This window comes from Myxine glutinosa, unplaced genomic scaffold (genome assembly GCF_964187855.1).
Source record: "Myxine glutinosa unplaced genomic scaffold, kmMyxGlut1.1 SCAFFOLD_125, whole genome shotgun sequence".
Classification (NCBI taxonomy): Eukaryota; Metazoa; Chordata; class Myxini; order Myxiniformes; family Myxinidae; genus Myxine; species Myxine glutinosa.
The window spans coordinates 639,059-710,759 of NW_027616359.1; the positions used below are offsets into that span (position 1 = coordinate 639,059).

At 45.3% G+C, this 71,701-nt stretch overlaps 1 protein-coding gene across 5 annotated transcripts; it reads right to left on the bottom strand.

Moving 5' to 3' along the window:
* Window positions 1–10,690: 10,690 nt before the first annotated feature.
* On the bottom strand, window positions 10,691–35,504 carry LOC144888919 (alpha-ketoglutarate-dependent dioxygenase alkB homolog 7, mitochondrial-like). Of its 5 annotated transcripts, none has more exons than XR_013621471.1 (5): window positions 35,059–35,479; window positions 29,042–29,215; window positions 28,330–28,451; window positions 12,105–12,251; window positions 10,691–10,872 (listed from the first exon to the last, which is right to left on the bottom strand). XR_013621471.1 is itself a non-coding variant. In XM_078768674.1 (5 exons), the coding sequence occupies exons 1-4, from the start codon at window positions 35,299–35,301 to the stop codon at window positions 11,134–11,136; spliced, it is 612 nt and encodes a 203-aa protein (XP_078624800.1). In that variant the 5' UTR covers window positions 35,302–35,504; the 3' UTR covers window positions 10,691–10,872; window positions 11,102–11,133. The 5 variants fall into 5 exon arrangements, 3 of the variants coding, with proteins under 3 accessions (XP_078624800.1, XP_078624799.1, XP_078624801.1); XR_013621470.1 differs by having other exon boundaries at window positions 11,102–12,251; XM_078768674.1 differs by lacking the exon at window positions 12,105–12,251 and adding an exon at window positions 11,102–11,206 and having other exon boundaries at window positions 35,059–35,504.
* Between the last annotated feature and the right edge of the window lie 36,197 nt (window positions 35,505–71,701).

Genomic DNA, 71,701 nt, shown 5'->3' on the forward strand with positions numbered 1-71,701 from the left:
CCTTTATTTTAAAAGAATTACAATGTATTTATTCAAGAAAGGATTTTGAAATAGAAGATTAATATTATTATGATTAAAATATAATTCGGTTTATGTCCCTTCGACCACCCCCAACCTGCCCCTAAATCAATCCCTGGTGTGTTCAGTTACCAAGTTCAGTGGGTGCGGTGGGGGCACAGACCATGGAGTGCGCGTCCCAGCTTTCAACTGTCTACTGCTGTTGAGAGGCTACAGATTAAAAGTCACAAAAGTTAAACACTGTTCTAATCCATGACAGTGTGATCAGCAGCAGAGTCGTTAGGCACATTTATGCCGGGTTGACCCGGGGTATGCTCAGGTACCGAGCAGCTCGCTGGCGCTTCCCAAGCCAGTTGTTCCAAATCAACATTTTTGCACTGAGTGTTTAAGCTACTTGGCGAGCGCTCCACCAGAAACTTGGTAACTCAGCACACCCAGCACGGCAAATGTTCTCCACAAAAAATAAACGATTTATTTCTTTGACAATTAAAAAATAACAATCATGAAGAATGAGAAACTATGATTCGAATGGCGCTTAAACTCCTTGTTGTTGAAATACAAACGTGGCTGCGTTGAGGACAATGTGACGCATGGTAACAATGTTACGCCACAATCAGATAAAACGTTCGCAATTCGCTTAATCTCTGTCGGCGTCGGACGCAATTTTTGTGGCTCTCGGTTTTTCATGGAGTTTTATTGCTGCGAATCTTTTCGGCTTTCCGAGACGCGTCTGTTTCGGAAGAAAACGTAACAAAGGTAACAAACGTAACAAAGGTACGACACAAGGGTTTTTCACAACATAAAGTGAATTTTTTCTTTTCACATCAAGAATCTTTCTTTAATTTACCAAATGTCTGTCCGTCTGTTCGAAGGTACCGCAAAAACGGCTCAACCCATCGAAACGACATTTTGTGGGTAATCCTGGGATCTCGAGGAGTAAAATAGGCCATTTGGTTTTTCCAATTTCAGCTTTGGTCTCCTGTCTCCATCGATCTTGCCAAGGCCGCAAGCGCAACAGCTGTCAGCTCAAAATCCTTTTAACTGTTGATTTGGTGCAGTTACAGTTGTCGGGACTTTGGTACACGTATCGGGAGTACGTACGACATAGCGATTGTGAACATGATTATCGATCACGATCATCGTGTATCGATCACGATTTGAAACACGATGGAATAATATTTACCGATATGAACAGTGATGTTAAAGCGCGGCGTTACGCGCGCTGCTTGCGAGCAAGGAGGAAGCGGACAAGCGGTAACTTATAAGCGCCTTTATTTCAGGAGCTCACTGTAACACTAAGCTGCTCAGGGCTGCGCGCCCCGTGTATATCGTGAGGCCACGCCTCTCTCCCTGGCGTGGCCCATCCCCACTTGGTGTGCAGGGTGATGTCACCACGTCAGTGCTTTCGTGTCCGCCACACGCGCCCCCCCAGAATCCCCGCGCACCTGAAGGGTCAGTTTGCGGGGCAAACGGATGACCCGGCCGAAGCGCCCCCTGGCGACTGGCGGCGTCTGGGATGCAGGGATGCCATCTGGGATGCCTCCGGCTGCAGGACCGGGGGGCGGCGTGGCGGCGGGGCTGGGCGATGCCGGGGGTCCGCCCGCAGGGGGGCGGCCCCGACGCGGGGGTCGGGCCACTGGCGGTGGATGGTCCACGTCGAGGTGGGCCGGCTTGAGGCGGTCTACAGAAACGCGGTCAGGAGTACCGCCGATGTCCAGGGTGAAGTGCTTCGCCCCGGTCTCCAGCACGCAGAAAGGCCCGTCGTACGGGGGCCGCAGTGGTGTCCGGTGGGCATCGTGGCGGACGAAGACGTACTCCGCCGTGCGAAGCTCCGGGGCGACATGCGTCGGTGGGTGCCCATGGCATGCCATTGGCACCGGGGCGAACCTCTGGGCGGTCTCTTGCAGAGCAGAGCGCTGCTGTGCCGCGGACCATGGTGCCGTGGAGTCGGGGAGGAACTCGCCCGGCACCCGCAGCGGTTGCCCAAAGACCAACTCCGCCGCGGATGCGCGCAGGTCCTCCTTGGGCGCCGTCCGGTGGCCCAGCAGGACCCAGGGGAGCCTGTCGACCCAGCCGCCATCGCGGAGGGTGGCCCGGAGCGCGGCCTTCAATGAGCGGTGAAATCGCTCACACAGGCCGTTAGCCTGGGGGTGGTAGGCCGTGGTTCGGTGCAGCCGGACCCCGAGCCCCTGCGCGACCGCCCCCCAGAGCTCCGAGGTGAACTGGGGGCCGCGGTCGGACGAGATGTCTGAGGGGGCGCCGAACCGAGCGACCCAGGTGGCGATGAAAGCCTGCGCGACATCGGCCGCCATCGTCGACGCCAAGGGCACGGCCTCCGGCCACCGGGTGGTGCGGTCCACCATGGTGAGGACGTGGGTGAAACCCCGCGAGGGGGGCAGAGGTCCCACCAGGTCCACGTGGACGTGGTCAAACTGGCGTTCCGGCACCGTGAACGGAGCCAACGGGGCCTGGGTGTGCCGGTGCACCTTGGCGCGCTGGCACGCGAGGCACGTCCTGGCCCAGCCGCGGACGGCCTTCCGGAGGCCATGCCAGACGAACTTGTCGGCGATCAACCTTTGGGAGGCCCTCGCGCCCAGGTGGGACAGGCCGTGGATGGCGTCAAACACCTGGCGCTGCCAGCCCGTGGGCACGATGGGGCGAGGACGCCCGAGGGAGACGTCGCACAAGAGGGCCGCGCCCACGCCATCGAACGGCACCTCGGTGACGCGGAGGCCCGTGACGGCGGTCCGCAAGGCCTGGACGTCAGGGTCAGCGGCCTGGTCCGCTGCCATCCGGGCATAGTCGATGCCGAGGTGGACTGCGTGGGCGACGGCCCGGGAAAGGCAATCCGCCACCGGGTTGTCCTTCCCCGCGACGTGCCGGATGTCCGTCGTGTACTCGGACACGGCCGAGAGGTGACGCTGCTGCCGGGCCGACCACGGCTCGGTGACCTTGCCCATCGCGAAGATCAGCGGCTTGTGGTCGACGAAGGCCGTGAACGCACGGCCCTCGAGCAGATGGCGGAAGTGCCTGACCGCCAAGTGAAGCCCGAGCAACTCGCGGTCGAAGGTACTGTAACGGCGTTTGGGCGGGCGAAGCTGCCGGCTAAAGAACGCCAGCGGTTGCCAAGCTCCACGCACCCATTGCTCGTGCACCACGCCCACCGCGTAGTCCGAGGCGTCGGTGGTGAGGGCGATCGGTGCATCGGGTGCGCGAGCATGGTGGCGTTAGCCAAGGCGAGCTTCGCGCTCGTGAACGCCGTGTCCATCTGCTCGGTCCAGGTAACGTCGCCTTTGCCCGGCTTACCTCGGAGAGCTTCGTGCAGGGGGCGCAGGCGCTGGGCGATACGGGGCAGGAACCGATGGTAAAAGTTCACCATGCCCAGGAACTCCTGCAGCCCTCTGATCGTGCGGGGGCGCGGAAACCCCTTCACCGCCTCCACCTTGGCCGGCAGGGGGACGGCTCCGTGCCTGGTGACACGGTGCCCCAGAAAATCGATTGTGGCGGCGCCGAACCGGCACTTTGCGGGGTTCACAATCAGGCCATGCTGGCCCAGGCGTTCGAAGAGCGTGCGGAGGTGGTGTAGGTGCTCTTTGTGGGACGCGCTGGCGACAAGGATATCGTCCTGGTAGACGTAGACAAAATCCAAGTCGCGCAGGACGCTGTCCATCAGTCGCTGGAACGCCTGAGCCGCATTCTTCAGACCGAAGGGCATCCGCAGGAACTCGAAGAGTCCGAATGGCGTGATGACCGCCATCTTCGGGACTTCCTCCGGCCTGACGGGGACCTGATGGTAGCCGCGTATGAGGTCCACCTTCGAGAAGAAGGACATGCCCGCCAAAGGGGCAGAAAAGTCCTGAATGTGGGGGACGGGGTAGCGGTCGGGAGTCGTGGCGTTATTGAGATGGCGATAGTCCCCGCATGGTTGCCATCCCCCGCCGGGCTTCGGCACGATGTGCAGCGGCGACGCCCAAGCGCTCTCTGAGCGCCGAACGATGCGGAGTCGCTCCAGGGTAGCGAACCCCGCTTTTGCCACCGCCAGCTACGTCGGCTCGAGGCGGCGTGCCCGGGCGTAGACCGGTGGCTCGACGGTGGGGATGTGATGGGCCACCCCGTGCTTGACGGCTCCCGCCGAGAAGGTGGGCCGCGTAAGGGCCGGGAAGCCGGCGAGGAGGCGGGTGAATGCGTCCGCTGCCGGAAGCGTACAGACCAACGTGGCCGGAACCGAACCGTTCGGCAAGCCGCTTGGCAAGCCGCTCGTTGAGCTGCTCGATGAGCTGGGCAGCGCACAAGCGAGCGAGCTGAACGTCTCGGCCTGGACAAGACGTCTGTGCTTTACGTCGACCAGGAGCCCATTAGCGCACAGGAAGTCCGCGCCAAGCAGTGCCATGGGCACGTCGGCGGTGACGAACGTCCATCGGAAAACCTGCCCTCCGAACCGCAGAGAGAGGCAGCGTTTTCCGTATGTACGGATGGGCGTCCCGTTCGCGGCAAGCAGCGCGGGGCCCCCGCCCGCGGCGTGCTTGTCTAACGTACCGGCGGGAACGACACTCACCTGCGCTCCCGTGTCGCACAGGTAACGGCGCCCGGATAAGGTGTCCGTTATGAACAGCAGGCTGCTCGAACGGCCGGCGCTCATCGCCACTATTGAGCGCCGGCCCGGGCGTTTCCCGACCTGTTGAAGGAGCATGGCGGATGACACTGCCGAGCCTCGTGGCCGAACTTGGCGTGGAACCAGCACCAGGTGGTGGAGCTGGAGGAGCGTAGCTGGCTCCACCAGGCCGGTGGAGTTGGCGGGTTTCCCCGCGGTGGCGGTTTTCGCCGCGGCGGTGGGCGGGGCGTGGCGGCGGTCACGAGGTGCATATCAGCATGCTGCGTATGCTGTGTAAGCTGATGCTGTGGATCAGCATCATCAGCAGCATCAGCCTCGAGGTCCGTGACGGCCGCAAAGTACCTGTCCGCCTCGGCTGCCAATGCTCGGGGTTCCGTTAGCGCGGTCCCGGCCAACGCGAGGCGAACCTGCACTGGAAGTTGGCGACGGAAAAGCGCCCGGAATAGAGAACCGGGGGCTTCGTCGCCCAACAGTGACAGCATATGGTCCATTCGGACCGACGGGCGCGTGTCGCCGAGCTCAGGGAGATCCAGGAGGCGGTCGGCCCGTGCGTCATCCGTGAGGCCGAACGTGGCTAGGAGTAGCCGCTTGAGTGCCTCGTACTTGTGGCCGTCCGGTGGGTGGCGAAGGACGGACACAACTCGAGCGGCCGTGCCAGGCCCGAGGGAGGCGACGACGTGGCAGTAGCGCGTGTCGTCGCCGGTGAGGCGCCGAAGTTGAAATTGGGCTTTGGCTTGGACGAACCAGACTTCGGCCTGGGCCTCCCAAAATTCGGGAAGTTTGATGAAGTTGGCCATGGCAATGGCGTCGTGTGTGGAAGGATCGCTCTGGCAGATCCAACGTCGAGGGTCACCAGTAAAGCGCGGCGTTACGCGCGCTGCTTGCGAGCAAGGAGGAAGCGGACAAGCGGTAACTTATAAGCGTCTTTATTTCAGGAGCTCACTGTAACACTAAGCTGCTCAGGGCTGTGCGCCCCGTGTATATCGTGAGGCCACGCCTCTCTCCCTGGCGTGGCCCATCCCCACTTGGTGTGCGGGGTGATGTCACCACGTCAGTGCTTTCGTGTCTGCCACAATGTGGCTTTTATTGAAATTCGAAAGATACTGTTTGTGGAGACGTTGTTGTGGAGGAGTTTTCCGGTCCACAAGACGTTGTTGTGGAGGAGTCTTCCGGTTCACAAGACGTTGTTGTGGAGGAGTCTTCCGGTTCACAAGACGTTGTTGTGGAGGAGTCTTCCGGTTCACAAGACGTTGTTGTGGAGGAGTCTTCCGGTTCACAAGACGTTGTTGTGGAGGAGTCTTCCGGTTCACAAGACGTTGCGGTGGAGGAGTCTTCCGGTTCACAAGACGTTGTGGTGGAGGAGTCTTCCGGTTCACAAGACGTTGTTGTGGAGGAGTCTTCCGGTTCACAAGACGTTGTTGTGGAGGAGTCTTCCGGTTCACAAGACGTTGTTGTGGAGGAGTCTTCCGGTTCACAAGACATTGTTGTGGAGGAGTCTTCCGGTTCACAAGACGTTGCGGTGGAGGAGTCTTCCGGTTCACAAGACGTTGCGGTGGAGGAGTCTTCCGGTTCACAAGACGTTGTTGTGGAGGAGTCTTCCGGTTCACAATACGTTGTTGTGGAGGAGTCTTCCGGTTCACAAGACGTTGTTGTGGAGGAATCTTCCGGTTCACAAGACGTTGTTGTGGAGGAGTCTTCTGGTTCACAAGACGTTGTTGTGGAGGAGTCTTCCCGTTCGCAAGACGTTGTTGTGGAGGAGTCTTCCCGTTCGCAAGACGTTGTTGTGGAGGAGTCTTCCGGTTCACAAGATGTTGTTGTGGAGGAGTCTTCCGGTTCACAAGACGTTGTTGTGGAGGAGTCTTCCGGTTCACAAGACGTTGTTGTGGATGAGTCTTCCGGTGCACAAGACGTTGCTGTGGAGGAGTCTTCCGGTGCACAAGACGTTGTTGTGGAGGAGTCTTCCGGTTCACAAGACGTTGTTGTGGAGGAGTCTTCCGGTTCACAAGACGTTGTTGTGGAGGAGTCTTCCGGTTCACAAGACGTTGTTGTGGAGGAGTCTTCCGGTTCACAAGGCGTTGTTGTGGAGGAGTCTTCCGGTTCACAAGGCGTTGTTGTGGAGGAGTCTTCTGGTTCACAAGGCGTTGTTGTGGAGGAGTCGTCTGGTTTGCATGACGTTGTTGTGGATGAGACTTATGGTTCACAAGACGTAGTTGTGGAGGAGTCTTACGGTTCACAAGACGTTGTTGTGGAGGAGTCTTCCGGTTCACAAGACGTTGTTGTGGAGGAGTCTTCCGGTTCACAAGACGTTATTGTGGAGGAGTCTTCCGGTTCACAAGACGTTGTTGTGGAGGAGTCTTCCGGTTCACAAGACGTTGTTGTGGAGGAGTCTTCCGGTTCACAAGACGTTGTTGTGGAGGAGTCTTCCAGTTCACAAGACGTTGTTGTGGAGGAGTCTTCCCGTTCACAAGACGTTGTTGTGGAGGAGTCTTCCGGTTCACAAGACGTTGTTGTGGAGGAGTCTTCCGGTTCACAAGACGTTGTTGTGGAGGAGTCTTCCGGTTCACAAGACGTTGTTGTGGAGGAGTCTTCCGGTTCACAAGACGTTGTTGTGGAGGAGTCTTCCGGTTCACAAGACGTTGTTGTGGAGGAGTCTTCCGGTTCACAAGACGTTGCTGTGGAGGAGTCTTCCGGTGCACAAGACGTTGTGGAGGAGTCTTCCGGTTCACAAGACGTTGTTGTGAAGGAGTCTTCCGGTTCACAAGGCGTTGTTGTGGAGGAGCCTTCCGGTTCACAAGACGTTGTTGTGGAGGAGTCTTCCGGTTCACAAGACGTTGTTGTGGATGAGTCTGCGGGTTCACAAGACGTTGTTGTGGAGGAGTATTCCGGTTCACAAGACGTTGTTGTGGAGGAGTCTTCTGGTTCACAAGACGTCCTTGTGGAGGAGTCTTACGGTTCACAAGACGTTGTTGTGGAGGAGTCTTCCGGTTCACAAGACGTTGTTGTGGAGGAGTCTTCCGGTTCACAAGACGTTGTTGTGGAGGAGTATTCGGGTTCACAAGATGTTGTTGTTGAGGAGTCTTCCGGTTCACAAGACGTTGATGTGGATGAGTTCCGGTTCACAAGACGTTGTTGTGGAGGAGTCTTCAGGTTCACAAGACGTTGTTGTGGAGGAGTCTTCCGGTTCACAAGACGTTGTTGTGGAGGAGTCTTCCGGTTCACAAGACGTTGTTGTGGAGGAGTCTTCCGGTTCACAAGACGTTGTTGTGGAGGAGTCTTCCGGTTCACAAGACGTTGTTGTGGAGGAGTCTTCCGGTTCACAAGACGTTGCTGTGGAGGAGTCTTCCGGTGCACAAGACGTTGCTGTGGAGGAGTCTTCCGGTTCACAAGACGTTGTTGTGGAGGAGAATTCTCCATGGTGTTGGATGTGCTTTTCGTGGCTGCCGTTTTGTTCGTGCAAGACATTTTTTCTGCAAAAAATTGATTGTAGTAGAGAGGTGACACCCTGGAAAAGCCGACCAGAGAACATGGTATGTGCATGAGACAAGAAAAAATTCAACAGTAACCTGTGTCCCTACCCATTGGTGAAAAGGGCTCATCAACCAAGTACCAAACCTTATAGGCCTTCCAATATGCGTCTCTTTCGGAAGAGAATGCAACAAAGGTACCTCACACTTGTTTTTCACATTGCTTGAATTTCTTATATTCATGTCAAGAATGAAAATGAATGAATGAATGCTCGTTTTAAGGCCATTTTCCCCACGAGAGCAGGGGTTAGCCTTGCGGGCCCCATGACAATCGTCTCCATTTTGCCCTATTTTCTGCATCTCTCCTTGTTAACCACATTGCCCGTATTTCTTCTTCCACCATCTTCAGGCAAGTCTTTCTCGGTCTTCCCCGTCCTCCACTTCCTTCGACATTTATTTCCATCACTCTTCTCAACGAATCACTTTCATCCTTCCTCAACACATGACCAAACATCTCAACGTGTTCCTCTTCACAGCATCAATCACAGGCTCTATTCCCATCATCTTTCGCAATTCATCATTTGTCTTCCTCTCTCTCAATGATACTCCACATATCCACCGAACCATTCGCATTTCCACCCTTTCCAGCCTTCGTTGCTGCTCTACGTTCATTACCCATGTCTCGCTCCCATAAATCATAACACTTCTCACACATGCAGCATACACCTTTCCCTTCAGCTTCAACCTCCTCATCAGCATGCCACTCAGTTCCCAAAACTTCTTCCATGCACATCTCACTCCAGCAACCATTGCCGAGTCTGATCCACCTTCTCCATTCAGCATGTCTCCGAGGCAGCAAAATGTTTTCACACCTTCCAGCTTCACGCCGTCTCCAAGATCCAACTCAACATTTCCTCCATCTGCAGCTCCCTCTGTGCACACCTTACACTTGAATGTAGTTGCCACACTGGTTAATGACCCTCTCAGACCACTACATTTTTGATGAACCCACTCAGCGCACATTGTACATTGAATGGAGTTCACTCCGACACCCTTCCTGCACAAAGCACACGGCCACTTCCCAGTTCTTTCCACCTCACCACATGCTTTACCACCTGCCATCACCTTCGTCTTTCCCATATTCACCTTCAGACCTTTTGTCTCCATACATTCCTTCCACTTGTTCATCTTCTCCTTCAGTCCATCCATACTTTCTGCAATCAACACCAGATTATCTGCATACAACAACTCCCACGGCAAACCCTCCTTTATGTTCCGAGCCAGCACCTCCATCACAGCTACAAATAGTTGTGGACTTAGTACCGACCCCTGATGCACTCCCACCTTCACCTCAAACTCACCACTGTTCCCGTCATTCGTCCTTACAGCTGTGCGCGCTCTTTCGTACATTGCCGTCACTACTCTGATCAACCATTCCTCCACTCCTAACTTCCTCAATGCCCATGTCACTACTTTGCGTGGAACCCTTTCGAATGCTTTCTCCAGATCAACAAACCCAAGAAACAACTTCTTCCTCTTCCTCCATGTACTTCTCCTGCATCTGCCTTACAATAAAAAGCATGTCTGTCGTTCCTCCTCTGCATATACTGCATTGATTTATGTTAGCAAATTAATGATTATGTATAGTGTCTTCTAATATCCCTGCTTTGTATATGAAAGGTGTGCAACATCATATGAAAGAATGTAATTCTTCATTTCCTTCCCCACATCCACCACACCCCTCCTCCTTTCCCCTTGCCCAAAGATTTCGCTGCCGTCGTTGTGTGAACGGCATCCAGGTGCGCGCACCTCCAACGGAAGCAGACTGTACGTCAGCCTTATCGCAATGGCAGCACAGTGCTGAGAGGCGCCACCTGCCAGACACTGCACTCCGTGCCGCTTGGGATGCCGGCATTTCCTTTGTGTTCCATCAACGCTCTCACGAGACTCGCGCTCTCGTGTGAACCCATGTGTACTTTATCCTGAAGGCATTACATTTTTAGCAAGCGCTTGCATTCCTTCCTGTGGAACCACTCCCGCAGGCCTCAGGAACCGAGTGAGAACTTTGGGTGGAAACTTGTTTTATAAACTCAGAAATGCAGCATGCCACTAGGCAAAGGATTGACGAATGGTATCACAAACCTCCACTATTGTTGGAATGGTGAAAGTGATCCACTGTGTCACAGTTGCCATAACGATGGCTCGGTTGAGAGTTCGCCGTCACGCTGCACTTGCAAGTCTGCTCCATACTGTAAAGCAAATGAAGTGCTGTTTTGAGTTGGCCGTTTAAATTTCCCACTTCTCCTTGCAGACAGCTTGGAGCAATGCTGGCAGACTAAGTCGAAGAATTAAGATGCTTGCGATGAGGAATCTAGCAAATTCTGACCTTTGCTATCCACATCAAAAGGATCAAACTTTATTGTTTAACCTTTTGGAGAGAAAGGGCTATGAGGAGGACAGGGGTAGGTAAACTTGATGATGTCGACTAATGTGTAAAACGACTGAAACGGTTTGTCATTTATTTGTTCAATGTAACATTGTTTAACATCCCCCAAAACATGTAACATAATATCCCCCAAAACGATGGGGAATAAAATTTATTTTTGAATCTCTTTTATTTTTACTTTTTTTTCACACAATTCATAGATTCACGTTTTCTCTTCTGGAAAGTTCCGGAAAATGATGGCGATCCGTCTGCTTCTCGGGATGTGTTTTCCTTCGTAATAGGATTCTTCGTTCTTTAGAATTTCGTGAGTGAACATGTATCGCACTTTATCCCTGAGGAAGGGAGATTAAAAACTGACATGATCTTTTGCACAGTGTACACATATCTCCAATCATGGAGAGGTGAATAATGTTTGCATAATGCAAGGGTCTAGGTCGAGCCCAGTGGTTTCCAACCTTTTTAAACATAAGATCACTTTTAGAATCGAAATGCAACCCAAGATCTCCCCTTAAAAAATTCTACTTTACTAAAAAGATGTATTTTTGCTGATGCATAACACACCTTGTTCTTAGTGTGACACCTGTGCTTGCACACTATCTGTGAGTGCTTTGAAGTCTGGGTCCTCGTTTGAGATGGCCAGTCTCATACAATCCATCAGATGGACATCTGTGAGATAAGTACGATACTTTGTGAGATGGATTTTTCCCAGATGAAATCATCGTCTGAGATATGTGGAATTAGAGTAGGCCTTCACCTCGAGTGCACAGGAAGTAAGAAGAGGGTACTTCTCTCTGTTTGAAATTCCCCAAAACTCTTTCTCCCTTGACCTAGCTTTCAGCTCTGTCATCTTGCATGGTGATTATCTCCATGTCACGTCCACTGCTCTGGTCAAACACCTGCTGAAATTTTGCTGTTCTCCAATGTCCACTTCAAGAAAATTATTTGAGACAAAACGATTTCTTCCATCTTGTCTACCTCCTGAAATTGTCTGTTGAATTCCTTTTCCAATCGTCAGGTGGTCATGCAATTTTTTTGTTTATGGAACACTTCTTTGGTGTTTTGTAGGATTTTCTCCAGATTTGGGAAGTGTCCTGTCACCTTGTTCTTTAACTGGGAGGACCACAGGCCTTGTTTCAACTTGAATGCATTCACTGCACTGATCATGTGTGACAAGTCCCTGTCCCTCCCCTGCAGTTCGTGATTCAGCTCGTTAAATTTTGCCTATATTTGATTTAGGAAAGGTGACATTTTCAGGAATCAGATTTTAAAATCTCTGGAGGACTTTTCCTCGAGTTAACCACTTCACATCTTCATGAAGGATGAGCTCACCGCAGGTGGCATCGAGCTCATCGAGTAACAATTTGAACGAGCAATGGTGCAGAGCTCTTAGCAATAATTGAGTTGACGATCTTGATAACTGTCATTACATGAAAAACGTTGATATCCTTGCTCGCTAGCGCTTGTTGGTGGATAACACGGTGGTAATTGACAAAGGAGGCAAATGCAGGATCATTTCAGCAAAGTGCAATAAGGCCTGCATTGGCACCCAGCAATGTCGGTGCACCTTTAAAATTCGTTGTAGACATCCTCGCCTCTTGTCCTCTAAGTGGCAAAAGAGTGAGAAAGTCGTCCGTTGTTGCTGAGTCTTGAATGCCATGCAAATTAAAACAATCAGCTGGGCCGTATCCATCGTGTATACCGATGCATCAAACTGCAATGAGAAACATTCACAATCTGATGTCTTTAAAGATAAATTCACAGTCTATTTGATGAGACACATCCTCGGACAGCGATTCCACCCTTTTGGCTACTTTTGAAGCGGCATGCTCTTGATGGCTGTCGTAATTTCACGTTGTTTTTCTTTCTTTAAACAAGCTGTCGGCAGTAACTGTCATAGCCTCATTGATTAACTTCATCGGTGAATGGTTTCTTATGTTTCGCCAGCAGATGGCTAATGCGAAAAGATGCCTTCTTGGACGGGCCCGGCTTCTCACTCGTCATTTTGGCTTTAGGAAATTAATCTTTAAAAAACACACACACATACATATATATATATACATATATATATATATGTATATATATATATATATATACACATATATATTGTTGCGAATATGGAATTTGGCCTCCATATCCGCTTGTAAATATTCCCCTATTTTCTCCAATACTCCCCAACTTTCCCCGATCCCCCATTCCCTAGTCCCATTGCATGTAAATAACAATCAGTAGAGCCGACCTTCCCCTTATTCCCCCATTAAATGTCGTGCCCAGGTCCACCGCACCACACGTAGACAACTTTCGGACATCTTCCTAGTTATTCTTATTCTATGTCAGTTAAGGCCTCGTCTCCATTAATTATGACTCTTCGTTGCACCAGAATGTGATTATATGGCATCAGTAGTGAGTTTAGGACCTTTCCCATACCTCCTTCCATCTTCTTCCCCAACAATTACAACAACAACAGAGGAGATGGCGGCGGAGCGGGGGAGGATGCGTCCTCACACCGGCTCGATTAGCGCCATAGACCATGCGCTCCACAGGGTTACCACGAAGGGGCTCCTTGTCAGCTCCTCGTCAAGGGCGGAGCCTGGTAAACCCCCCGCACGCACCCAATGAGAAGCAACGTGCCGATTCCACGAGGCGGAGCTAACGAGCCGAGGGCGTGTCACTCCCCGCCGGATATACGCGGCCCCGCGCCGGATGTGACGTCAGATGCGCCCCCAGCTTGAGCAGACAAGACGCCATCCGAGCGCTGTGACCTCCCCGCATCTCTGGACCGGACCGAGTCGATTCTGACCTTTGAGCCCAGGTGCACCTGGAGCCATCGCTACCCGCCTGTCCTTTCCATCAATCCCCGTGTGAGTCAGCTTTGTCCCGTTTATCTGTCGTCTGTTGGGAATAATATAAGATTGTGTCTAAGTGCTTGTCTTTCTATGCTGTCCCTCTTGTAGTTGTAATCTAACCTTCCGCCTTAATATAACCTCCTCCGGAGGTCTTGAGAACTGAACCCCTGGTGTCGTATTGTGTTATTGTAATCCAGCCGGGTGTCTTCTTTTTCTTATTGAGCCAGCATCGCGCGACTTCGTCAACGTCGAGTATAGTCGGGTAATTTGTGCGGACACGACGGCCATTCCGCTCGGCCCACTTTAACATCAAAGTCGTGTCTGTAACAATTGGTGTCAGGAGTGGGATTCGGACCCGGGACTAAATTAGTTAGGCCCAAATTTTGGGAGGGAAAATCGATTCGGAGCGCGTTTCCCGCGCGAAATTATAACGGCGAAATTTGTATTTGTTTTACGAAACTCGAATTTTGCAAGTCGCGCTATGGCGGATCAACACGGCTGGGGTCCGGTAGGGGAGAGTGAGGCAGGGTCGGTCCAGGACCAAATTGAGGGACATGAGGGACATGAGGAGAGCGAAACAGCGAGGGTAGCAGGTGCACAAAATGGCGCTCTAGCGCACGTGATTACAGCGGCGCCACATTTAGCCACGCCCATGGTCGCGGTAGTTGAACCGGAGATGCCAATGGATTTGAACCTTTTTTTTATACAAATGAAGGCCCTTATGGCCCAGAATAGTGAGCGATTGGAGGGCCGGATGGATGCTCAGAGTGAGCAATTGGGGTAATGGGGAACCGGATGGATGCTCAGAGTGAGCAAATGAGGGTTGATAGTGGGCGATTAGAGGGCCAAATGAGGGGTACCGGTGAGGGATTAGAAAAGAAATTTGAGGAGTTAGACAACGGGATAAAAGAAGTAAAGAATGGGTTAACGGGGGTAGAAAACAGAATGGCCGCTCAAGAGAATCAGATAGAGGGAGTGAAACATGGGTTAACGGGGGTAGAAAACAGAATGGCTGCCCAGGAGAATCAGATAGAGGGAGTGAGAAATGGGTTAATAGGGTTAGAAAACAGTATGGAAGGCAAATTGAGGGACATGAGGGACCAAGCGGAAAGGGAAGTTAAACAAATGGAGCAGCAGATAGAGGGGGTCAGAATGGGGGTAGAAACGAAATTAGATGCTCACAGGGAGGAAATGGAGCAGATGAGGGTGGCATCTGGGCAGGAGATGCAAGTGATGGGAGAGGGGATCAGAAGAGGAGTGAGTGAGGAGGTCGGAGGAGTGCGCGAGGAGGTGAGGCACTGTAAGGAGCACATGGAGAAGGAGGTGAGAAAGGGGACTGTAAAGTTACAGGGGGGCATAGAGGTCCTGACGCAGGAGGTGGAACAGCTGACGGAGGGACAAAAAGAACTAACGGAGCAGGTTCAAAGGAACACTGCGGTATTAGGAGGGTTAAAAGTGACACAGAAAGAACTAAAAGACGACTTGATAGCGACGAAGAGGGAATGTCAGATGGTACGTGAGGGACTGACAACGAGGTTGGACGAGGTGGTAGAGGTAATGGAGACGAAGGACCGGCAGGTGAGGACGCACATGGAAACGGTCAAGGTAGCCTTGGAGGACGAGCTTGAGGAGACGTACCGGGGAATAAAAGAGGTGAAGCACAAATTAGAAGAAGTGGAAGAAGGGATGAGCGAAATTAAGAAGCGACGGAGAGGGGATAAGAAAGAGATAAAAGAGGAGATAAAAGAATTGGTCCAAAGTCTGTGTTTGGATCGTGATGATGTGCTCATTAACCGGATGAGGGATTCGCAGGTGATGGAGGAGAAGCGAAGAGGAAGAGGACCCGGCGTCAGTGGTGACCAATATGGTCGTGCGTATGATGCGCCAGGTGATTTAAGAAGATTGGGGGTCGAGATGGACCCGGGTGTTCGTGAGAGGCCGTTGGTGAGGTGTGTGACAGGTCTGGTGTGCGAAAGAGGAGGTGTGCGAGGAGGTCCGACTCTGGGGTGTGTGAGGAAAAAGTGTGTGCCAAGGAGTGAGGGTGTTGGCGAGAATGAGTCGGTCGTAGCGTGTGTGCGAGGGAGCACATGGAAGCGCGGTGTGGTGAGTGTTACAGAGGGTGTAACGGGAGAGTGTGCGCGAGAAAGGTGTGTGATGGACAGGTACATGAGGAAAGAGTGCGCTGTCAAAGGCAAGGAAGAATGCACACCTGTGGTGAGTGTTACAGAGGGTGTAACGGGAGAGTGTGCGCGAGAAAGGTGTGTGATGGACAGGTACATGAGGAAAGAGTGCGCTGTCAAGAGGAAGGGTGAGTGCGCTGTCAGGAATGGAGGTGAAAGTAGTGAGAGTGACATGGAGCGTGAGTTAGTTGTGACAGGTGAGCGAGGATGTACACCTGGGATGGAAGGATGCACACCTGGAATGGTAGAGCGTGAGTGGGAATGCACGCTGGAGTTGGTGGTGAGGCACGTGGTTGGGTGTGCGAATGAGGGCACACCTGTGATTGTCACAGAGGAGGTGACCGAGGAGGGGGCGCGAAGAGGTGTATTGGTGAGGTGTGCGAGCAACGAATGTGTGCCAAAGTGTTCGGTGGTCAGGTGTGTGACCAAGGCTGTGAGTGGAATGGGTGTACCTGGGTGTGTAAGGAAAGGTACGAGGAGCATGGGCACGGCTGGATGTGTGAGCAAGGATCGGGCTGCGGGGTGTAAGCGTCCAGGTGAAGCATCGACGTTAGACGGGGTAGAGTTTAGAACGACTTATAGCCGAATCGGGCCCTCGGTGCGTGCTGGGCCTCGCTTTGAACGGCCGCGTCCGTGCTCCACGAGGCGGAGCGGGCAGCCCGATAGGAAGGGTCGTTATGGCGACCACGTTTTGTTGAGACGTGCCGGCAGGTCGAGATCGGGACCTTGGATGGCTCCACGCCGAGGTGATGCGTGGGATCTCGGCCCGGGTAAACCCCCGTCCCTGCACCGAGTGCCGGACGTGTCCAGCCGCTGGCACAGAACAACCCGCATTCATGGCTTGGCTTTACGAAGCCGGGCTTTGGACAGGGATTGGCGCACCGAGAGGTATTAGTGAGTAGACTGGGTGATGAGGTTAGTGTTTTGGACCCAAAATTAGAGAAGAACAAAATTTGATGATTGGCAAGGGATTGGCAGTAGTGATTGGCAGATGATGGGCAGTGATTGGCAAATTTTTAATTTGTTGAAATTTGATGTGCAAAATTGGTAGAGAGAGACCCCCGATGTGGTGGGATGGCAAATCCACCATCCCTCACAGAAGTGGGGGGCAAAGGAGCAATAGCTTATGGGGTGTATGGCAGTGAAAACTAGCCCGGGTGGGTTAGGATATGGTGTGTAGGGATCTAGCGAGGATTGACATTAGGTGACGTTAAGTTTAGTTAGTGACTGATACCTGTAGTAGGGACGCAGGTAGATTAGTGTGGATGATAATGACGTGGGAGCGCAATAGTTTAAAGGGACGACTGGGAAGCGCAAGTTTCAGAAGGGAGTAGTTAGCTGAGATGATGCCGTGTGTGTGTGAGGATGGAACAGGTGTGATTGCACAGGTGTGCAACTGGACAGGTGTGTGGAGCAGTGTGTGAGTAGTGAGTGTGTGGATCAGCGCGAATGCGCTTGGGGAGAGAAGGGTGCAGGTGGCACCAGGTGTGAGAGCACAGGTGTGCAGGTACAGGTGTGTGGAGAGAGTTGGAGTGAGTGGTACGGAGTGGTGTGCATGGTGCGAAGGTGTGGATGGGGGAAGAGTGGACCCCTTTCACGAGTACCCGGGGCGGGTAGTGTAAGTGTTAGGTAGAGGGTGCAGGTAAATTGTGGTTGGATATTGGCATTGGTGGTGCGGTTGCAGAATGGTATTGTGGATGGGTGCATTAGTGTTGTGGAAATGGCTGGGCGTGTAGCCTGTTAGTGTGTGTAGTTGGTTGGGCACTCCACCACTGTGAGGATGTCGGCCAGGTGAGGCCGCAGGTGGGCTCTGGGAGCCGGTAGTTGTGAGTGGGTGCCTGAGGATCCCGGGTGTGGATCGGGCAGCCCAGTGCCAGAGAGGGCACGGAGTGGGGAGAGAGCCAGAGGGCCTTCCCCAGGTAGTTAGGTTAGGGTAAGGAGCAGGTAAGCTCGGAGGCAACTGCAGTGGTGGAGGTGTGCAGGTGGGTAGACCCACTGGGAGAGGTACACGCCGCAGCCCAGAAATTGTGCGAGGGCACCGGGAGATGAATCGGGGGAGTGAGACCCCAAATTGAAAAGCACCACAGTTTGGCCAATGGGAATTGGTTTTTAGAACCCATAGTGTAAGAGGGCCAATGGTTTGGCCGGAGAAAGACCCCGGGTAGTGTAAAGTTGTTAAAGTCATTTAGGAAATAGTTAGGATTGATGAACCTGTCGCACCATACGCAGCCACTTGCCTGTGGTGATGATGATGACTCCACACCTGTGTTTTCCTTGTTTTGTTGCAGGAAATGAAATTGCTGTGTGGATTGTGAGACGCATCACGGCGTGGATGAGACATTGGGGTGATTCCATCTCTCCCTCCCTAGGAGGGACTGATGATGAATTGGTAATGGCAAATTATGATGTTGAGTTGGAGATGGCAAATTTTGATGAGAGTTGAAAATGGCAAATTTGATTGGTTAGGAGGGAGAGAAGACGAATTTGGTATATGGGAGGAACGGGGAAGACAGTAGGGATGTTTGTTGATTTGTAAAGTAGATGTTTATGGGTAGTGTTGTGTTGTGTGGATACAGTAAGGGGTAAGGGAGGGGCCATGTAGGTTACCTGGTGGGGGGGGGGGGGCGTACGATAGGAACGTACCTGTCTCACCTGGTTCCCATGTGCCCCCAGTGTGCATCACCTTACATTGCGTGCACTTTTGCGCCCTTACCACCTTACTCACTTGTCTGCTTCTTTTGTCTCCCACCTCCGAGGATCTGGCTTTGGGGTAGAGAGAGAGGAGAGAGAGGTGCTGGCTGCGCAGTTGTGGGCCTGCACTTTCGCTGTTTGCTGCCGGGATCGATACACCATATGGACCGCAATGTTTGTGGCCACCCACAATGGACCGCAGTTCGTTTGCGGCCAAGCACCACCCGGGGATGGACCTATGGGTCAACGTGGCACCTATGCCATACAGGTGAACCACTAATAGTTAACACCACCAAGTGCACCACAAGAAGAGCAAGAGACACCTGCAGGGTTAGGGGTTGTCGAATTTATTTTTATTCCAATGAACAATGGTGACTGCACCGATTGGTGGTGGGGTGGTGCTGTTGATGCTCGGGAAGGGTGCTCTGCACGTTATTAAAGGCCGTCGGCCACAGAGCACTCGTGGGTTGGTGTATCGATGTTGGCAAGCGCGCTCTCTCTATGCATAACATCTGCATGTGTTCCTCCAAAAACAGGTCCTGGATCGTAGTGTAAATAGCAGCGTAGTCTTGTAAATAATGCTCCCTACCGGCTGTATGTTTAGTTTGAGAATTCTTTCCGGATTCGGTTATCCTGTGGGTATGTTTCTGTGAGGAGAAGGGTGCAACGTCGCAGGGGGACATATTTACTCATTCGTGAATATCTGTAAAACTGTCGCACTCAGGGTAGAGTTAATAGTAGAGGGAACTACATTGCGTGCCACACTAAAGTAGGTAAAAATTTATCGGGTCGGGACGCCCCGAGGGTAGAGAAGGGTGCAATGTTGCGAATATGGAATTTGGCCTCCATATCCGCTTGTAAATATTCCCCTATTTTCTCCAATACTCCCCAACTTTCCCCGATCCCCCATTCCCTAGTCCCATTGCATGTAAATAACAATCAGTAGAGCCGACCTTCCCCTTATTCCCCCATTAAATGTCGTGCCCAGGTCCACCGCACCACACGTAGACAACTTTCGGACATCTTCCTAGTTATTCTTATTCTATGTCAGTTAAGGCCTCGTCTCCATTAATTATGACTCTTCGTTGCACCAGAATGTGATTATATGGCATCAGTAGTGAGTTTAGGACCTTTCCCATACCTCCTTCCATCTTCTTCCCCAACAATTACAACAACAACAGAGGAGATGGCAGCGGAGCGGGGGAGGATGCGTCCTCACACCGGCTCGATTAGCGCCATAGACCATGCGCTCCAACGGGGTTACCACGAAGGGGCTCCTTGTCAGCTCCTCGTCAAGGGCGGAGCCTGGTAAACCCCCCGCACGCACCCAATGAGAAGCAACGTGCCGATTCCACGAGGCGGAGCTAACGAGCCGAGGGCGTGTCACTCCCCGCCGGATATACGCGGCCCCGCGCCGGATGTGACGTCAGATGCGCCCCCAGCTTGAGCAGACAAGACGCCATCCGAGCGCTGCGACCTCCCCGCATCTCTGGACCGGACCGAGTCGATTCTGACCTTTGAGCCCAGGTGCACCTGGAGCCATCGCTACCCGCCTGTCCTTTCCATCAATCCCCGTGTGAGTCAGCTTTGTCCCGTTTATCTGTCGTCTGTTGGGAATAATATAAGATTGTGTCTAAGTGCTTGTCTTTCTATGCTGTCCCTCTTGTAGTTGTAATCTAACCTTCCGCCTTAATATAACCTCCTCCGGAGGTCTTGAGAACTGAACCCCTGGTGTCGTATTGTGTTATTGTAATCCAGCCGGGTGTCTTCTTTTTCTTATTGAGCCAGCATCGCGCGACTTCGTCAACGTCGAGTATAGTCGGGTAATTTGTGCGGACACGACGGCCATTCCGCTCGGCCCACTTTAACATCAAAGTCGTGTCTGTAACAATATATACATACACACACACACACACACACAAGTATATATATATATATATATATGAGCAACCGACAACTGTATGGTAACCGCAGCAGTACAGCAACTGCATCATTAATGGATAATCAGTTCGTTTAAACGCAAATAATTTCTGATTGACCTGTGCACCCACATTTAGCTCTTTTAAAAACTCTCCAGCAGCTTGCGTATGCGACCCACAGCCACTGCAGTTTCAAATACAACCACCATACTGAACCACGACCCTTCCCAAACTTTTTTTTCAATGTTAAGATCGACGAGTGAAGATTCTGGGATCGACCTGTCAATCCCGATTGCGAGGCTCTCGCTAAACGACAAGGTAGCAAGGTTAGCAAGTCCCAAAGGGTATGTGCAAAACGGGGAGTGGGGTATAAGTATATACAAAGATCTGATGGAGCACATCAACACGACACGAGCACGAGTGATTTAAACTAAATGACTCAATTGATCATAACATCTGAAATTATATATCGTGCTTCTGAAAACTGATTTGAACTCAACTGCAGACAGAGGTGAGTGGACAAAATGTGGTTTCGAGGCTCAACGTGCAGGGTGGATCCTTAGCCTAGTAAATTAGTCCTTGAATGAATGTGCCAAACAGTAGATAAAATGCTCTCGACCCACGTACAGGAAAAACATGTCATCCAAACGCCTCCTTCACAAAGGGAATAATTAATTATATATCTTCGTAGTGTTTAGTATGTCTCCTAAACCAAGGACGTATCCAATCTTCATCTACCATTTAGCCTAGTGTATAAGAATATTTACTTCGGCCTGCGCTCGGGTCTGATATGTTTAGATAGATAGCCAAAAAAAGCGTAGCCTATCATTATGCTTACATCTTGTTGTCTAAATTTGACCTTCTATAGGACGGGACAATGGGAGGTGTTGTCCTTATGGTCCAGTAGTGCTATGTCTTCAGCGCAGATTCTTGTCTAATATTTTGCTATAAATGAAATGCCTTTCCACTTATTTTTCAGCGAGTGTCTTGAGGAATTGTCCGCTGCGTGTAGGCGGTACATTCTCTAGCCTCGCTCCACACTGTGTGTGTATAATCGATTCTATTAAACATTTTTGCTCTGATTCTTCTTCTTCTTCCTTCCCTTGAGGTCTATGACCGAGAATTTTGGTGTCAGGAGTGGGATCATCCAAGTGTGCAGACGAGGTGGATCTTCACGTTCCAGGTCGGGAGGGAGGCCTGCCGGCACCTAATTCGGGTAAGCAATTTTTTGCACATCGAAATTGAAGCCTCCCGCCTTGCTTTGGACGTATGGACCTCTGTCGGCTGTACCACCTGGCTTGCATTCCGAACCATATTTAGTTTAACCCAGAGCAACAGTGGGTAACGAATCGATTATACAGGGCGCGCGAGATAGGGAGGGATATCCCTCAGGTAAGCTTCCTGAGTGGGAAGCAGGTAGACCCATATGTGGGAGATAGATAATAGGTGTTAAGTTACTCCGGCGTGAGAACTGCGTTTAAGGTTAGGGATCGGGGGGCGACCCGATCTTAGGACTACCAGGAGGGATTAACCCAAGAAGGTAGGAAAAATGGGTAATAGGAAAGGAAAGGAGGGAGAGCCTTTGAAGAACACTCCAGCGTTTTATATGAAAAGAGATTATGGGTATGCTGCTTTACAACCGAGCAAGGCATGGGCTGTATGGACCAAGAGTTTGAATATGCCTTGGCCAGAGGAAGGGTCATTTGCAATAGACAGGTTAGATGTATTATATGGGGCTTTAAATGCCCTAGAGAAGAAGAAGAAGAGACTCCCACCTGATTCATGGAAGGTCTATAGTTGGTGGAAGGTGGAGGCCGTGAAGAGACAGGCAGCCTCCAAACAAGCGAGTTTGCGAGGAGAGTTGAGCAAATACCAGGATGAGCGCAAACAGGGTCCAAAAAAGCAGGGTAAACAGATGAAGGCGCTCGCAGCGCAGACAAGTCAGAGGCTAATGGTAGCCCGGATTAATTCCGATGAGAAGGAACAGGATGAGGAAGATGAAATCCCTGTTTCCTATTCCCCCCATGGTCCAGTCCCAGGATCTAAGGCACGTTCCCGACACCAGGGCGCTATAAGGGAAACAAATGGGAGACCCCCTAGAGTTCATAAGACCCCACAACCATCAGCCCCTCAAGTCGAGGACGATGGAGATAGCAGCACAGACACCCCGGGGTTTCCACCCCCGATAGGTCCAGGTCAGAAAGTTTACCCTTCACTAGTGGAGTATCAGGCACCAGTGCAACGTGCGATAGAAACAAAGGGAGTGTTCCCCATGCGATGCGTGGGAATAGACGCAAACGGCGTGGCAGTAAGGCAACGTGTGCCTTGGAAAGAATCTGATTTAACGGCCATGCAAAAGAGGGTTCAGGAAATGTTGATCGACCAACCTTTGGATATAGTAATATTGCTCCGTCACTGGATTACAGAGGATGCCCCAGATTGGAGAGATATTTGTCATTTGGGAGCATCTATATTGCCACCAAAGGTATGGGCAAAGGCTAAAACCCTTTCATTATGGCCAATAGATGACCCCATGGCTCGGGTGCCACCCATGACCGGAAACGATTGGGACATTTTGAAAAATTTTCTCCTGACCAACATTGGCAATGCGCTCGCACCACCTGGAGGGCCAGATTGGGGAAGAATTGGGAACATAAAACAGAAAGCAGGAGAGACTATCGGCGATTACCGAGAGAGAATAGAAAAAGCAATAGCTCGATGGGGCGGGTTAGGATTAATCCAAGTCGAGGACCTACCCGCTCCCCTGGTGAACAATTACCTAGTAGAAGGGCTTCGGCCCGCATTAAAAAAACAAGTGCATGCCGTCCTTTTCGGTTGGAAAGGAATGGGGACCAATGAATTATGTGCAAAACTCGAACAATGTCCGGGCTCCTCTTCGGAGGAAAAAAAGGAAATTAAAGAAGAAATGTTGCAGATGTTAGTAAGGGAAAATTTGGCCCAGCAACAAAAAACAAGAACAATGGGGAGCAAGAAGAAACAAAAGGGGGCAAAAATAATGGGAAGTGACAGTGAGAGTGAGTCAAGCGATAACGAGACACTCGGTCTGGCACTGCAGGCAGCTGTGATGCAAATACCCCGGGAACCACAAGGGCCTAGTGGGCCAGGGAATCAGACGTGGAAACAACCCCAACAACTTCAACAACCCCAGTGGGCTGCTCCACCATGTTCTGTGCTAGGTCCCCCGCCGGCCTATTGGCCACCACAAACACCCATGCCAGGATGGGCACCGCAATGGGGACCCTCAAATATGGGCCCCACCCCATGGGTTACCCCCAATTCGGGCATGCCATACGGGCCTTGTGCCCCAGTCCAACAAATGCCGAGGGGAGGGCAAGGGTGCCCACCCCCCTATAAAGGGGGGCGAAGGCTAAACCAACAAAACCAACAGGGAGGTCCAGGACAGGGACCCCCAGGGAGAGGGGCATGCTTTGAGTGTGGACAAATGGGCCACTGGAGACGGGATTGTCCAAATTGTCCAAGGGGACCACGAAGACCCCAGGGACAGCAAAGGCCGTCATATGGAAACGCCTATTGACGGGACGAATGCGGGCCGCCAAAGGAATGTCCATTGATAACAATGACCCCAGATGAGGAACCGACCTTGACGTTAGATGTAAATGGACAACCACTAAAATTCTTGGTGGATACCGGTGCGACTCGCAGTTGTATCAATAAGGGACAACTACCATGGTTGGCACGCATGGCGCATCAAAATGGCCATGTGTGCCATAGGGGGGTGATGAGGCAGGTCACTTCCACCTGGGCAGCACCAGGCCTTTCGACTGTGGTTACCATGGTCTGTCGCTCGTGCGCTATATGTCAACGGCATAATAGGGGGGCACCCCCCAGACGCCGCCACAACGTGGGTCACCCGGCTCCCGTCGGGCCGTTCTGTCATATCCAGTTCGATTTTTTCAATTTACCGCCTTGTATGTCCTTTAAGCATGTATTGGTAGTGGTGGACATGTTCACCAAGTGGGTGGAGGCCTACCCATGCGTCAGGGCTGACGCTATAACGGTGGCCAAGTGCCTTTTGCGGCACTTTATATGTCGATTCGGTGTCCCGCAGAAAGTGTCATCCGATCAGGGCGGGCACTTCACAGGTGACGTCATTAAAGCCGTGTTAAAGGCCTTGGGAGTGATACAGTCGTTCCACTGTGTTTACTGCCCGCAATCGGCGGGACTTGTAGAACGAACGAATGGCACACTGAAAGGTAAGTTGGCAAAGATTTGCGACGAGACAGGCCTCAAGTGGCCGGAGGCCCTTCCGCTAGCGTTAATGAGCGTGCGCTCCACTCCAGGGCGCACCACTGGTCTCTCTCCGCACGAGATATTAATGGGTCGGCCCATGAGTTTGCCGGTATCGGCGCCAGTGGATATGGCAGCCCTTGAATTACCTATCATGGATGACATGCTTCTAAAGTTTTGCGTAGGTTTGTCCCATGTGGCACGCAGCATACATGAACGCGTTCGCGAGGCCCTGCCGGAGCCAGCAAGCAAGCCTATCCACACCTTCGAGGCAGGAGATTACGTGTTGGTGAAGCATTTCACCCGTAAGACTGCGCTCGAACCAAGATGGACGGGGCCATACCAAGTTCTTCTGATCACACCAACAGCGGTGTTTTGTGAGGGCAAGTCGTCCTGGGTACATGCCACACATTGTAAGTTGGCCATACCCACAAACACAGACACCTCAAACGCACCACCACAGATCGAGGATGCTGCACCACCGCCTGTTAGGGGTGGCAATCACACTTAGTTTAATATACCGCTTTGCCAGCACTGCACCTGCCGCGTCACGCCTCAAGTGGGGGGACACGAGGGCATGGGCGAACACGGAGACATATGCATATGGCGACCAAACCATTAAGGTCTACCGGCAGAGAGTTATCTGGGGCCAGGGGCTAAAACAGGTGTCTGCAACAGGTGCATGGGATGCTAAGAGAGGTATTAGAGGACATTGGATTGACTTTAAATTGAAATGAAAATTGAAAGGGTGGATTAGGAAAATGAATTTGTTCAAATAATCGTGGCATCTGTGGGATGCAACAATTTTGTGCCAAAATAGTGTATGGGAGCCGTCATCTGGGAAGCGTCGTTAAATGGCAGTAGGTTTAGACAGATATTGAAAGGGTTCGTGCAATGTCATTTTGGGGCTTATGGCTCGCCATTGTCTGTCTGCCAGTTAGGGTGGGCAGAGGGAAGAGGGAGTGATACTGCTCTGGCCTCTTGCACGGCAGAATTGAGTATTGCTGGTTTTACCCCTGTTCAAAATTGAGCTCTCGAGAGCTGATTAACATTAGGATGCATCTCTCAAGGGACCCCTGGGTGGTCTCGAGAGCTGAGGTGTGAAATATGATGACGTTGTCTTATGGACACTTTGTGAGTGATTAGACACGTGCCTGAAAGGGGAAATTGTATTCATAACTCATGTGAGTTGTGTCTGAAGAAAAGGTTTAAAAGGAAGTGTGAAGAAGGTCATGGAAAGTGCGAAGATGATAAAGGAAAGTCGAATTAGATGGATCATTTGTCAATGACAAGTGACTTTGCAAGGTTTGCTAAGAAAGGGAGGGGAAAAGATTATAAAAGTTGATGGAGAAGACAGGAAATAAAGAAAAGTGGTTAGTTATGGACTGTTGTTTTGTGATAAGAAGGTGATACAAGGGGTTGGCTTGCACTGGGGGGGAAATGGTTGGTAAATCATGTATTATTAGATGTAGGGAAGATGATTAAAAGGAAGGTATTTTCGGAAATTAGTGAAAGTAAATATGGCATTTGAATTTCCAGACACGACACAGGAAATGCGGCTATGAATAAGCCAACCATCTGAGAGATAAGGTAACTAAATGCCAATTAGTGGGACGGGGGGCTAGGAATTTGATCATGGTGTGTGTAAGAAAGTATTTTTCAGGATGGACGATGAAGAAACCGCCGTTGGAAAACCATGATCTTGACCACAGAGGCCGTCGATCTGAATGGGTCCTTCAACAAGGCAGATGTGACCAGCGCTTCAGAATTTTGTATTAAATTTTGTGATGATGACTGTGATACTTGTGTTAATCCCATGTGGGAACTGGCTACTGGCTGATGCCTGCATCGATGTTTGTGATGACTGTAATACTTGTGTTGAAATTCCCTTGCGTGGACTGGCTAACGCCTCTTATGTATTATGAATGATTGGCGAATAGATAGTTTCGCATTAGTAATGGAACGAATTGGCAGAAAAGGAAGGAGTATGTGGGGAAAACGATGAACCTATTGATGCTTGGGATTCTGATAATGATTATGATTTTAGTTGGGATGATTTAACCTGTGATTTAGAAAGTGTAGGTTCTTTTAAAAATCATTGCTATTATACCAGCAGTAAGGAGCGGATGGCAAAACATGTATCTGGGATATCCGGAAGAACCACCCTCACCACCACTTACACCACCCAGCAATCACATGTACAAAGCTTGATGGCATTTAACGTCGATTGTTTGCCCTGATTCGCGAGGACCTCGCCTGCATAAAGAGGGCCCATAATCTGGCTGGCAACTGGGTCGCACCTATGCCGCAGCGAGGGTGGATTCGGAATCTGGCGGGCGGCAGCAATCTCTTAAACCAGGCGCCGTCGTCGCGAATTATGGCTAACAATTCATACGTTGAATGTAGACGACCAGTTAGGGCCGATATCTTTCTTGAGCATGCGTGACGCTATGTCGTGCCAAGCATGTGACTAAATTGGGATGCTGACCACTGGGGTATACGGTGTCTTTCCAAGGAGTTGTCTTGTAAAGACAAAGGAAGGAACTGTCAGCCATTAAGGTTTAAACTAAATGACTCAATTGATCATAACATCTGAAATTATATATCGTGCTTCTGAAAACTGATTTGAACTCAACTGCAGACAGAGGTGAGTGGACAAAATGTGGTTTCGAGGCTCAACGTGCAGGGTGGATCCTTAGCCTAGTAAATTAGTCCTTGAATGAATGTGCCAAACAGTAGATAAAATGCTCTCGACCCACGTACAGGAAAAACATGTCATCCAAACGCCTCCTTCACAAAGGGAATAATTAATTATATATCTTCGTAGTGTTTAGTATGTCTCCTAAACCAAGGACGTATCCAATCTTCATCTACCATTTAGCCTAGTGTATAAGAATATTTACTTCGGCCTGCGCTCGGGTCTGATATGTTTAGATAGATAGCCAAAAAAAGCGTAGCCTATCATTATGCTTACATCTTGTTGTCTAAATTTGACCTTCTATAGGACGGGACAATGGGAGGTGTTGTCCTTATGGTCCAGTAGTGCTATGTCTTCAGCGCAGATTCTTGTCTAATATTTTGCTATAAATGAAATGCCTTTCCACTTATTTTTCAGCGAGTGTCTTGAGGAATTGTCCGCTGCGTGTAGGCGGTACATTCTCTAGCCTCGCTCCACACTGTGTGTGTATAATCGATTCTATTAAACATTTTTGCTCTGATTCTTCTTCTTCTTCCTTCCCTTGAGGTCTATGACCGAGACATACACACACACACACACACAAGTATATATATATATATATATATGAGCAACCGACAACTGTATGGTAACCGCAGCAGTACAGCAACTGCATCATTAATGGATAATATAATCAGTTCGTTTAAACGCAAATAATTTCTGATTGACCTGTGCACCCACAATTAGCTCTTTTAAAAACTCTCCAGCAGCTTGCGTATGCGACCCACAGCCACTGCAGTTTCAAATACAACCACCATACTGAACCACGACCCTTCCCAAACTTTTTTTTCAATGTTAAGATCGACGAGTGAAGATTCTGGGATCGACCTGTCAATCCCGATTGCGAGGCTCTCGCTAAACGACAAGGTAGCAAGGTTAGCAAGTCCCAAAGGGTATGTGCAAAACGGGGAGTGGGGTATAAGTATATACAAAGATCTGATGGAGCACATCAACTGGTTCTGATGGATCTTTGTTGTGAATTTTTTTTTCTAGATGGCTCCTTGAACAATTTGCAGCTGAGTGAAGGGTGGCCCATGACCTGGAAGATTCTCTTAAAATGTCTAGTCTGGCACAGACTCATCACAGTAAAGCAAGGGGTTGATTTTTCTATTACTGGTGGCCTATTGCACAAAGTTGCAAACATTTTACTCACCGCATGATATAAAGAGAGCGCCGTTTGAGCAGCGTATCCATTTGTTCAGCCGTTCCTTCGTGTACGAAACGCATGACGCAGGTGGACAGCAAGCTGAGGCCAGCGATGGTGTTCCCACAGAACTGCATCGACACCAGAGCATCTTAGCTGATACCAACATTGCTTATTAACTCGGAAAATTCCTTCCTTATGTCTAAAGCAGAGCGTAATAGAGCCGATGATACAAAAGGCAGGAATGGTCTTGTACCTGTTGAAGCACCTTTTCACTCCATCCATTAGTCATCTACTACTTCTTTAATGGCCACAATTATTCCGACGTCCTTGTGGGGTTGACCGGGGGAAGCTTGTCCCAAATCTTCCACGAACCAGTCCTGACGACGTTCAATTAAGGTTAGGCCAGGAATATTGAATTTTGGCCATGGTGCTGGCGATAGCTCATCTGCTCTTCATGAAGGACACCATGAGATCTTTAACATCCACCAAATAATGCCAGCACATGGGACGCCCATTTAACGTCAGAGGGACGGCACACACTGACGAATCGCCCTGCCTGTGACCCACCAGGATGACAGTTTACAGCTGGGATGAGATTCAAACCCAAGCCAGACAGCTTAGAGGTGAGTGTGCATACCTCTAGGTCGAGACCATCCTGTCGGGCCCCCCTTTAGTCATTTACTTACAAAGAAGAAATGGGTGAATGAATGAATGTCACCTTGATGCTGTCGACATGTGGTTTGATGTACCCATGAGCATCCAAATCTAGGATGTGGATCAGAGGGCTGACTTCACTTCCTGTTCCAAATGCTGTCTCACAAACTCTATGCAACAGGGAGGCAGCCTCAGCACTCCATTTCTCCCGCTCTATCTCACGATAGCCATGGATAGCCTAAGAGAAGAAAATCCTAATTAGTTTATACAGATCGGTTGCAGGGCAGTGTAAATTGGCCACAGGCTTTTACTTTCTTAAAGGATATCAAAGCTTATGGAACAGCAGAACAAAAGTGTCAACAGACAGTGTGGCGAAGGAAATAGGGACAAGAATGTAAGTGAGGATGAACCACAGTACGAATAGTTTCAGTTGAAAGGGGAAAGGTTCTCAATCGGTGTCGTAAAATTGGGACACCATGAGGTAGGCAACACACGTGAAGGTCCTGGAGAGAAAAGGCAAGAGACAACAGATTCGGGAAGTTCTATATGTGAGAGAAAATGTGACTCGGGGTGGGGGGTGAATGGAGGTGACCAACGAGTTTAGACTTGGTGACAGTCACAAGGCAAGTCTGATAGAATGTGTGTGACAGTTAGAAAGACAGGTGAGGACAGCAAGAGCAAGCCGAAAATAGACCTAATAGAGGGGTCAATATATGGTTGAACCCCCAAAAAATTGATACAAAAGGTTTTTCAATGGATTATGGTACCATTGGGCATGCTAAATAACATACTAAAAATATAGTAACATCTGACTTCCGGAAAGGGGTCATTTTCAAGATGGCGTCCAAGATGGCCGCCGGGAGCTTAAAATGGCCATATCTCAATTATTATTCAACCTAGAAAGGTGTTTTTGGTGTCTAACCCTGGGTTTTAGGGCCCAAGGAATCCAATTGAATCAATAAAATTACCATCAGTTAATTATTTATTGACAAGTCCAAGATGGCATCCCAAGATGACATCCTGATCCACTAAAATGGCTCTGTCGAATAGTAGTCAACCTAGAGAGATATTTTCAGTGTGTATACCTAGGTTTAAGGCACCCAGGAAATCATCAAAATTACTTAAATAAGCACAAAGTAATCAGGTAATCCAGTAAGCCAGGTTTACCAGTCCATTAGGCATTTGTTGTCTTATACAGTTAGTCGCTATTCATCGTCATCCTCCGACTCACCAGCTAATGAACCAAGTGTGTGTTTCAGATTGGAGATAAGAGTGTAATGTGTCTACACCACTGCCACCTGTGACTCCAGTCCACAGTATTCAGTGATCATTACAGACAAAGGTTTGTACAAAGCTTGAGAGGTTATGGCAAGGGACAGACTATTTTATATTGGGGAGGGTATGACTGACTATCATACCCTCCCCAATACATATGCTGACTTCACCATCCAGCATTATGGTTCAGCTATGACCATTGTCTTTGATGGCTATGAGGAAGGGCCGTCCATTAAAGACAACACGCATCAGAGAAGAGGACACAATATTCATCCCATTGTCAGCTTCACTGCTGAGACAAAGTTCTCAGGCAAGAAGGAGGAGGTCCTGTCAAGAGATATCAATAAACAGAGACTGATCGGGATGATAAGTGATGAACTGAGAGAAAGGTATTGCACTGTGGTCAATGCACCTGGAGATGCTGACGTAGATATAGTAAAGGCTGCAGTGGAGGCATCTCTTCTACACACCACTACACTGATTGGAGAAGATACTGATCTCCTTGTCTTACTCCTTTACTTGCGCAGGGAGACAGTAAGAGCCTTTATTTCAGATCAGACAAGTCCAAAGCTGATGGCAGTTTTAAAGTGTATGACATCAACTGTCTAAAAGAAATCCTCGGACATGACATGTGTTCTCAGTTGATATTCATCCATGCCATGACTGGTTGTGACACGACTTCTCGGATTTTTGGTGTTGGCAAAAATACTGCTTTCCAGAAGCTTGTAAAAGGAGAGCCTGTCCTTCGGTCTTGTGCCAACACATTCACCATCCCAAACCAGACCACAGAGGTGATTGATGACTTTGGATGCCGATTAATGGCTATCCTCTTTGGTGGCAAGTGCAAAGATTCCCTTGCAACAATGCGATATAACACCTTCAGCAAGAATGGTTGTCTCTGCTTCGTCTTTTGTAACACCCGAGCGTCTGCCCCCAACTAAATCTGCTACCATACTTCACTGTCGTAGAGCGTACTACCAGATCATGGTGTGGATGGGAAAAGAAGAGGGTATGGATGCCATGAAATGGGGGTGGAGCCTGCAGGATAATCAGTTTGTCCCACTTATGTCAAGAATGAACGCTGCTCCAGACAATCTCTTGAAGGTCATTCATTGTAACTGCTCCACTGCCTGCAAGACACTCCGCTGCTCTTGTAGAAGATATGGACTACCATGTACTACTGCCTGTGGACCGTGCCAACTTGAAGAATGTGACAATCCACATACCAAGTTTCTTCCAGAGGAGTCGGAGGATGACGATGAATAGCGACTAACTGTATAAGACAACAAATGCCTAATGGGCTGGTAAACCTGGCTTACTGGATTACCTGATTACTTTGTGCTTATTTAAGTAATTTTGATGATTTCCTGGGTGCCTTAAACCTAGGTATACACACTGAAAAAATCTCTCTAGGTTGACTGCTATTCGACAGAGCCATTTTAGTGGATCAGGATGTCACCTTGGGATGCCATCTTGGACTTGTCAATAAATAATTAACTGATGGTAATTTTATTGATTCAATTGGATTCCTTGGGCCCTAAAACCTAGGGTTAGACACCAAAACCACCTTTCTAGGTTGAATAATAATTGAGATATGGCCATTTTAAGCTCCCGGCGGCCATCTTGGACGCCATCTTGAAAACGACCCATTTCCGGAAGTCAGATGTTACTAGATTTTTAGTATGTTATTTAGCATGCCCAATGGTACCAGAATCCATTGAAAAACCTTTATCAATTTTTCTGGGGTTAGGTGAGTTTTTTGTCGTATATTGACCCTTCTATAAAGACTGCAACGCCACTAACTTGCTCATGGTAAACAAAAAGCTGACCTTCACATTCAGACTTTTGGCCTAAGATGCTGATGACAAGGTGGGCCTTAAACGTCATTGCTTTAAGGGTGGCAAGATGGAAAGCAGTAGCAGTGGTCTACTATGGAGAAGCATATTCCATGAGACTTCAGAAAAGCCTTGAGGGTGGCACAGCTACTCCCTCCCTCATATTGTAGGCCTCCAACTTCAGAGGACAGCAAAGTGAGGGATCCTCCAGTAGCCTCTGAATCTCCTGACATTATTTGTCTCGTGTAAACTTTTCTTGCATGCAGAAGGTTGGAAACTCATGTATTTTCCAATGCAGCACCTGGCTTTGGAGGCTCGCTTGGCGATATGATCTGCCCAATAAAGATGAAAGCTGATGGCGAGTCCCAGGAGCTCCAGAGATGAGAGGGTAACCACAGAAATAAACTGTTGTAGGGTTTGCCAGCTGCTTGTTATGGAGATACAAATTGAGGATTGTTTCTTTCCTGCATTACAGGACATTACAGGATGATGAACAGTTGCTTATTTTCACAAGATCTGCAGAGAGGGATGCTGCTGCAGCGTAATTGGCAGTGGGAGACTTTGAAGGTAGGAGGAGGGAGAGGGGAGTTATGGTCAATGAGGAACTATCCTGCACAGAGTTGAGTTATACACAATGTGGTGCAAAGTACAGGGTTTCCACAAATTACCATTCCAAATTCAAATCATAATAATAAAAAAACGATGAAATGGGATATCACAATGTGGTTTGCTGCATGTGAAAGAATATTCCTCAAAGTTTTATTTACATTTTTTTTTGGTTCCAGGAGTCTCCTGATACACGGTAGATGACATTTGCTGCATATGGTGCCCCCACAAGAAACAGCGCAATGTGTTTCCTGGTTTATAAAGACAAAATCATCTACATGGGTTCAACAACGCTTCAGGATGATCTATGGAAGAAAGCCAAGCACGAGTGGTGAGGATGTTGAACACACTTGTGAGTCGTTCGAGCGCAGTCTCTATGAGTCCTTTAGGACTGCCACCATGGAGCTGCAGCTACACTGCTCAACAGTACATGAAGTGCTGCACACGCGATTGCAGCTGTACACATGGAAAGTTCACTTAAACCGGACGACTGCATGCGATGAATCACATTTTCAGTGGATATTTTGGAATGCTGAGACGGAGATGACGGATTCCCATGACGCGTACTCTTCTCAAATGAGTTAACCTTCCATGTTTTGGGAAAGTTAACAGACATAATATCATGATTTGGGGCTCTGAGCCTCCACATGAGGTCTGAGAACTTGAGCATGACAGCCAAAAAGTTAACGTGTTGTGCGGCCTCATGCATCACCGAGTCATTGGGCCATTCTTCTCTGCTGAAGCCACTATAAAGTCTGACAATTATTAGCTGAATATGTTGGAGAACCTTGTACTCCCGCAATTGGTGGATCTGATGGAAAGAGGTCATTTACCAACAATACAGAGCTCCCCCACACTGGAGTCTTATAGTGCACAATTTCTTCAATGAACACTTCAATGATTGATGGATTGGGTGCGACGATCCGAAACTGTGGGCACCACGTTTGCTGGACATAACGCCTCTGGATGTTTTTTCATATGGTTATGTGGAGGACCTGGTGTACCGAACGAAGCTTACCGATATTGCAAATCTGAGGAATAAGATAAGGGCTGCAATCAAGACCATAAGTGTATAAATTCTGAACATTGATGAATGTGACACACATTGACGGCTCAACCTGCCTGTGAAACACTGGGATGACAGTTTATGGCTGGATCGGGATTCAAATCCAGGCTGCACAGCTTAGAGGTGAGTGTGCCCTGTTGCAATTGTTGATTCCATGCTTTATTTTTGATTAGGAGAAAGGTGACATATAACATGGATTATCAATGATTGCCAATGTTGCTCGCTCATTTACATGTTTAAAACAACAAAATAAAATTGTGAAAGGAAGCCTTTGAGAAGTTAAAGAACACAATGAATGCATGGGTTCCAAAACAACATTTCCTGGCAAAGGTGCAAGTAGCAAAGACAGGAAATAAAAGTAGAGCGGTGTAGAAAACAAAGACCATTTTCCAGCTGTGAAAAGAGTACGAATGGTGCAGTACAAACAGTGGCAGAGGGAGCAGACAGACATTGTGCAAGGGGTCGAGCATGACAAGATCATGCAGAGGGTGCACTGATCAGAAACCTGACAGAAGGTGGAGTTTGTGAAGGTCAAAGGCAGTACTGTACGTAGAGGGCGGAGCGTGATAAAATACAGAGGGCGGAGCGAGAAGATTTAAAGAGGCGGGGTTTCAAAGAAAAATAGAGGGGACTGAGATTGATGTGCAGAGGGCGGAGCGAGAAGGTTTTAAAGAGGCGGGGTTTCAAAGAAAAATAGAGGGGACGGAGATGGAAGTGCAGAGGGCGGAGCGAGAAGGTTTTAAAGAGGCGGGGTTTCAAAGAAAAATAGAGGGGGCGGAGATTGACGTGCAGAGGGCGGAGCGAGGGTTTAAAGAGGCGGGGTTTCAAAGAAAAACAGTGGGGGTGGAGATTGAAGTGCAGAGGCAGAGCGAGAAGGTTTTAAAGAGGCGGGGTTTCAAAGAAAAACAGAGGGGGTGGAGATTGAAGTGCAGAGGGCGGAGCGAGAAGGTTTTAAAGAGGCGGAGTTTCAAAGAAAAACAGTGGGGGTGGAGATTGAAGTGCAGAGGGCGGAGCGAGAAGGTTTTAAAGAGGCGGGGTTTCAAAGAAAAATAGAGGGGGCGGAGATTGAAGTGCAGAGGCAGAGCGAGAAGGTTTTAAAGAGGAGGGGTTTCAAAGAAAAATAGAGGGGGCGGAGATTGAAGTGCAGAGGGTGAGGCGGTCAAACAAGTGGCAGATTGAACAGAAATCAATATTACGAATGTGACGAGGAAATGTCATTTATTCAATAACGAAATGCTCAAGGTCAGAGCGGAGCAAGAAATCGAGTAAATAACACAAATCAGAGGGAGATAAGCTCACATCGTCCCAGTGGTCGAACTGGTACTTCATTTTCCGAAACGAAGGCTCCACTTCGTCCAGTAAAATCTGCTCCTCTCGCAGACTCACGAACTCCTCACAGACACGGAGCCCGTCGGGCGGTCGCGGCGCGGAAGGCGCGGCAAAGCGGCGGCGCTCGAAGGGTCCGGGAGCGGTGGGTCGTGACACTTTAGCCTTCGCTAACCAAGACACGCGGCCTAACTGGGAGCAAACAGTCCACGTCATAGTACTAGTTCGTACCTTTCTTTCCACAGTTATATTGTCCGAAGTGATACACCTCTGCCATTTGGGTTAAGCGCACACAACACCAACAGGCAAGCCGCCTATCATTACAAATGGGCATTACTCTACATACAGTACGTACAGTAAGCAAAATGACGCGGGTAATGGCAATCCAGCTTCTGTAATATACGTGACACCTATACACCGTTCAACTGGGCATGATTGGTTTACAGGTTCACGCCACGGTGACAGATTTACAATTGCGATTATAAATTGGAGTGTGTGAAACAAACATCTAAAATTCGGATTTGGACCCGAACCTCTGGAATGTCCGTCCATCGTCCTCGGTATTCGTCCTCGACCTGACACGGAAAATGGTGACGGGTGACGTGAAATTGAGGGAATGAAAACTGCACTCTGAATTTCCAAGCTGTCTCTCTGAGCCGGCTGGGACTTTCGCAATTTAATTTTGCATCAATAATGTGAATCGAAAATACGTGGGGTCGATTTTTTTGACCTTGACCTAATTTAAGGTCATGACCTAATTATGGCCATTTTAACATTTTCACCAAAACTCGACTTGTCCGATATTTTTGTCCGATCAGAACGAAAATGTCCTCTCTAGTCTCTCGATAACATAGAGCAAGGATAATTTACGTTTAATTTACATCATACCCCTCCGGGTTAAAGGTCAAGGCCTTGCGCCCCTGGGAGTACTAAACCACCATTTGGGTTTTCTCCCTACTTCTGCCAATGTATGAGCACTTTCGGAAATAATTGTTGCATCAATAATGTGAATAGAAAGTGTGGGTTGATATGAAAAGTTGACCTTGACCTAATTTTAAGGTTAGGACCCAATTTTAGGCATATCATCATCAAATAAGGTTGTTTCAACCTCAACGAAATTGCCTTCCTTAGCCCAGAGCAAGGCACAGTTAGGCTTAATTAACATCATTCCCCTCTGGGTTAAAGGTCAATGTCAAATGGCGGTTTGAAAAAACCAGTGTTTTTTGTCATCGCTCAATTTTGTCAACGTGGAATCTCAAAGAACGCGTGGCCTTCCAAGTTGTTCTTCCATCACAATAGTGCACCTGCACTGAAGTCATGCACCTGGTATTTGATTAATGTCCTTGACCTGCCTTTTAGGGATTGTGACCTAATTAACAAAAAAACACCTTTTTGATCATAACTTGAATAATTTTCGTCTGATTTTCATGATGTTGAGTTTTTTGGAGAGACTATAGATGTGGACACTTTTTCTTAATTTACACTCTATCCCTAAATGTTGAAGGTCAAGGTCATATGGCAGTCCGAAAGAAATATGCCATAATTGTATCATGGGCCAAGGGTACGTCGCGGGCAATCGCGAAGGGTAAGCCGGGGGAGGTTTACCCTTGGGGATTGCTTTGTGATCCCAGATATCTAGCTTATAATGTTTGTTCAGGATATTTTAAAATGCAATTCCTGTTTTCACATTATTTGGTTCCTCCTAAGAACACAAGGGTAGTCCAGCATGCACACGAGATTTTTTGAATGCCCCTTAATTTCTATTGTTCGACATTTTCTACAAGCTATGTTGTAGAAAACAGTCCAAGTCCAAACAAAATATATAAATACGGAAAGCCACGTCTTGTCTCCCGTCCCTTCTTTTCTATACTTTGCCACATGGCACATCTACTATAAAAGAGAGCCGTTTGTCTGTCTGTCTGTCTGTGTGTCACCATTTTTCTCAGAGATGGCTGAACGGATCTTCGTCAAACTTTCAGAAGTTCATCAGTGAGTGTCTGTGAGTGTTTTAGGCCAAAAAAACAAGACGGTTCACAAGACGGTTCACAAGAATTTTTTCTCCTTCTCATCCACCTCCCCCAAAACGGAGGGGCCTATCAAAGCAACCTCTCCCCTTCCCCCCCCCCCCCAAAATATGTACATGTGGTATATCTTACCCCTCCCTCTCCCCTCACCTCTCGCACCCCTCCCCATTCCACTCCATTCCTCACCCCTCCCTCTCCTGCCTCCTCCCACCCCTCCCTCCCCCCACCTCCTCACCCCCCTGCCCCCGGCAACGCCGGGTACTCCTGCTAGTACCATATAAAGGGGCCTTTTCTATGCCCCTGGCATTTTCCCCAAAAATGAAGTGGAACAAGAGAGCGGATGAGTTCGTGAATGATGTCCATTAAATATCAAAATACATGTGAAACTTAACAGTAATGATAATAATGGCTTTCCTTAAAAGGAACTTCAACCACAGGAGGCCAAAAAGCCCATCAAACCAACTTCTTTCCTGGAAGTTCTCGCAGTGTCCATGTGTTTTCTACCTCCCCCCCCCCCATCCCCTTTCCCATGCCTCCTCCCTCCAAGCCCTCTCCCTCCCACAGATCTCCCGATGTCCCTGTTCTCTAATGTTGTACTTGTGTGCTTCCCTCTCTCTCCTCATCGTGTCTCCCGCTCCCTTTATAATATATTTTATGTGTCCGTTTTTTTTTTTGTGATTAATGTTAGCTCTTACACGAGCCTCGATCTTGTATACGAAAAAACCCAAATAAAACAACCTGCACAGTGGCTGCCAACCGATGGTTATTTGTCCGTGCTGTGTCCTTTTTAAATATTAAGCTTCAAGCAAAGAAGCAGCACATACCATTTTAAAAGTATTTGGTATGATTTGTTTGGGGTTATCAACCACTGACCTCCCAGACTCAGAGCAGACTCATTCTAACCATTACACCACTCAATTACCACCATTAGACAAAGTCTGATTAAATGATAATCGAAACTCGAGTGAAGTTTCGAAGCCACGCCATTTCGAATCCACACGCTTCCCACCTGAAGAAAATTTAAGAGACAGCAAAAAAATTCCACCAGGAATGACCCAATATGAGAATTGTTTTTATCTGCTTTGACCACTGTGACCCGAAGAACCCCAACCACTGGGGCATTAACCGGGGGTCAATTCAAAAAAACAAAAACATCGTTACATATTTCATGCCTTCGAGTAAGGGCATTTTATGAGATATTTCACAAATCTGTTAACTAAATTGTTACCAAAAAATTTCTTCACCAATATGTTTGTAAAGGTGTGTAATAACATGTGTTAAAATGTTGAAGTTCAACTCCCGTGGGAAACCCAGAAAAAAAGTTGTTGAATTCGGGTACCGAAAAATTATTTTCGAGAATTTTTATTTTTTTTAATCGGCCCTTAAGTAACTTATGAGGGGTCAAATAAGGGTTTTTCATGATTCTGAGTTGATTGTTAACATTTATATTTTCACTTTTACATTTACACACAAAGTAGCTTTTATTTCACATACATATATAATACTCAAGAGTTATTTCTCATTCACAATGTCAGAAGTTTCAACATTCATTGTCTATGTCTTCTTGAGACTCAACAACATCATGACTGCAGTTTCTGCATGTAATGCCATTACAGACTCCACAGGCCGAGATGCACGTGACCCCATTCTTCTTGCAGCTGCATCGCCGGTTGCTGCAATCTCCATGACAATTACAGCTCGTGAACTGCAATAGCTCCTCAGGAGCCGTGGGGTCCAGTGTTGGAACTGGCTCATACCCATGCACACCTATTGTCCATCCATAGTCACTGGGGTTCAGAGACATGCTCTGTAGAAGGATCCAGTCCCGGGTCTGCAGGTAGGCACGGAGTGAATGTTGTGCAGCTGCACCCTCTGTTGGAGGTAGAGTCTCTGGTTTGATCACTCCTGCCGCTGCCTTCCTTGAGAACATGTTGTACCGAATTTCACCCAATGTAGTATCTCGTCCATGGTAAATGTACTTGAAAATCGCAAGTGGTGCCAGATCTGGCAAAGGTGGTGCCGGAACTGGCAAAGGTGGTGCCGGAGAGGTGACTTCGATCCAACCCATTGAGTGAAAGGGAGTGTTTCCGTGAATAGAGACAATGTTTAAATCTATATTGTCTCCAACAAACTGAGTGACTGTATTGTTTGTTTCCCCAACCTCCATAAAGACCACCTGATCATTACTTGACAATTCACTTTCACTGGCTGGCACTTTGGCTGTCATCACTGATTGATCCTCAAGCGCAGCATCAACCGCAACCTCATCATTGATCTGTTCATCGGTTTCCTCCACAATGGTGTCAAGAATGCCAGAAGTATCTGGAACATCATCTCCACTCCTACTATTAAGGAAGCAGTATTTGTAGTTTTGTGTCTCCGTGTAAGACTCAGTGTATCCCAGCCGGTGGAACTTGTTGAGCATCCATTTTGACCAAATCTATGATCAAGTTGTATGGCAAGCCCCATTTGGTGTGGCAATACTCCAGACCGAGGTCGACAGGCCTTAATAAAATTCTGCCCCCAAACGGCAACTCTTTCGTCTGTCTTGACAATCGGTCTCAAGAACATCTGAAGGCTTGCAGGAACAAGTGTCAGCTGACTATCGATGTCAGTCATACTGTGTGTGGTGGGGTATGACTTTGGACCTAAATCAATCAAGGCAATATCATTGGATATGAACTTGAGTGCCGTCTTTATGATCTGAGTCTTCTCATCTCCATGGTCAAGATTAGCATGATGCACTCGCAGAATATTGTCGGTGCCATCTTTGAGACAGAGTACATCTGCCCTTCTTTCCTGTGTTGTGAAATACAAGGTGTCTTCGTATTTCTCTAGAAGTTTTATCTTTAGCCAATGCTTTGAATAAGAAAGGCTCTTCTCTGGTGACTGATCAAACTCCTGCAGCTTTTCATGGACTTGGTCCATGTTCATTACCCCCATGCTCTAATTCTGAGTCTAACCATTCGCAGAATTCAATAAAAACTGCCTCTCGCTCCTCATCAATACTCCTCTGTCCTCTCTTCCTTCCTCATCAGTCTTGGACAAACTGTCACCTCTCGCAAACATAAGTTTGCATCGCAAATGGTACAGTGTTTCTTCTGCTACCAAGTCGTTGATCCCTTCCAGGCGTCCAGTGACTTCAGTGCTCCAGTCATCCCCGCGACTCCGTGCTGTCTTCAGCAAGCTTGCCTTCAGTGTATCTGCAGTCAAATTATCTGGCACTCTGTATTTCTTTCTAGCTTGTGCTGGATTATTTTTGTAGAGCTGGGCTGGTTGGTTGCAAAGAATGCATACATCCTTATACAGGAGGTCAACTGACTGTGATCTTCTAGAACTGCAGCCAGTTGATGAACTGAACTCACAAGTAGTGCGTCTTCTCTTCAACTTTGATGACTCTTTCTCTGCCTTTGATGCTTGAGCTGACTTCTTGGTGGTTGCAACAAAGTTGTTGTACAGATCATTTTTACACTTCTGGTGGTACCTCAGTTTTCCTTCCTTTTGAGCCTCCTTCATACGTTCCACAACAGTAACATTTTCGACAGTTTCTGCTTGTTTCAATAAAGTTGAGTATCCCTTTGGAGTTGCCTGTATGAGCCTTTCAGCTGGTGTATCCGAGCGTGCACAGATGAAGCAATTGAGCACAGGTGGAGTAACGTCTTCATCCATATTGCTAGACTCCATGTCCTGCAAAGTAGAAAATGAGATATATTTAGAAATTATTTTTCCACAAAGGAGTGTCTGTGGTGAAATATAAATGTTAACAATCAACTCAGAATCATGAAAAACCCTTATTTGACCCCTCATAAGTTACTTAAGGGCCGATTAAAAAAAATAAAAATTCTCGAAAATAATTTTTCGGTACCCGAATTCAACAGCTTTTTTTCTGGGTTTCCCACGGGAGTTGACCTTCAACATTTTAACACATGTTATTACACACCTTTACAAACATATTGGTGAAGAAATTTTTTGGTAACAATTTAGTTAACAGATTTTCATATGTTTCCCTTACTACATCGAGTTGAAGGGTTGTATCTGGTTTCAGATCAATCGGTTGGAAAATAAGGGATGAGTCGGCATTCCGATGTTTCAGGGACCTGCCATTAATATCCGAAATCTAAAAATCTTAACCTGATGGATTGTGTGGGCTACTGTCTTGTATTAAATGTGTCAAGTTTCAGAACAATCAGCCAGGTAATAAGGAAGGAGTAGCAGAAAATAGCAAAAAAGTTAACAGACGGAGCCCACCAAACCACAGTGGACGGATGGACGGACGGACAGACAGATATCATAACCCATTTTATCAGTTCATCTCTTCGAGATGAGATCGAGATCAGATGACCTAAAAACGACGTATTTATCCATCTCTAGGGCCCACAACATGTAAGAAACTGCAAAGGGGCTATCTACATATTACATAAGCATAGAGAGCAACAATTGTAAAAAATAAAAAGGGTCACTTTTTGCGCATGTAATAAGTAGATGGAAAAATATATATATGTAAATACGGCCGCGACAGATTTTGCGTATGTATTATGTATATGGTTCCAAAGCCCATTCAGAGGTCACGATTCCAGGTGCCGTGCACAGAGGAAACTATTTACGAAACAGTCTCCTCTCAATGGACCGCAAATGTCTCCTTCTCCTCTGCAATGTAATCCAAGCATCCTCCGGCATTGCCGACGGGAAAGCCACGAGCGGACCCTGAAACATCTGGAGCCAAGTAAGGAAAATAGGCAAAGCAGCAAACGTCGCTCTCCTCATGTTCCAGCCCACCACACAAACCGCAAACATGAGTCCTCGTCCTCAACCACCGCTTTAATCCAACCACATGGCCGTGGCGCACACACTCACAGATGCCTGGGCAGGACGTTATTACATTTATTGGGGGTTTCAAAGTGCAATGTCCATTTCAAAGCACCAGCTAGCTGATTGGTAAGATGAACCCACCCCTGCTGTCACTCTCATACGCGGTCAGCCTTGCTACATCACCAATGACACAAATAAGAAGCCATCTTTCCCAAGTCTTTCACTCCTTACACGTTACTTTGCGAGCAGCGTGATTTACTTGTGTGCAATGAATGAAACCACATAGTGGTTCACACACCGTGGTTCACACACAGGAGCTCACAACCACACAGTGGTTCACACACCGTGGTTCACACACAGGAGCTCACAACCACACAGTGGTTCACACACCCACAGGGGTTCTCAACACAAGAGCTCACAGCCACACAGTGGGTCACACACCTACAGGGGTTCTCAATAACACAGGAGCTCACAACCACACAGTGGTTCACACACCTATAGGGGTTCTCAATCACACAGGAGCTCACAACCACACAGTGGTTCACACACTTACATGGGTTCTCAATCACACAGGAGCTCACAACCACACAGTGGTTCACACACCTACAGGGATTCTCAATGGCACAGGAAATCACAACTCACAGCTCACAACTGAAATGTTAAATTAATTTTACGAGTGAGGTACCCGTGCTATGCACGGGTGGGAGGCCAGAAGCAAACAGACATTACAGAAATGGCGAATGCTAAAGCATGAAACCAATAAATTCCACATTCCTGGAGCACCTTCAGTTGCACGTCAGACATGGACAGCAAGTTCGTCAAGGACTTCCATGAAAAACGTACCCGTTCGCAAACAAATAGGTACGTGTGTTCCATACCCAGTCAATGGCGAATCTGCATATGGCGATCCATGAATTCACATTTAGAAAGGAGAAACCGTCACATCATTTCATCATTCACTTGAACCCGATATCTCTTTTTTCATGACAAACAGCATTACTCCAATCATAAATGAAATAACATTAATAAAAAAAATGAACTTTTAACAACATTCGTGACATAAACAAATATTTAAATCCTGATGTGAAGGTCCGTATGGCTGGGTGAATACAATTACGAATTCAAAATCGTAATTGTATTCACTCAATTCCAATCATCAATTGATACTTTAACAAAACGATTAACACGATTAACGTTTGACGATTTAACATTACGATTGAATGACGGTTGTGTTTGGATATTATCAATCCCGCGCATTGCCGTTATTTGTCCACTTCCGCATTCGCGGTAGGTTCATAATTGTCATCAAAATCTAAACAGTATTTTAGAGTTTCAATAAAAGCCACATCACTGTTCATATCGGTAAATATTATTCCATCGTGTTTGGAAAAACTGGAAAATTGGAAAATTGGAAAACTTGGGGAAATTTAAAAAACAATATAGCCTATTTTACTCCCAGGCGTCCCAGGAATACCCACCCAAAATATCGTTGCGATCGGTTGAGCCGTTTTTGCGGTACCTTCGAACAGACAGACGGACATTTGGTGAATTATAGTGAGATTATAAAAAAGGGACATGTTTGGTGTGTGGAACTAAATGCGTCAATTTGTTGAAAATAAAACTGGAGATGAAAAACATGAACTCCTTTTATGAGGATGTAAATTTACAACTAGGTTTCCTGGTGAATTCGATGGAACTGCATGCGTATTCTTTCTGTGGTCCTCTCTCGCGTTTCCCTTCCTTAAGACGAAATGTAAGCAGTCTATAAATATGACATCCAATCTTGTCTGTTGTCACGACTGATTTAACAAAATACAGCGCAAGACTTCGCCATTTAAAAAATAGTACAATCCACATGTAGTTTCGCTTTGTTTAAACTCCTGGCAATCCAACATGGCGGATCCCGAGTGTGGTGACGTCACAGTTATATGTCCGAAAGGAGTGTTAAAACGAGGAGGTGGTGGAGGAGAAAGGGAAACAACACCTCCTATTAAAGGCGGTAATAATAATAATAAAAAAAAAAAATAATAATAATAAAAAAAATAATCCTTTATTTTAAAAGAATTACAATGTATTTATTCAAGAAAGGATTTTGAAATAGACGATTAATATTATTATGATTAAAATATAATTCGGTTGATGTCCCTTCGACCACCCCCAACCTGCCCCTAAATCAATCCCTGGTGTGTTCAGTTACCAAGTTCAGTGGGTGCGGTGGGGGCACAGACCATGGAGTGCGCGTCCCAGCTTTCAACTGTCTACTGCTGTTGAGAGGCTCCAGATTAAAAGTCACAAAAGTTAAACACTGTTCTAATCCATGACAGTGTGATCAGCAGCAGAGTCGTTAGGCACATTTATGCCGGGTTGACCCGGGGTATGCTCAGGTACCGAGCAGCTCGCTGGCGCTTCCCAAGCCAGTTGTTCCAAATCAACATTTTTGCACTGAGTGTTTAAGCAACTTGGCGAGCGCTCCACCAGAAACTTGGTAACTCAGCACACCCAGCACGGCAAATGTTCTCCACAAAAAATAAACGATTTATTTCTTTTACAATTAAAAAATAACAATCATGAAGAATGAGAAACTATGATTCGAATGGCGCTTAAACTCCTTGTTGTTGAAATACAAACGTGGCTGCGTTGAGGACAATGTGACGCATGGTAACAATGTTACGCCACAATCAGATAAAACGTTCGCAATTCGCTTAATCTCTGTCGGCGTCGGACGCAATTTTTGTGGCTCTCGGTTTTTCATGGAGTTTTATTGCTGCGAATCTTTTCGGCTTTCCGAGACGCGTCTGTTTCGGAAGAAAACGTGACAAAGGTAACAAACGTAACAAAGGTACGACACAAGGGTTTTTCACAACATAAAGTGAATTTTTTCTTTTCACATCAATAATCTTTCTTTAATTTACCAAATGTCTGTCCGTCTGTTCGAAGGTACCGCAAAAACGGCTCAACCCGTCGAAACGATATTTTGTGGGTAATCCTGGGATCTCGAGGAGTAAAATAGGCCATTTGGTTTTTCCAATTTCAGCTTTGGTCTCCTGTCTCCATCGATCTTGCCAAGGCCGCAAGCGCAACAGCTGTCAGCTCAAAATCCTTTTAACTGTTGATTTGGTGCAGTTACAGTTGTCGGGACTTTGGTACACGTATCGGGAGTACGTACGACATGGCGATTGTGAACATGATTTATCGATCACGATCATCGTGTATCGATCACGATTTGAAACATGATGAAATAATATTTACCGATATGAACAGTGATGTGGCTTTTAGTGAAATTCAAAAGATACTGTTGAGATTTTGATGATTTGCGTGTGATATGATTCAACGGATGTTTACATGAATCGTTTAAAATGAAAAAAACCTTCAATTTCTGATATTTTGGCTTTTCATTTGGGCTTCTCAATTGGAGCCCCGCCCATAGGGCGGGTACCAATTGGAGCGCCGCCCATAGGGCGGGAACCGTTACGAGTACCCGGAATTAACTGCCGTAATTTACTCTTCTTCCTCGCTGATGAGTGTTTTGTTTCCTTCATTCAATTTCTCCATTCTCCATGTGCTCAATCATTGTGGATTTACATTCTCATTTTTACATTTCACATCTGCACAAAGTTGTGATTGAAGAGGACTGTTCTTTTTCAGGGAAGCAAAGCTTTATGACTTATGAGTCTCCCCGTTCACGAAGAATTGGTGTCAATGATTCCTCCGATTCTCGGATCCGACGTGACGTCACTTCCTGGCATTGGCCCTGGACACGACCGAATAACGGTTGGTGTGTGTGAAAACAAAAACTCTCTGTTGTGTTGATTGCGTCAGCGTTGCAGTTGGTTCACCTCGGTTTTTAGCTTCTGTTTCGTGTGTTTCGATCGCTTGTTTCTGATGCATTGTATATTTTAATCGAGAGTGTAACATTCTGGGACCAACAAAGTTTGTTACCGCATATTATGGCGGATAATGATGCAGACGAATTGGATACTGTCGCTCGTGAGCGGAACGAGGAGAAACTCCGTGCCGTGGGTCTGGGTTGGGGTCGTTTGTCCGTCAGTGTTGAGAGGTGGAGGGGAATCTGAGACAGTAGTTGGGGTAGTTTGTTCGTCAGTGTTGAGAGGTAGCGGGGCATTGAGGCAGTAGTTGGGGTAGTTTGTCCGTCTGTGTTGAGATGTAGATGGGGATCTGAGACAGTAGTTGGGGTAGTTTGTCCGTCAGTGTTGAGAGGTAGCGGGGGATTGAGGCAGTAGTTGGGGTAGTTTGTCCGTCAGTGTTGAGAGGGAGAGGTCAGTCCCACCACGTAGGTCATTAATATGAACTTGAGTTTCTGATGTCATTTCGGATATTTCTGGCGGAATTTCATATTTTATTTAATCTGTGAACATGGCAAATAATGATCAGACTCTCACGGATTCATACCTGAAATGAAATGTTCAGAACAAATGCTTCTTTCCTGGCAAACGCTGGCAAAATATCTGCTTCAGATATGAAATCTTTCCTCTTCTCCAATGGCTTGATCTCTGATCATCAATTTGGTTTCAGACCTGGTCACTCTACTCTGGACATGCTGCTTCTGCTTTCTCAACAATGGATGGAGGTCCTCAATGCCAAACAGGAAATTAGAGCTGTCTCCCTTGACATATCATGTGCCTTCGATACGGTCTGGCACCCCGCTCTGCTCACCAAACTATCTTCTTTTGGTATCCATGGAAATCTCCACGCATGGCTGGCGGACTTCCTCTCTAGTCGTAGTCAACGTGTGGCCCTGAATGGGTTTCTCTCATCTCCTCTTCCTGTTCAGGCTGGAGTTCCCCAAGGCAGTGTTCTGGGCCCTGTGCTTTTTCTGGTCTTCATCAATGATCTCTCTAGCCCTGGTGTTGGGCTAGCGGCTAGGGTGCCGGCTTAGGATCCTAGGATCCTGGGTTCGAATCCCGGTCGATCGCTGAATTAACGCCAGGGGGGTTGACTCAGCCTGTCATCCTTCCGAGGTCGGCTAATTGAGTACCAGTTCACTGGTAATTCCCTGTTTGTTGTTAAAAGGCGGCAAAAAGGGTTGGCGTCAGGAAGGGCATCCGGCCGTAAAACATTGCTTCAAAAAGGGGACCAAAAAACAACAACAACCAAGGTTTCCGAAAAAGGCCAACCCCCGCTTTGCGGGGAAAAATGGCCTCTAAAGGTGGTATATATATCAATGATCTCTCTGACTCTTGAAAATCCTCTCTATCTCTTTGCTGATGACGACTCTCTGTCGCTCCATTCTTCATCCCTCAGGTCGGCAGTCTGCAGCCTCCTCACTCTCTGCAGACCTGGACAAAATCACAGACTGGGCATACAAGTGGAACATGTCTTTCAATCCTGACAAATCTCACACTCTTACGATGTCTCTCCGAAAAGACCGACTGGACAACCCTCCCATCCACTTTCTGAATAATCCTCTCCAAGAAGTTCTGTCACTCAAGCTTTTGGGTCTCACTATCTGCTATGATCTTTCCTGGGAAAACCACATTTCAAATCTGGCCTCCAAAGCCAGTTGCCGACTGGGCATCCTCCGTCGTGCGAAGTCCTTCTTTGGCACACCTGAGCTCCTCACCACATACAAGGCTTTCATCCGCAGCTCAATGGAATACTGCTCTCCCCTCTGGGCTGGTGTACCTGCCTCACACCTAGCTCGTCTTCACGCTGTTGAAACCAACGCATTCAGAATCATTGGAATCTCCCGCGATGAAGCTAACTCCAAGGGCCTCTCACTCACTCACCGCAGTCAGGTTGGTGGTCTTTCTGTCTTCTACCGACTCCTCTCTGGCCTTGCCCCCCCAGCTCTCTCTGGGCTCTGTCCAGCAAATATTCCTACAGGTCGCACAAGATCTGCCTGCAACCCTCTTATGGTTAAACTGCCAAAATCAAGACTCTCTGCTCACCTTCACTCCTTCATTCCTCTTTTCTCCCGCCTCTGGAACAAACTCCCTCACTCTCTTCAATCCCACTCCACCCTCCAGGTCTTTAAAACAGCTGTTCACCACCATCTCTTATCTTCACCCATCCAAAACATTGATCTTTTCTATCCCCGCTAATTTCACCCCAATTCCACTTTTTTGAAATACCAACTTCTGTCCTGGAAGTCCTTGGTGTCCTTGTGTTTGATACTTCTGCCACCCCCCTTCCCCCAAGCCCTCTCCCTCCCACACATCTCCCTGCTCTTAAATGTTGTGTGCCCTCAAGTGTTTGTGTGCTTCCCCTTCTCTTGTCTTCCGCTCCCTCTTTTTATATATTTTGTTTGTCTGGTTGATTTGTTTGTGAAGTAAATGTCAGCTCTTTCACGAGCCTCGATTCAGTATACAAAAAATTTATGTATATATATTCATATTCATTCATATATTCTTATGTTCATATCAAGAATAACCAAAATTCGCTATTTCACTCTTCTTCCTCACTTTTTAGTGTTTTATCTTCTTCATTCAATTTCTACACTCTCCATGTGCTCAATCATGGTGTTTTTACATTCTTATTTTTACATTTTACATCGCACATCTGCACAAAGTTGTGATTGAAGAGGACTGTTCTTTTTCAGGGAAGCGAAGCTTTATGAGTCTCCCCGTTCACGATTAATTGGTGTGAATGATTCTTCCGATTGTCAAGATGGTGGTATGAAGGTGTCTTATCGTTCACAAGACGTTGTTGTGGAGGTGTCTTCCAGTTCACAAGGCGTTGTTGTGGAGGAGTCTTCCGGTTCACAAGACGTTGTTGTGGAGGAGTCTTCCGGTTCACAAGACGTTGTTGTGGAGGAGTCTTCCGGTTCACAAGACGTTGTTGTGGAGGAGTCTTCCGGTTCACAAGACGTTGTTGTGGAGGAGTCTTCCGTTTCACAAGACGCTGTTGTGGAGGAGTATTCGGGTTCACAAGACGTTGTTGTGGAGGAGTCTTCCGGTTCACAAGACGTTGATGTGGATGAGTTCCGGTTCACAAGACGTTGTCGTGGAGGAGTCTTCCTGTTCACAAGACGTTGTTGTGGAGTAGTCTCCCGGTTCACAAGACGTACTTGGCTCTAATAGGCCCTACAGGAGTGGGGAAAAGTAAGTTAGCCTTTGAGATTGGAAAGGAAGAGGAGACTCTATGCTTTAAACCACCAGGACAGTGGTGGGATGGGTATTTAGGTCAGCAAGTGGTAATCATTGATGAATTTGACGGAGAGGCAGATATGCCGTACACGTCGATGCTACAGCTACTTGACCGTTACCCTTTGAGATTACCCATAAAAGGAGCAACAGTCGTGTTTAATTCACCATTAGTCGTCATAACGTCTAACAAGTCGCCACAGGAGTGGTACCCAACAACGGAGATATCAGCATTGAATAGAAGACTGGACCATCTCCTGCAGCTACAGGAAAAAGCCAAGGTAAGCTTAGTCTACCTTTTTAAGGGTAGGTTCGAAGAATGTAGCTTTCATGGAAACAAACATACGCATCCACGGTAAAGTGGAAGCTCGTTGTTCGCTTAGCCATTGTACATAACCAAGAACAGCTCGTGTCTTGTATGCTGCCGTTAACAGGCCAGTCCTGCTGTTGGTGTGTGTGCGCCATTCCTTACCAAACGGCTTGTCCTTGGAAGCGTTGGCAGCCAACTGAGGGTCAATAATACCCAGGTGCCTACCAAAGAATGTGTAACGGCCGTTTTTAGGCTTTAGTTTGATAGCAGAAGGGTGTATCCACAAGAAAGTGTTGCCCAGAAGCTTGTCTCTAGCCTGTTTAGCATAAGCCACCCACACCTGACGTTTACCGAGGCTAGAGACCACTTTTCGCACTTGTGTTGGTGCAGGAAAGCACTTTTGCACTTGTATATAGTGTGGAAAAAACACTTTTCACACTTGTGTTAGTGTTGAAAAACCACTTTTCGCACTTGTGTTAGTGTTGAAAAACCACTTTTTGCACTTGTGTTGGTGCAGGAAACCACTTTTGCACTTGCATTAGTGTGGAAAAAACACTTTTTGCACTTGTGATAGTGTTGAAAAACCACTTTTCGCACCTGTGTTGGTGTTGAAAAACCAATTTTCGCACTTGTGTTGGTGCAGGAAACCACCTTTGCACTTGTATTAGTGTGGAAAAACCACTTATCGCACTTGTGTTAGTGTTGAAAAACCACTTTTCGCACTTGTGTTGGTGCAGGAAACCACTTTTGCACTTGTATTAGTGTGGAAAAAACACTTTTTGCACTTGTGATAGTGTTGAAAAACCACTTTTCGCACTTGTGTTAGTGTTGAAAAACCACTTTTCGCACTTGTGTTGGTGCAGGAAACCACTTTTGTACTTGTATTAGTGTGGAAAAACCACTTTTCGCACTTGTGTTAGTGTTGAAAAACCACTTTTCGCACTTGTGTTAGTGTTGAAAAACCACTTTTCGCACTTGTATTAGTGTTGAAAAACCACTTTTCGCACTTGTGTTGGTGCAGGAAACCACTTTTGCACTTGTATTAGTGTGGAAAAAAACACTTTTTGCACTTGTGATAGTGTTGAAAAACCACTTTTCGCACTTGTGTTAGTGTTGAAAAACCACATTTTGCACTTGTGTTAGTGTTGAAAAACCACTTTTCGCACTTATGTTGGTGCAGGAAACCACTTTTGCACTTGTATTAGTGTGGAAAAAACACTTTTCGCACTTGTGTTAGTGTTGAAAAACCACTTTTCGCACTTGTATTAGTGTGGTAAAACCACTTTTCGCACTTGTGTTAGTGTTGAAAAACCACTTTTCGCACTTGTGTTGGTGCAGGAAACCACTTTTGCACTTGTATTAGTGTGGAAAAAAAACACTTTTTGCACTTGTGATAGTGTTGAAAAACCACTTTTCGCACTTGTGTTAGTGTTGAAAAACCACTTTTCGCACTTGTGTTAGTGTTGAAAAACCACTTTTCGCACTTGTGTTGGTGCAGGAAACCACTTTTGCACTTGTATTAGTGTGGAAAAAAACACTTTTTGCACTTGTGATAGTGTTGAAAAACCACTTTTCGCACTTGTGTTAGTGTTGAAAAACCACTTTTCGCACTTGTGTTGGTGCAGGAAACCACTTTTGCACTTGTATTAGTGTGGAAAAAGCACTTTTCGCACTTGTGTTAGTGTTGAAAAAGCACTTTTCGCACTTGTGTTAGTGTTGAAAAAGCACTTTTCGCACTTGTGTTGGTGCAGGAAACCACTTTTGCACTTGTATTGGTGTGGAAAACCACTTTTCGCACTTGTGTTAGTGTTGAAAAACCACTTTTCGCACTTGTGTTAGTGTTGAAAAACCACTTTTCGCACTTGTGTTGGTGCAGGAAACCACTTTTGCACTTGTATTAGTGTGGAAAAAACACTTTTTGCATTTGTGATAGTGTTGAAAAACCACTTTTCGCACTTGTGTTAGTGTTGAAAAACCACTTTTCCCACTTGTGATAGTGTTGAAAAACCACTTTTCGCACTTGTGTTAGTGTTGAAAAACCACTTTTCGCACTTGTGTTGGTGCAGGAAACCACTTTTGCACTTGTATTAGTGTGGAAAAAACACTTTTCGCACTTGTGTTGGTGTTGAAAAACCACTTTTTGCACTTGTGTTGGTGCAGGAAACCACTTTTGCACTTGTATTAGTGTGGAAAAAACACTTTTCGCACTTGTGTTGGTGTTGAAAAACCACTTTTCGCACTTGTGTTAGTGCAGGAAACCACTTTTCGCACATTGTGTTGGTGCAGGAAACCACTTTTGCACTTGTATTAGTGTGGAAAAACCACTTTTCGCACTTGTGTTAGTGTTGAAAAACACTTTTCGCACTTGTGTTAGTGTTGAAAAACCACTTTTCGCACTTGTGTTGGTGCAGGAAACCACTTTTGCACTTGTATTAGTGTGGAAAAAAACACTTTTTGCACTTGTGATAGTGTTGAAAAACCACTTTTCGCACTTGTGTTAGTGTTGAAAAACCACTTTTCGCACTTGTGTTGGTGCAGGAAACCACTTTTGCACTTGTATTAGTGTGGAAAAAGCACTTTTCGCACTTGTGTTAGTGTTGAAAAAGCACTTTTCGCACTTGTGTTAGTGTTGAAAAAGCACTTTTCGCACTTGTGTTGGTGCAGGAAACCACTTTTGCACTTGTATTGGTGTGGAAAACCACTTTTCGCACTTGTGTTAGTGTTGAAAAACCACTTTTCGCACTTGTGTTAGTGTTGAAAAACCACTTTTCGCACTTGTGTTGGTGCAGGAAACCACTTTTGCACTTGTATTAGTGTGGAAAAAACACTTTTTGCATTTGTGATAGTGTTGAAAAACCACTTTTCGCACTTGTGTTAGTGTTGAAAAACCACTTTTCCCACTTGTGATAGTGTTGAAAAACCACTTTTCGCACTTGTGTTAGTGTTGAAAAACCACTTTTCGCACTTGTGTTGGTGCAGGAAACCACTTTTGCACTTGTATTAGTGTGGAAAAAACACTTTTCGCACTTGTGTTGGTGTTGAAAAACCACTTTTCGCACTTGTGTTGGTGCAGGAAACCACTTTTGCACTTGTATTAGTGTGGAAAAAACACTTTTCGCACTTGTGTTGGTGTTGAAAAACCACTTTTCGCACTTGTGTTAGTGTTGAAAAACCACTTTTCGCACTTGTGTTAGTGTTGAAAAACCACTTTTCGCACTTGTGTTGGTGCAGGAAACCACTTTTCGCACATTGTGTTGGTGCAGGAAACCACTTTTGCACTTGTATTAGTGTGGAAAAACCACTTTTCGCACTTGTGTTAGTGTTGAAAAACCACTTTTCGCACTTGTGTTAGTGTTGAAAAACCACTTTTCGCACTTGTGTTGGTGCAGGAAACCACTTTTGCACTTGTATTAGTGTGGAAAAACCACTTTTCGCACTTGTATTAGTGTGGTAAAACCACTTTTCGCACTTGTGTTAGTGTTGAAAAACCACTTTTCGCACTTGTGTTGGTGCAGGAAACCACTTTTCGCACTTGTGTTAGTGTTGAAAAACCACTTTTCGCACTTGTGTTGGTGCAGGAAACCACTTTTGCACTTGTATTAGTGTGGAAAAAACACTTTTCGCACTTGTGTTAGTGTTGAAAAAACACTTTTCGCACTTGTGTTAGTGTTGAAAAACCACTTTTTGCACTTGTGTTGGTGCAGGAAACCACTTTTGCACTTGCATTAGTGTGGAAAAAACACTTTTTGCACTTGTGATAGTGTTGAAAAAACCACTTTTCGCACCTGTGTTGGTGTTGAAAAACCAATTTTCGCACTTGTGTTGGTGCAGGAAACCACCTTTGCACTTGTATTAGTGTGGAAAAACCACTTATCGCACTTGTGTTAGTGTTGAAAAACCACTTTTCGCACTTGTGTTGGTGCAGGAAACCACTTTTGCACTTGTATTAGTGTGGAAAAAACACTTTTTGCACTTGTGATAGTGTTGAAAAACCACTTTTCGCACTTGTGTTAGTGTTGAAAAACCACTTTTCGCACTTGTGTTGGTGCAGGAAACCACTTTTGCACTTGTATTAGTGTGGAAAAAACACTTTTTGCATTGTGATAGTGTTGAAAAACTACTTTTCGCACTTGTTAGTGTTGAAAAACCACTTTTCGCACTTGTGTTGGTGCAGGAAACCACTTTTGCACTTGTATTAGTGTGGAGAAAACACTTTTCGCACTTGTGTTAGTGTTGAAAAACCACTTTTCGCACTTGTGTTAGTGTTGAAAAACCACTTTTCGCACTTGTGTTGGTGCAGGAACCACTTTTGCACTTGTATTAGTGTTGAAAAACCACTTTTCGCACTTGTGTTGGTGCAGGAAACCACTTTTGCACTTGTATTAGTGTGGAAAAAACACTTTTCGCACTTGTGTTAGTGTTGAAAAACCACTTTTCGCACTTGTATTAGTGTGGTAAAACCACTTTTCGCACTTGTGTTAGTGTTGAAAAACCACTTTTCGCACTTGTGTTGGTGCAGGAAACCACTTTTGCACTTGTATTAGTGTGGAAAAAAACACTTTTTGCACTTGTGATAGTGTTGAAAAACCACTTTTCGCACTTGTGTTGGTGCAGGAAACCACTTTTGCACTTGTATTAGTGTGGAAAAAAACACTTTTTGCACTTGTGATAGTGTTGAAAAACCACTTTTCGCACTTGTGTTAGTGTTGAAAAACCACATTTTGCACTTGTGTTAGTGTTGAAAAACCACTTTTCGCACTTATGTTGGTGCAGGAAACCACTTTTGCACTTGTATTAGTGTGGAAAAAACACTTTTCGCACTTGTGTTAGTGTTGAAAAACCACTTTTCGCACTTGTATTAGTGTGGTAAAACCACTTTTCGCACTTGTGTTAGTGTTGAAAAACCACTTTTCGCACTTGTGTTGGTGCAGGAAACCACTTTTGCACTTGTATTAGTGTGGAAAAAAAACACTTTTTGCACTTGTGATAGTGTTGAAAAACCACTTTTCGCACTTGTGTTAGTGTTGAAAAACCACTTTTCGCACTTGTGTTAGTGTTGAAAAACCACTTTTCGCACTTGTGTTGGTGCAGGAAACCACTTTTGCACTTGTATTAGTGTGGAAAAAAACACTTTTTGCACTTGTGATAGTGTTGAAAAACCACTTTTCGCACTTGTGTTAGTGTTGAAAAACCACTTTTCGCACTTGTGTTGGTGCAGGAAACCACTTTTGCACTTGTATTAGTGTGGAAAAACCACTTTTCGCACTTGTGTTAGTGTTGAAAAAGCACTTTTCGCACTTGTGTTAGTGTTGAAAAAGCACTTTTCGCACTTGTGTTGGTGCAGGAAACCACTTTTGCACTTGTATTGGTGTGGAAAACCACTTTTCGCACTTGTGTTAGTGTTGAAAAACCACTTTTCGCACTTGTGTTAGTGTTGAAAAACCACTTTTCGCACTTGTGTTGGTGCAGGAAACCACTTTTGCACTTGTATTAGTGTGGAAAAAACACTTTTTGCATTTGTGATAGTGTTGAAAAACCACTTTTCGCACTTGTGTTAGTGTTGAAAAACCACTTTTCCCACTTGTGATAGTGTTGAAAAACCACTTTACGCACTTGTGTTAGTGTTGAAAAACCACTTTTCGCACTTGTGTTGGTGCAGGAAACCACTTTTGCACTTGTATTAGTGTGGAAAAAACACTTTTCGCACTTGTGTTGGTGTTGAAAAACCACTTTTTGCACTTGTGTTGGTGCAGGAAACCACTTTTGCACTTGTATTAGTGTGGAAAAAACACTTTTCGCACTTGTGTTGGTGTTGAAAAACCACTTTTCGCACTTGTGTTAGTGCAGGAAACCACTTTTCGCACATTGTGTTGGTGCAGGAAACCACTTTTGCACTTGTATTAGTGTGGAAAAACCACTTTTCGCACTTGTGTTAGTGTTGAAAAACACTTTTCGCACTTGTGTTAGTGTTGAAAAACCACTTTTCGCACTTGTGTTGGTGCAGGAAACCACTTTTGCACTTGTATTAGTGTGGAAAAAAACACTTTTTGCACTTGTGATAGTGTTGAAAAACCACTTTTCGCACTTGTGTTAGTGTTGAAAAACCACTTTTCGCACTTGTGTTGGTGCAGGAAACCACTTTTGCACTTGTATTAGTGTGGAAAAAGCACTTTTCGCACTTGTGTTAGTGTTGAAAAAGCACTTTTCGCACTTGTGTTAGTGTTGAAAAAGCACTTTTCGCACTTGTGTTGGTGCAGGAAACCACTTTTGCACTTGTATTGGTGTGGAAAACCACTTTTCGCACTTGTGTTAGTGTTGAAAAACCACTTTTCGCACTTGTGTTAGTGTTGAAAAACCACTTTTCGCACTTGTGTTGGTGCAGGAAACCACTTTTGCACTTGTATTAGTGTGGAAAAAACACTTTTTGCATTTGTGATAGTGTTGAAAAACCACTTTTCGCACTTGTGTTAGTGTTGAAAAACCACTTTTCCCACTTGTGATAGTGTTGAAAAACCACTTTTCGCACTTGTGTTAGTGTTGAAAAACCACTTTTCGCACTTGTGTTGGTGCAGGAAACCACTTTTGCACTTGTATTAGTGTGGAAAAAACACTTTTCGCACTTGTGTTGGTGTTGAAAAACCACTTTTCGCACTTGTGTTGGTGCAGGAAACCACTTTTGCACTTGTATTAGTGTGGAAAAAACACTTTTCGCACTTGTGTTGGTGTTGAAAAACCACTTTTCGCACTTGTGTTAGTGTTGAAAAACCACTTTTCGCACTTGTGTTAGTGTTGAAAAACCACTTTTCGCAATTGTGTTGGTGCAGGAAACCACTTTTCGCACATTGTGTTGGTGCAGGAAACCACTTTTGCACTTGTATTAGTGTGGAAAAACCACTTTTCGCACTTGTGTTAGTGTTGAAAAACCACTTTTCGCACTTGTGTTAGTGTTGAAAAACCACTTTTCGCACTTGTGTTGGTGCAGGAAACCACTTTTGCACTTGTATTAGTGTGGAAAAACCACTTTTCGCACTTGTATTAGTGTGGTAAAACCACTTTTCGCACTTGTGTTAGTGTTGAAAAACCACTTTTCGCACTTGTGTTGGTGCAGGAAACCACTTTTCGCACTTGTGTTAGTGTTGAAAAACCACTTTTCGCACTTGTGTTGGTGCAGGAAACCACTTTTGCACTTGTATTAGTGTGGAAAAAACACTTTTCGCACTTGTGTTAGTGTTGAAAAAACACTTTTCGCACTTGTGTTAGTGTTGATAAACCACTTTTTGCACTTGTGTTGGTGCAGGAAACCACTTTTGCACTTGCATTAGTGTGGAAAAAACACTTTTTGCACTTGTGATAGTGTTGAAAAAACCACTTTTCGCACCTGTGTTGGTGTTGAAAAACCAATTTTCGCACTTGTGTTGGTGCAGGAAACCACCTTTGCACTTGTATTAGTGTGGAAAAACCACTTATCGCACTTGTGTTAGTGTTGAAAAACCACTTTTCGCACTTGTGTTGGTGCAGGAAACCACTTTTGCACTTGTATTAGTGTGGAAAAAACACTTTTTGCACTTGTGATAGTGTTGAAAAACCACTTTTCGCACTTGTGTTAGTGTTGAAAAACCACTTTTCGCACTTGTGTTGGTGCAGGAAACCACTTTTGCACTTGTATTAGTGTGGAAAAAACACTTTTTGCATTTGTGATAGTGTTGAAAAACTACTTTTCGCACTTGTTAGTGTTGAAAAACCACTTTTCGCACTTGTGTTGGTGCAGGAAACCACTTTTGCACTTGTATTAGTGTGGAGAAAACACTTTTCGCACTTGTGTTAGTGTTGAAAAACCACTTTTCGCACTTGTGTTAGTGTTGAAAAACCACTTTTCGCACTTGTGTTGGTGCAGGAACCACTTTTGCACTTGTATTAGTGTTGAAAAACCACTTTTCGCACTTGTGTTGGTGCAGGAAACCACTTTTGCACTTGTATTAGTGTGGAAAAAACACTTTTCGCACTTGTGTTAGTGTTGAAAAACCACTTTTCGCACTTGTATTAGTGTGGTAAAACCACTTTTCGCACTTGTGTTAGTGTTGAAAAACCACTTTTCGCACTTGTGTTGGTGCAGGAAACCACTTTTGCACTTGTATTAGTGTGGAAAAAAACACTTTTTGCACTTGTGATAGTGTTGAAAAACCACTTTTCGCACTTGTGTTAGTGTTGAAAAACCACTTTTCGCACTTGTGTTAGTGTTGAAAAACCACTTTTCGCACTTGTGTTGGTGCAGGAAACCACTTTTGCACTTGTATTAGTGTGGAAAAAACACTTTTCGCACTTGTGTTAGTGTTGAAAAACCACTTTTCGCACTTGTGTTAGTGTTGAAAAACCACTTTTCCCACTTGTGATAGTGTTGAAAAACCACTTTTCGCACTTGTGTTGGTGCAGGAAACCACTTTTGCACTTGTATTAGTGTGGAAAAACCACTTTTCGCACTTGTATCAGTGTGGTACAACCACTTTTCGCACTTGTGTTAGTGTTGAAAAACCACTTTTCGCACTTGTGTTGGTGCAGGAAACCACTTTTCGCACTTGTGTTAGTGTTGAAAAACCACTTTTCGCACTTGTGTTGGTGCAGGAAACCACTTTTGCACTTGTATTGGTGTGGAAAAACCACTTTTCGCACTTGTGTTAGTGTTGAAAAACCACTTTTCGCACTTGAGGTGGTGCAGGAAACCACTTTTGCACTTGCATTAGTGTGGAAAAACACTTTTTGCACTTGTGTTGGTGCAGGAAACCACTTTTGCACTTGTATTAGTGTGGAAAAACCACTTTTCACACTTGTGTTAGTGTTGAAAAACCACTTTTCGCACTTGTGTTAGTGTTGAAAAACCACTTTTCGCACTTGTGTTGGTGCAGGAAACCACTTTTGCACTTGTAATAGTGTGGAAAAAACACTTTTCGCACTTGTGTTAGTGTTGAAAAACCACTTTTCGCACTTGTGTTAGTGTTGAAAAACCACTTTTCGCACTTGTGTTAGTGTTGAAAAACCACTTTTCGCACTTGTGTTGGTGCAGGAAACCACTTTTGCACTTGTATTAGTGTGGAAAAACCACTTTTCGCACTTGTGTTGGTGCAGGAAAGCACTTTTGCACTTGTATTAGTGTGGAAAAACCACTTTTCGCACATGTGTTAGTGAAGGAAACCACTTTTCGCACTTGTGTTGGTGCAGGAAACCACTTTTGCACTTGTATTAGTGTGGAAAAACCACTTTTTGCACTTGTGATAGTGTTGAAAAACCACTTTTCGCACTTGTGTTAGTGTTCAAAAACCACTTGTGTTGGTGCAGGAAACCCCTTTTGCACTTGTATTAGTGTGGAAAAACCACTTTTCACACTTGTGTTAGTGTTGAAAAACAACTTTTCGCACTTGTGTTGGTGCAGGAAACCACTTTTGCACTTGCATATAGTGTGGAAAAAACACTTTTCACACTTGTGTTAGTGTTGAAAAACCACTTTTCGCACTTGTGTTAGTGTTGAAAAACCACTTTTTGCACTTGTGTTGGTGCAGGAAACCACTTTTGCACTTGCATTAGTCAGGAAAAAACACTTTTTGCACTTGTGATAGTGTTGAAAAACCACTTTTCGCACCTGTGTTGGTGTTGAAAAACCAATTTTCGCACTTGTGTTGGTGCAGGAAACCACCTTTGCACTTGTATTAGTGTGGAAAAACCACTTATCGCACTTGTGTTAGTGTTGAAAAACCACTTTTCGCACTTGTGTTGGTGCAGGAAACCACTTTTGCACTTGTATTAGTGTGGAAAAAACACTTTTTGCACTTGTGATAGTGTTGAAAAACCACTTTTTGCACTTGTGTTAGTGTTGAAAAACCACTTTTTGCACTTGTGTTAGTGTTGAAAAACCACTTTTCGCACTTGTGTTAGTGTTGAAAAACCACTTTTCGCACTTGTGTTAGTGTTGAAAAACCACTTTTCGCACTTGTGTTGGTGCAGGAAACCACTTTTGCACTTGTATTAGTGTGGAAAAACCACTTTTCGCACTTGTGTTAGTGTTGAAAAACCACTTTTCGCACTTGTGTTGGTGCAGGAAACCACTTTTGCACTTGTATTAGTGTGGAAAAACCACTTTTCGCACTTGTGTTAGTGTTGAAAAACCACTTTTCGCACTTGTGTTAGTGTTGAAAAACCACTTTTCGCACTTGTGTTAGTGTTGAAAAACCACTTTTCGCACTTGTGTTAGTGTTGATAAACCACTTTTCGCACTTGTGTTGGTGCAGGAAACCACTTTTGCAGTTGTATTAGTGTGGCAAAACCACTTTTCGCACTTGTGTTAGTGTTGAAAAACCACTTTTCGCACTTGTGTTAGTGTTGAAAAACCACTTTTCGCACTTGTGTTGGTGCAGGAAACCACTTTTGCAGTTGTATTAGTGTGGAAAAACCACTTTTCGCACTTGTGTTAGTGTTGAAAAACCACTTTTCGCACTTGTGTTGGTGCAGGAAACCACTTTTGCAGTTGTATTAGTGTGGAAAACACACTTTTTGCACTTGTGATAGTGTTGAAAAACCACTTTTCGCACTTGTGTTAGTGTTGAAAAACCACTTTTCGCACTTGTGTTGGTGCAGGAAACCACTTTTGCACTTGTATTAGTGTGGAAAAACCACTTTTTGCACTTCTGTTGGTGTTGAAAAACCACTTTTCGCACTTGTGTTGGTGCAGGAAACCACTTTTGCACTTGTATTAGTGTGGAAAAACCACTTTTCGCACTTGTGTTGGTGCAGGAAACCACTTTTGCACTTGTGTTAGTGTTGAAAAACCACTTTTCGCACTTGTATTAGTGTGGAAAAACCACTTTTCGCACTTGTATTAGTGTGGAAAAACCACTTTTCGCACTTGTGTTAGTGTTGAAAAACCACTTTTCGCACTTGTGTTAGTGTTGAAAAACCACTTTTCGCACTTGTGTTGGTGCAGGAAACCACTTTTGCACTTGTATTAATGTGGAAAAAACACTTTTCGCACTTGTGTTAGTGTTGAAAAACCACTTTTCGCACTTGTGTTAGTGTTGAAAAACCACTTTTCGCACTTGTGTTGGTGCAGGAAACCACTTTTGCACTTGTGATAGTGTTGAAAAACCACTTTTCGCACTTGTGTTAGTGTTGAAAAACCACTTTTCGCACTTGTGTTAGTGTTGAAAAACCACTTTTTGCACTTGTGTTGGTGCAGGAAACCACTTTTTGCACTTGTATTAGTGTGGAAAAACCACTTTTTGCACTAGTGTTAGTGTTGAAAAAGCACTTTTCGCACTTGTGTTAGTGTTGAAAAACGACTTTTCGCACTTGTGTTGGTGCAGGAAACCACTTTTGCACTTGTATTGGTGTGGAAAAACCACTTTTCGCACTTGTGTTAGTGTTGAAAAACCACTTTTCGCACTTGTGTTAGTGCAGGAAACCACTTTTGCACTTGTATTAGTGTGGAAAAAACACTTTTCGCACTTGTGTTAGTGTTGAAAAACCACTTTTCGCACTTGTGTTAGTGTTGAAAAACCACTTTTCGCACTTGTGTTGGTGCAGGAAACCACTTTTGCACTTGCGATAGTGTTGAAAAACCACTTTTCACACTTGTGTTAGTGTTGAAAAACCACTTTTCGCACTTGTGTTAGTGTTGAAAAACCACTTTTTGCACTTGTGTTGGTGCAGGAAACCACTTTTTGCACTTGTATTAGTGTGGAAAAACCACTTTTTGCACTAGTGTTAGTGTTGAAAAAGCACTTTTCGCACTTGTGTTAGTGTTGAAAAACGACTTTTCGCACTTGTGTTGGTGCAGGAAACCACTTTTGCACTTGTATTGGTGTGGAAAAACCACTTTTCGCACTTATGTTAGTGTTGAAAAACCACTTTTCGCACTTTTGTTGGTGCAGGAAACCACTTTTGGACTTGTATTAGTGTGGAAAAAACACTTTTTGCATTTGTGATAGTGTTGAAAAACCACTTTTCGCACTTGTTAGTGTTGAAAAACCACTTTTCGCACTTGTGTTGTTGCAGGAAACCACTTTTGCACTTGTATTAGTGTGGAGAAAACACTTTTCGCACTTGTGTTAGTGTTGAAAAACCACTTTTCGCACTTGTGTTAGTGTTGAAAAACCACTTTTCGCACTTGTGTTAGTGTTGAAAAACCACTTTTCGCACTTGTGTTAGTGTTGAAAAACCACTTTTCGCACTTGTGTTAGTGTTGAAAAACCACTTTTCGCACTTGTGTTGGTGCAAAAACCACTTTTGCACTTGTATTAGTGTGGAAAAACCACTTTTCGCACTTGTGTTAGTGTTGAAAAACCAATTTTCGCACTTGTGGTGGTGCAGGAAACCACTTTTGCACTTGCATTAGTGTGGAAAAACACTTTTTGCACTTGTGTTGGTGCAGGAAACCACTTTTGCACTTGTATTAGTGTGGAAAAACCACTTTTCACACTTGTGTTAGTGTTGAAAAACCACTTTTCGCACTTGTGTTAGTGTTGAAAAACCACTTTTCGCACTTGTGTTGGTGCAGGAAACCACTTTTGCACTTGTATTAGTGTGGAAAAAACACTTTTCGCACTTGTGTTAGTGTTGAAAAACCACTTTTCGCACTTGTGTTGGTGCAGGAAACCACTTTTGCACTTTTATTAGTGTGGAAAAACACTTTTTGCACTTGTGATAGTGTTAAAAAACCACTTTTCGCACTTGTGTTGGTGTTGAAAAACCACTTTTCGCACTTGTGTTGGTGCAGGAAACCACTTTTGCACTTGTATTAGTGTGGAAAAACCACTTTTCGCACTTGTGTTAGTGTTGAAAAACCACTTTTCGCACTTGTGTTAGTGTTGAAAAACCACTTTTCGCACTTGTGTTAGTGTTGAAAAACCACTTTTCGCACTTGTGTTGGTGCAGGAAACCACTTTTGCACTTGTATTAGTGTGGAAAAAACACTTTTTGCACTTGTGTTAGTGTTGAAAAAACACCTTTCGCACTTGTGTTAGTGTTGAAAAACCACTTTTTGCACTTGTGTTAGTGTTGAAAAACCACTTTTCGCACTTGTGTTAGTGTTGAAAAACCACTTTTGCACTTGTATTAGTGTGGAAAAACCACTTTTCGCACTTGTGTTAGTGTTGAAAAACCACTTTTCGCACTTGTGTTGGTGCAGGAAACCACTTTTGCACTTGTATTAGTGTGGAAAAACCACTTTTCGCACTTGTGTTAGTGTTGAAAAACCACTTTTCGCACTTGTGCTAGTGTTGAAAAACCACTTTTCGCACTTGTGTTAGTGTTGAAAAACCACTTTTCGCACTTGTGTTGGTGCAGGAAACCACTTTTGCAGTTGTATTAGTGTGGCAAAACCACTTTTCGCACTTGTGTTAGTGTTGAAAAACCACTTTTCGCACTTGTGTTAGTGTTGAAAAACCACTTTTCGCACTTGTGTTGGTGCAGGAAACCACTTTTGCAGTTGTATTAGTGTGGAAAAACCACTTTTCGCACTTGTGTTAGTGTTGAAAAACCACTTTTCGCACTTGTGTTAGTGTTGAAAAACCACTTTTCGCACTTGTGTTGGTGCAGGAAACCACTTTTGCTGTTGTATTAGTGTGGAAAACACACTTTTTGCACTTGTGATAGTGTTGAAAAACCACTTTTCGCACTTGTGTTAGTGTTGAAAAACCACTTTTCGCACTTGTGTTGGTGCAGGAAACCACTTTTGCACTTGTATTAGTGTGGAAAAACCACTTTTTGCACTTCTGTTAGTGTTGAAAAACCACTTTTCGCACTTGCATTAGTGTTGAAAAACCACTTTTCGCACTTGTGTTGGTGCAGGAAACCACTTTTGCACTTGTATTAGTGTGGAAAAACCACTTTTCGCACTTGTGTTGGTGCAGGAAACCACTTTTGCACTTGTGTTAGTGTTGAAAAACCACTTTTCGCACTTGTATTAGTGTGGAAAACCACTTTTTGCACTTGTATTAGTGTGGAAAAACCACTTTTCGCACTTGTGTTAGTGTTGAAAAACCACTTTTCGCACTTGTGTTAGTGTTGAAAAACCACTTTTCGCACTTGTGTTGGTGCAGGAAACCACTTTTGCACTTGTATTAGTGTGGAAAAAACACTTTTCGCACTTGTGTTAGTGTTGAAAAACCACTTTTCGCACTTGTGTTAGTGTTGAAAAACCACTTTTCGCACTTGTGTTGGTGCAGGAAACCACTTTTGCAGTTGTATTAGTGTGGAAAAACCACTTTTCGCACTTGTGTTAGTGTTGAAAAACCACTTTTCGCACTTGTGTTGGTGCAGGAAACCACTTTTGCAGTTGTATTAGTGTGGAAAACACACTTTTTGCACTTGTGATAGTGTTGAAAAACCACTTTTCGCACTTGTGTTAGTGTTGAAAAACCACTTTTCGCACTTGTGTTGGTGCAGGAAACCACTTTTGCACTTGTATTAGTGTGGAAAAACCACTTTTTGCACTTCTGTTGGTGTTGAAAAACCACTTTTCGCACTTGTGTTAGTGTTGAAAAACCACTTTTCGCACTTGTGTTGGTGCAGGAAACCACTTTTGCACTTGTATTAGTGTGGAAAAACCACTTTTTGCACTTGTGTTGGTGCAGGAAACCACTTTTGCACTTGTGTTAGTGTTGAAAAACCACTTTTCGCACTTGTATTAGTGTGGAAAAACCACTTTTCGCACTTGTATTAGTGTGGAAAAACCACTTTTCGCACTTGTGTTAGTGTTGAAAAACCACTTTTCGCACTTGTGTTAGTGTTGAAAAACCACTTTTCGCACTTGTGTTGGTGCAGGAAACCACTTTTGCACTTGTGATAGTGTTGAAAAACCACTTTTCGCACTTGTGTTAGTGTTGAAAAACCACTTTTCGCACTTGTGTTAGTGTTGAAAAACCACTTTTTGCACTTGTGTTGGTGCAGGAAACCACTTTTTGCACTTGTATTAGTGTGGAAAAACCACTTTTTGCACTAGTGTTAGTGTTGAAAAAGCACTTTTCGCACTTGTGTTAGTGTTGAAAACGACTTTTCGCACTTGTGTTGGTGCAGGAAACCACTTTTGCACATGTATTGGTGTGGAAAAACCACTTTTCGCACTTGTGTTAGTGTTGAAAAACCACTTTTTGCACTTGTGTTGGTGCAGGAAACCACTTTTGCACTTGTATTGGTGTGGAAAAACCACTTTTTGCACTTGTGTTAGTGTTGAAAAACCACTTTTCGCACTTGTGTTAGTGTTGAAAAACCACTTTTCGCACTTTTGTTGGTGCAGGAAACCACTTTTGCACTTGTATTAGTGTGGAAAAAACACTTTTTGCATTTGTGATAGTGTTGAAAAACCACTTTTCGCACTTGTTAGTGTTGAAAAACCACTTTTCGCACTTGTGTTGTTGCAGGAAACCACTTTTGCACTTGTATTAGTGTGGAGAAAACACTTTTCGCACTTGTGTTAGTGTTGAAAAACCACTTTTCGCACTTGTGTTAGTGTTGAAAAACCACTTTTCGCACTTGTGTTAGTGTTGAAAAACCACTTTTCGCACTTGTGTTAGTGTTGAAAAACCACTTTTCGCACTTGTGTTAGTGTTGAAAAACCACTTTTCGCACTTGTGTTGGTGCAGGAAACCACTTTTGCACTTGTATTAGTGTGGAAAAACCACTTTTCGCACTTGTGTTAGTGTTGAAAAACCAATTTTCGCACTTGTGGTGGTGCAGGAAACCACTTTTGCACTTGCATTAGTGTGGAAAAACACTTTTTGCACTTGTGTTGGTGCAGGAAACCACTTTTGCACTTGTATTAGTGTGGAAAAACCACTTTTCACACTTGTGTTAGTGTTGAAAAACCACTTTTCGCACTTGTGTTAGTGTTGAAAAACCACTTTTCGCACTTGTGTTGGTGCAGGAAACCACTTTTGCACTTGTATTAGTGTGGAAAAAACACTTTTCGCACTTGTATTAGTGTGGAAAAAACACTTTTCGCACTTGTGTTAGTGTTGAAAAACCACTTTTCGCACTTGTGTTGGTGCAGGAAACCACTTTTGCACTTTTATTAGTGTGGAAAAACACTTTTTGCACTTGTGATAGTGTTAAAAAACCACTTTTCGCACTTGTGTTGGTGTTGAAAAACCACTTTTCGCACTTGTGTTGGTGCAGGAAACCACTTTTGCACTTGTGTTAGTGTTGAAAAACCACTTTTCGCACTTGTGTTAGTGTTGAAAAACCACTTTTCGCACTTGTGTTAGTGTTGAAAAACCACTTTTCGCACTTGTGTTGGTGCAGGAAACCACTTTTGCACTTGTATTAGTGTGGAAAAACCACTTTTCGCACTTGTGTTAGTGTTGAAAAACCACTTTTCGCACTTGTGTTGGTGCAGGAAACCACTTTTGCACTTGTATTAGTGTGGAAAAACCACTTTTCGCACTTGTGTTAGTGTTGAAAAACCACTTTTCGCACTTGTGTTAGTGTTGAAAAACCACTTTTCGCACTTGTGTTAGTGTTGAAAAACCACTTTTCGCACTTGTGTTGGTGCAGGAAACCACTTTTGCAGTTGTATTAGTGTGGCAAAACCACTTTTCGCACTTGTGTTAGTGTTGAAAAACCACTTTTCGCACTTGTGTTAGTGTTGAAAAACCACTTTTCGCACTTGTGTTGGTGCAGGAAACCACTTTTGCAGTTGTATTAGTGTGGAAAAACCACTTTTCGCACTTGTGTTAGTGTTGAAAAACCACTTTTCGCACTTGTGTTAGTGTTGAAAAACCACTTTTCGCACTTGTGTTGGTGCAGGAAACCACTTTTGCTGTTGTATTAGTGTGGAAAACACACTTTTTGCACTTGTGATAGTGTTGAAAAACCACTTTTCGCACTTGTGTTAGTGTTGAAAAACCACTTTTCGCACTTGTGTTGGTGCAGGAAACCACTTTTGCACTTGTATTAGTGTGGAAAAACCACTTTTTGCACTTCTGTTAGTGTTGAAAAACCACTTTTCGCACTTGCGTTAGTGTTGAAAAACCACTTTTCGCACTTGTGTTGGTGCAGGAAACCACTTTTGCACTTGTATTAGTGTGGAAAAACCACTTTTCGCACTTGTGTTGGTGCAGGAAACCACTTTTGCACTTGTGTTAGTGTTGAAAAACCACTTTTCGCACTTGTATTAGTGTGGAAAACCACTTTTTGCACTTGTATTAGTGTGGAAAAACCACTTTTCGCACTTGTGTTAGTGTTGAAAAACCACTTTTCGCACTTGTGTTAGTGTTGAAAAACCACTTTTCGCACTTGTGTTGGTGCAGGAAACCACTTTTGCACTTGTATTAGTGTGGAAAAAACACTTTTCGCACTTGTGTTAGTGTTGAAAAACCACTTTTCGCACTTGTGTTAGTGTTGAAAAACCACTTTTCGCACTTGTGTTGGTGCAGGAAACCACTTTTGCACTTGTGATAGTGTTGAAAAACCACTTTTCGCACTTGTGTTAGTGTTGAAAAACCACTTTTCGCACTTGTGTTAGTGTTGAAAAACCACTTTTTGCACTTGTGTTGGTGCAGGAAACCACTTTTTGCACTTGTATTAGTGTGGAAAAACCACTTTTTGCACTTGTGTTGGTGCAGGAAACCACTTTTTGCACTTGTATTAGTGTGGAAAAACCACTTTTTGCACTAGTGTTAGTGTTGAAAAAGCACTTTTCGCACTTGTGTTAGTGTTGAAAAACGACTTTTCGCACTTGTGTTGGTGCAGGAAACCACTTTTGCACTTGTATTGGTGTGGAAAAACCACTTTTCGCACTTGTGTTAGTGTTGAAAAACCACTTTTCGCACTTGTGTTAGTGTTGAAAAACCACTTTTCGCACTTGTGTTGGTGCAGGAAACCACTTTTGCACTTGTATTAGTGTGGAAAAAACACTTTTCGCACTTGTGTTAGTGTTGAAAAACCACTTTTTGCACTTGTGTTAGTGTTGAAAAACCACTTTTCGCACTTGTGTTAGTGTTGAAAAACCACTTTTCGCACTTGTGTTAGTGTTGAAAAACCACTTTTCGCACTTGTGTTAGTGTTGAAAAACCACTTTTCGCACTTGTGTTGGTGCAGGAAACCACTTTTGCACTTGTATTAGTGTGGAAAAACCACTTTTCGCACTTGTGTTAGTGTTGAAAAACCACTTTTCGCACTTGTGTTAGTGTTGAAAAACCACTTTTCGCACTTGTGTTAGTGTTGAAAAACCACTTTTCGCACTTGTGTTGGTGCAGGAAACCACTTTTGCACTTGTATTAGTGTGGAAAAAACACTTTTTGCACTTGTGTTAGTGTTGAAAAAACACCTTTCGCACTTGTGTTAGTGTTGAAAAACCACTTTTTGCACTTGTGTTAGTGTTGAAAAACCACTTTTCGCACTTGTGTTAGTGTTGAAAAACCACTTTTCGCACTTGTGTTAGTGTTGAAAAACCACTTTTCGCACTTGTGTTGGTGCAGGAAACCACTTTTGCACTTGTATTAGTGTGGAAAAACCACTTTTCGCACTTGTGTTAGTGTTGAAAAACCACTTTTCGCACTTGTGTTGGTGCAGGAAACCACTTTTGCACTTGTATTAGTGTGGAAAAACCACTTTTCGCACTTGTGTTAGTGTTGAAAAACCACTTTTCGCACTTGTGTTAGTGTTGAAAAACCACTTTTCGCACTTGTGTTAGTGTTGAAAACCACTTTTCGCACTTGTGGTGGTGCAGGAAACCACTTTTGCACTTGTATTAGTGTGGAAAAACCACTTTTCGCACTTGTGTTGGTGCAGGAAACCAATTTTGCACTTGTATTAGTGTGGAAAAACCACTTTTCGTGCTTGTTAGTGTTGAAAAACCACTTTTCACACTTGTGTTGGTGCAGGAAACCAATTTTGCACTTGTATTAGTGTTGAAAAACCACTTTTTGCACTTGTGTTAGTGTTGAAAAACCACTTTTCGCACTTGTGTTGGTGTTGAAAAACCACTTTTCGCACTTGTGTTGGTGCAGGAAACCAATTTTGCACTTGTATTAGTGTTGAAAAACCACTTTTTGCACTTGTATTAGTGTGGAAAAACCACTTTTCACGCTTGTTAGTGTTGAAAATCCACTTTTTGCACTTGTGTTGGTGCAGGAAACCAATTTTGCACTTGTATTAGTGTTGAAAAACCACTTTTAGCACTTGTGTTAGTGTTGAAAAACCACTTTTCGCACTTGTGTTAGTGTTGAAAAACCACTTTTCGCACTTGTGTTAGTGTTGAAAAACCACTTTTCGCACTTGTGTTGGTGCAGGAAACCACTTTTGCACTTGTATTAGTGTGGAAAAACCACTTTTCGCACTTGTGTTGGTGCAGGAAACCACTTTTGCACTTGTATTAGTGTGGAAAAACCACTTTTCGCACTTGTGTTAGTGTTGAAAAACCACTTTTCGCACTTGTGTTAGTGTTGAAAAACCACTTTTCGCACTTGTGTTAGTGTTGAAAAACCACTTTTCGCACTTGTGGTGGTGCAGGAAACCACTTTTGCACTTGTATTAGTGTGGAAAAACCACTTTTCACACTTGTGTTGGTGCAGGAAACCAATTTTGCACTTGTATTAGTGTGGAAAAACCACTTTTCGCGCTTGTTAGTGTTGAAAAACCACTTTTCGCACTTGTGTTGGTGCAGGAAACCACTTTTGCACTTGTATTAGTGTTGAAAAACCACTTTTTGCACTTGTGTTAGTGTTGAAAAACCACTTTTCGCACTTGTGATAGTGTTGAAAAACCACTTTTCGCACTTGTGTTAGTGTTGAAAAACCACTTTACGCACTTGTGTTAGTGTTGAAAAACCACTTTTTGCACTTGTGTTGGTGCAGGAAACCACTTTTTGCACTTGTATTAGTGTGGAAAAACCACTTTTTGCACTAGTGTTAGTGTTGAAAAACCACTTTTCGCACTTGTGTTGGTGCAGGAAACCACTTTTGCACTTGTATTAGTGTGGAAAAACCACTTTTCGCACTTGTGTTAGTGTTGAAAAACCACTTTTCGCACTTGTGTTGGTGCAGGAAACCACTTTTGCACTTGTATTAGTGTGGAAAAACCACTTTTCGCACTTGTGTTAGTGTTGAAAAACCACTTTTCGCACTTGTGTTAGTGTTGAAAAACCACTTTTCGCACTTGTGTTAGTGTTGAAAACCACTTTTCGCACTTGTGGTGGTGCAGGAAACCACTTTTGCACTTGTATTAGTGTGGAAAAACCACTTTTCGCACTTGTGTTGGTGCAGGAAACCAATTTTGCACTTGTATTAGTGTGGAAAAACCACTTTTCGTGCTTGTTAGTGTTGAAAAACCACTTTTCACACTTGTGTTGGTGCAGGAAACCAATTTTGCACTTGTATTAGTGTTGAAAAACCACTTTTTGCACTTGTGTTAGTGTTGAAAAACCACTTTTCGCACTTGTGTTGGTGTTGAAAAACCACTTTTCGCACTTGTGTTGGTGCAGGAAACCAATTTTGCACTTGTATTAGTGTTGAAAAACCACTTTTTGCACTTGTATTAGTGTGGAAAAACCACTTTTCACGCTTGTTAGTGTTGAAAATCCACTTTTTGCACTTGTGTTGGTGCAGGAAACCAATTTTGCACTTGTATTAGTGTTGAAAAACCACTTTTAGCACTTGTGTTAGTGTTGAAAAACCACTTTTCGCACTTGTGTTAGTGTTGAAAAACCACTTTTCGCACTTGTGTTAGTGTTGAAAAACCACTTTTCGCACTTGTGTTGGTGCAGGAAACCACTTTTGCACTTGTATTAGTGTGGAAAAACCACTTTTCGCACTTGTGTTAGTGTTGAAAAACCACTTTTCGCACTTGTGTTGGTGCAGGAAACCACTTTTGCACTTGTATTAGTGTGGAAAAACCACTTTTCGCACTTGTGTTAGTGTTGAAAAACCACTTTTCGCACTTGTGTTAGTGTTGAAAAACCACTTTTCGCGCTTGTTAGTGTTGAAAAACCACTTTTCGCACTTGTGTTGGTGCAGGAAACCACTTTTGCACTTGTATTAGTGTTGAAAAACCACTTTTTGCACTTGTGTTAGTGTTGAAAAACCACTTTTCGCACTTGTGATAGTGTTGAAAAACCACTTTTCGCACTTGTGTTAGTGTTGAAAAACCACTTTACGCACTTGTGTTAGTGTTGAAAAACCACTTTTTGCACTTGTGTTGGTGCAGGAAACCACTTTTTGCACTTGTATTAGTGTGGAAAAACCACTTTTTGCACTAGTGTTAGTGTTGAAAAAGCACTTTTTGCACTTGTGTTAGTGTTGAAAAACGACTTTTCGCACTTGGGTTGGTGCAGGAAACCACTTTTGCACTTGTATTGGTGTGGAAAAACCACTTTTCGCACTTGTGTTAGTGTTGAAAAACCACTTTTCGCACTTGTGTTAGTGTTGAAAAACCACTTTTCGCACTTGTGTTGGTGCAGGAAACCACTTTTGCACTTGTATTAGTGTGGAAAAACCACTTTTCGCACTTGTGTTAGTGTTGAAAAACCACTTTTCGCACTTGCGTTAGTGTTGAAAAACCACTTTTCGCACTTGTGTTGGTGCAGGAAACCACTTTTGCACTTGTATTAGTGTGGAAAAAACACTTTTTGCATTTGTGATAGTGTTGAAAAACCACTTTTCGCACTTGTTAGTGTTGAAAAACCACTTTTCGCACTTGTGTTGGTGCAGGAAACCACTTTTGCACTTGTATTAGTGTGGAGAAAACACTTTTCGCACTTGTGTTAGTGTTGAAAAACCACTTTTGGCACTTGTGTTAGTGTTGAAAAACCACTTTTCGCACTTGTGTTAGTGTTGAAAAACCACTTTTCGCACTTGTGTTAGTGTTGAAAAACCACTTTTTGCACTTGTGTTAGTGTTGAAAAACCACTTTTCGCACTTGTGTTGGTGCAGGAAACCACTTTTGCACTTGTATTAGTGTGGAAAAAACACTTTTTGCATTTGTGATAGTGTTGAAAAACCACTTTTCGCACTTGTGTTAGTGTTGAAAAACCACTTTTCGCACTTGTGTTAGTGTTGAAAAACCACTTTTTGCACTTGTGTTAGTGTTGAAAAACCACTTTTCGCACTTGTGTTGGTGCAGGAAACCACTTTTGCACTTGTATTAGTGTGGAAAAAACACTTTTTGCATTTGTGATAGTGTTGAAAAACCACTTTTCGCACTTGTGTTAGTGTTGAAAAACCACTTTTCGCACTTGTGTTGGTGCAGGAAACCACTTTTGCACTTGTATTAGTGTGGAAAAACCACTTTTCGCACTTGTGTTGGTGTTGAAAAACCACTTTTCGCACTTGTGTTAGTGTTGAAAAACCACTTTTCGCACTTGTGTTGGTGCAGGAAACCACTTTTGCACT

Excerpts from the sequence above, each read along its gene's own strand:
- LOC144888919 (XM_078768673.1), bottom strand. The coding sequence starts at position 35,301 with ATGACGTGGACTGTTTGCTCCCAGTTAGGCCGCGTGTCTTGGTTAGCG. Across the intron at positions 29,216-35,058 it reads AGTTCGACCACTGGGACGAT|GCTATCCATGGCTATCGTGA; the intron begins GTGAGCTTATCT and ends TTCTTCTCTTAG. Across the intron at positions 10,873-28,329 it reads CGCTCTCTTTATATCATGCG|GGATAAAGTGCGATACATGT; the intron begins GTGAGTAAAATG and ends TCCCTTCCTCAG.